Here is a 72,089-nt window from a genome sequence, read left to right as displayed (position 1 = left end):
ATACGTATTCACTCAAAAGGAGTTGAATCTCCGGCAAAGAAAATGGATAGAGTTGTTGAAAAGACTACGACATTATTCTTCTCTATCACCCTGCAAGGCTAATGTGGTAGCGGACGCTCTAAGTCGTTGTCCATGGGAAGTGTGTCCCATGTTGAAGAAGCCAAGAGAAACCTAGTTAAACATGTTCATAGGTTGGTTCATTTGGATGTTAGATTGGAAGATTTTCTTGATGGTGGTGTTGTGGTACATCATAACTCCAAGTCATCTTTGGTGGTTTAGGTGAAGTCTAAGAAACAACTTGATCCATTATTGATGGATTTGAAAGAATCGGTTCTTGGAAAGATGAATGAGTCATTCTCCCAAGGGGGGATGGTGTTCTTAGGTATCAAGGGAGATATATTGTGCCCAATGTCGATGATTTTCAAAATCGGATTCTTGAGGAAGCTCATGGAGCCCGTTACTCTATTCATTTGATTTCTAATAAGATGTGTCATGATCTTAGAGAAGTGTTTTGGTGCGATGGCTTAAACAGGGACATTGCGGAATTTGTTGCAAAGTGTCCAGATTTCCAACAAGTGAAAGTTGAGCACCAAAAGTCGGGTGGCTTACTACAAGAAATCGTAGTTCCTACTTGGAAGTGGGAAGATGTTAACATAAATTATTAGTTGGGTTGCCTCGGACTAGAAGACAATATGATTCTATATGGGTGGTCGTCGATAGATTGACGAAGTCCGCTCAGTTTATTCCCGTTTAATCCACTTATTTGGTGGAAGATTATGCAAGAATCTATTTTGACAAGATAGTGAGTCTTCATAAGGTTCCTTTGTCCATCATATCAGATAGAGGTTCTCCATTCACATATAGGTTTCGGAGTTCAATTCAAAGAGGTTTGGGTACTCAAATGAAGTTAAGCACCGCTTTTCATCCCCAAACGGATGGTCAAGTGGAACGTACCATTCAAACTATTGAAGATATGATTAGAGATTGTATCATTGACATCAAGGGAAGTTGGGATGAGCACTTGCCTTTGGTGGAGTTCTCATATAATAATAGTTTCCATTCATCCATATCATGGCTCCTTTTGAATCTTTGTATGGTACGAGGAGTAGATAGCATATTGGATGGTTTGAAGTGAGTGAGTCTTCACTTCTTGTTACCGACTTGATCTATAAGACCTTACAGAAAGTATATATTATAAAGAACCATTTGCAAACTGCATGTAGTCGGCAAAAGTCTTATGCCGATCATAGGAGAAGAGACCTTGAATTTGAAGAAGGTGATAAGGTGTATTTGAAAATTTCACCCATGAAAGGAGTGGTGAGATTTGGAAAGAAGGTAAAATTGAGTCCTCGTTATTTGGGTCCTTATGAAATTTCACAAAGAATCTGCAAGGTTGCATATGAGTTAAAACTCCCTAGTGAACTATCTTCAGTTCAGTCGATTTTCCATGTATCCATGCTTAAGAAGTGCATGGGTAACCCCGAGTCTATTCTTCCAATCGAAGGTCTTGGTGTGAAAGAGAACCTCTCCTATGAAGAGGTTCGGGTAGAAAACCTTGATCGTCAAGTGTAGAGGTTGAGGAAAAAAGAGGTGTCCTCCGTAAAAGTGTTATGGAGAAAGTACCTAGTTGAGGGAGCAACCTGGGAGAACGAGGACGACATGAAGTCCCGATATCCTCATCTATTTTCTAATTGAGGTAAGTTATTCCTATTAATAATGAAAATAATGAATAAGTTGAATATTTTATTTTTTTCGAGTATGTGCATATTTTGGTAAAGTTAAGTGTCAAAATAAGTTATCATAAAAGAGGATTTTTGTGTTAACTTGCACTTATGTGAAGTATTTGTTTTGTCTTCTTGAGATACTTTGTCTTTTGATATTGTCTTGAGTAGAATAGCATGGTATTTCTTTAACGCCATTTTGTGCTCATGTTGATGTTGAGAAGGTAGTTCCTCATAATGTATTATGAAATGTTGAACTTTTATGTGTGGTGACTTGAGTTGGTATGTGTAACGTTATTGATATGTGTTGAATGGAGTTGTGAATTACTCCAATGAGCTGTGACTCATAATATGCATGTTGTTGGTTAGGGTGCTAGTCTTGAGTCTATACCTTACTTCCAAAAGATTTTAGTGTAATTCGGGGACGAATGTTCCTAAGGGGGGATAATGTAACACTCCGAAAGTCTATGACCTTAACTAGATCCTCAAATGTCGATCAATGTTAGTAACACTTTCATAAGGCCAAAAATAATGTTAATAAACAATTTAGGATGTTTTGGAGTCTAGATATCAAGAAACGTCCATGACATCCGGAAGCTAGTCTAATTTAAGTAGTGAAATGTCCTTAAGTTTTAGTAAGGTTTACAGGTGTTGTATGAGGTCTAAAACTTGTAAAATAACTTTAAATAGGTAAAACCTAATAAATAGAGTGAAAACATCAAGGTTCGAACCCCCAAGGGTCGTCCTAGGATTCCATGAAAGGACCCCAAACTTGGCTTGGCAAGCTACCAAGGCAGCATCCAAATTACACATAGGAGAAACAAGTCCGCATGGATTTCCCGTGGAAAAATTTCAAATCTGCGTCACGGCAGGTTACAGACTCCACTTTCTCGAAAAATAATCTAGAAAATCTTGGGGAGCAGCTACGCATCGCGAACTTATTCCCGGATGAAAATCTGAAATTTGGAATTCAAGTTTGACTTTATTAAAGGGTCAACTTAAGTGAGGGGTCTTTCGCGTATTCCACGGCAGGTGTATATATTGATTTTAAATCAGTTTTTCCTAAAATTCACTCACTCAAATAAAATTCCCAAATCAAAAACCAAAATTACTGCCTTCTCCCTACTTTCGTGGATTAATCTTCATTAAGGTATGAGTTCTTCACTCTTGGGATTCCTTTCCTCAAGAGATCCTCTAAAAGTTGATTTCTAAAACACCCAATTCCAAGGGTTTTTCTATTCTAATAATTTTTTTTCTAAATTTCAAATTGATGGTTGATTATGATTAATAGTGATTGCCTATGAATAATTAAGTGTATTGTTGGGTAATTGATATAAATTGATGGAATTTCATGTAGATCATGTCTTTTCCCCAATTCACGAAATCTAGGATATTGCTTATGAGTTTATGGGAATTTTTAGACATGTTTTATCTATTATAATTCATTCATGAATTGCCTAGGGTAATGTATTGTTCATATTGGATTTCTTTGTTGAAGAATTCATGATGAACCCATTTCTGCCAAACCCTAGGCAATGAATTGAAGTTAATTGGGATAGTGATGATGCAATTGACTTTATTATTGTGTTAATTACTATTGTGTGTTGATATTACACCCATGATGGCTTAGGAAGGAGATTGGGGTAAGTCTTGAGATCTCAATCCTTTACTTGAATTATGATCACTTGTGTTTAGCGATCAAGTTGTATTGAAGTATACCTTATCATAATGTGATTATGTAAATATGCTAACCTCACATGTGTAAAATATAATGAAAGGACAATACTCATGCAATTCATATTGAGCTATGATGATGATTATATAAGGGATAGACCCTATGACCTAAATAAAGTTATGATTAATAATGGCTTAAATATAATTCAAAAGGGACTCTATCTTAGCACCGAGTGAACTTGTAGGTGAGGGATTGCGCCTTCCCAATGAGGGAAGCTACTGTTTAATGTTGTTCTCACAAGGTGGATAGACTCATAGTTCAAAAAGGATATAGAGTGATGTTTCCATGACAGCCCCCAAGCTCCATAAACTATGTTGCTACCATAGGAATACTAGCTAGTAGATCAACCTTGATGCTATGTTCATGTTTAGTTCTACTTTGGCTGGTAGACCACCTTCCATCGGTGTAAGGTTTTACAACACCGGATTGATCTTGTGGTCTATGTGGGTTAAGGCAAGTGCTCCCGAAAATAAAATGAAGTGAAGAACTAAACACTAACTAGGGTGACTTAAGAGGTTTGACTTAGCCTAGGTAGGGGTATGGGACTCTACCTATGCCTTGTACTAGTTTGTCTTGAGGGAAGCCTTAGGAGGTCGTTCTAATGATTTTATGATCTTATAAAGTGACTATTATGTATATGTTGATTTTACATATTATTGATCATATATGGTGTTAGTTTCACTTATGAACATGTTGTTGATCTATATTGCTAAAGTATGAGGAGGATTACTCTTGATGATATGTTATGTGAAGTTTGGCATTGCTTATAGTCCTTTGTATGGTTTACTTGATCAATAAGGTTATGGGTCTTTACTTAATCATAAGATTTGTAGGCTAATGATGGTATATGGGTAAGGGTCTTGATTATATTATGTTATGACTTCTTATATATGTTGACTTGACTATACTTGATGATGTTGGTCTTGTGTTGTACATGGACTTGACTTAAGAGTTATGTGTTCATTGATTTATATGGGTTCTTGTATGTTCATGAGGCTTTTCAAAGTAAATTAGCATGTTTTAATAAATGTCCTCTTTAGAATGATTTCAATTTTTTTATGTACATATACTCATACTTAGTAAAAGTGTGTACTAACCCATGTTTTATGTTTACTATAAAATGTAGGGTCCGGACATTGATCTTATAGAAGGCCTTTGAAGACTACTTGGATATTACCAAGTCTTCGATAGGTCCTCATCTTCCGAGGACGATGCCACTATCAAGATATTGATGTTGTTCTAGTTATAAGACTTCTAGTTGTTTCCTTTTTATTTGGAGAAGATTGTTATATAAGCATATATGAGGCTCACTGTTGTGATGAAGTATGGGTTAAGCCCTATTGTTGTATACGTTTTAGCTGGTTCTAATATGAGACATATTATAGACTTCCTATGAGATTATGTTCCTATACTATGTATGTGAAATAAAAGTAGTAGTCTATGTTGTGCTTCCTATTGCGAGGAGTCTAAGTAAACTCCCTAAATATATTTTATGTGTAAACGAGAGGTCTATGTAAACCTCGATGTAGAAATAATCAAAAGTTTTAAATTTTATGCATTTTTGACCTATGAATGTAATGATGTAAGCTAAGAGACTAGTCTTAGTCCTCGATGAAGACGACGGCGTGGGTTACATCTAGTGGGTGCTCCCCGGATGTGACAAACTTGGTATCAGAGAATGAGGTTTAATATTCTTAGGATAGATATCTCATTGAACCACGTCTATGTAGGTTCTTATTCATAATCGTGAAGCGCGCCGCACTTATGAGTGAGAAGCTATATGATACTTAGTAAATTCTCATTTTCTTGGAAATCCAATGTCGTGCCTCTAGAGTCTACTTTATTTGTGCTTTTATCGAAACCTTGCATTGTGGTTCTAGGGATGAATACTCGAAGGGCAGCCGCAGGAAGACTTGATGAAGAGATTGCTAATGCGGGAGTTCCTCCCCATGGCAATCAAGATCTTCCTCTTGAACAAGTTGCTAATGATGATCAAACTATGGCCAATCCTACGGCCATGATGGGCGGGGATATAAGGTCAATCTTTCTCCAAATTCCCAAGCTATTATTACTCAATCACAAGCCGTCACTACTCAAGTTCAAGCCATGATTGCCCAAGCTAACCGGGAGGTGATACCCCGAGGAAACAAATATGTTAGCACAGTGGCCTCCCATTTGAGGTATTTCACAAGTATGAATCCCGCTAATATCTATGGGTCCAATGTGGAGGAAGACCCCCAAGAGTTTATTGATGAAGTCTACAAGATCCTCTATACTATGCGGTTGACTATTAGTGAGAAGGTCAAGTAAGCCACATACCAACACAAGGACGTGGCCCAAACATGGTACATCCAATGGAGAGACAATATGCCTTTGAGGGGTGATCTGGTTACGTAGGAGATTTTCAAGAAGATTTTCTTGATAGGTTCTTTCCAAGGGAAAAGAAGGAAGCTAAAGTGGAAGAATTCATTAAACTTCGTCAAGGAGGTATGAATGTGCTTGACTACTCTTTGTGATTTACTAAGTTTTCCAAGTATGCTACTTTCTTGGTTTCCGGCCCAAGGGATGAGATGAGCTGCTTTGTGATGGAAGTGTTCGATGACTTGAAAGAAGGATGTCGTTCGGCTATGATACATGAGAATATGAACATTTCTCGTCTCATGGTTCTTTCTCAAAAAGTGGAGGAGACAAGGGTTAAGAGGAAGAGTAGAGATGCCAATAGGGCAAAGTCATTTAATGGTGGTTCTTCAAAGGGTAGGCTTGATATCCAAGACAAGCCTAGGTTCAAAAAGAGGTTTTTTAATCAAGTTCCTTCCATGTTCCCTAATGTTCGTGATTATAGGGTGTCTAATCCTAAGCCTAAAAAGGGTAGGGGTACTATTTCACCAACGAAGAAGCGAACTAGTGTAGAGTCTGGCAAGAAACATTATGGTGATTGCATCATTGGGACTAACAATTGCTTTAGTTTTGATATGATTGGCCACAAGGTGAAGGATTGCCCAAACTTGAAGGATCAAAACAACGGTAGTGGGAAAACACAATCAAGTGGTTCCAATGTGGATCCTCCAAAGAAGAATCACTTTTATGCTCTCCGCTCTAGGGGTGAGCAAAAGACTTCGCCCGATGTGGTGACGGGTTTGTTAAAAGTTTTTTCTATTGATGTGTATGCTTTACTTGATCGTTGTGCTACTTTGTCATTCGCTACTTCTTTAGTAGCTAAAAAATTTGACATTTTTCTCGATATCTTGAATGAACCTTTTATGGTGTCTACCCTGGTGGATGAGTCGGTTGTTGCTAAAAGAGTACATAAAATTTGTCCTATAATGTTTCCCAATATAGTTACTTATGTTGAATTAGTAGAACTTGATACGGTTGATTTTGATGTCATTTTAGGTATGGATTGGTTGCATGCTTGTTTCGCTTCCATAGATTGTAAAACAAGGGTAATGAAATATAACTTTCCTAATGAACTCATCTTAGAATGGAGGGGGGGAAATTCTATTCCTAGAGGTCGTATCATTTATTTTCAAAACGCTTTTAAGATGATCTCTAAAGGGTTTTTATACCATATAGTAAGAGTCAAAGATTCAGACTCCGAGATTCCTCACATTGAGTTAGTCCCCGTAGTAAGAGAATTTCCAGAGGTCTTCCATAATGATCTTCCTGGTATCCTCCCGAACGGGAAATCAATTTTGGTATCAACATAATACCGGATACAAATCCCATTTCAGTCCTCCTCATCGTATGGCTTCGGCTTAATTGAAAGAGTTGAAGGCTAAACTCAAATATTTACTAGACAAAGGTTTCATTCGGCCTTGTATTTTTCCATGGGATGCTCCGATATTGTTTGTGAAAAAGAAGGATGGTCCCTTAGGATGTGTATCGATTACCTTCAACTCAACAATGTCACAGTCAAAAACAAGTATCCTCTCCCTCAGATTGACGATTTATTAGATCAACTCCAAGGTGCGAGTTACTTTTCAACGATCGACTTGAGATTGAGATATCACAAACTTAGGGTTAGAGGTGAAGATATTTCCAAGACGGCTTTTCGAACTAGATATAGTCATTATGAGTTCCTATTCATGTCATTTGGATTGACTAATGCCCCATCGGAGTTTATGGATCACATGAATAGGGTGTTCCAAAACTATATCGATGCATTCGTTATTGTCTTTATTGATGATATATTGGTGTATTCGAAGAGTGAGGGTGATCATATGAGGCCTTTGAGGTTTTTTTTTTTTGCAAATTCTGAAGGAGCATCAATTCTTTGGCAAATATAGAAAGTGTGAATTTTGGTTAAGGTCGGTAGTGTTTCATGGTCATATTTACTCTAGTGAGGGTGTTGAGGTTTATCCAAGGAAGACCGAAGTGGTGAAAATTGGCCTAGACCTTTGGCCCCTATGGATATTAGGAAATTCTTAGTCCTAGTCGGTTACTATAGAAGGTTTGTCGACGAGTTTGCATCCATTGCTTTCCCTTTGAAGACCTTGACTCAAAAGAATATTAAATTTTAGTGGTCGGACGAATATGATAGAAGCATCCAAGTTTTGAAGGTTAGGCTTACCTCCGCTCCGGTGTTGACTTTACCGGAAGGTACTAAGGGCTTTGTTGTTTATTGCGATGCATCTCGAGTTTGCTTGGGGTGTGTTCTTATGTAACATGGCAACGTTATAGCCTATGCTTCTAGGCAACTCGAGATTCATAAGAATATTATCCGACACATGACCTTGAGTTAGTGGTCGTTGTATTTTCCTTGAAAATATGGAGACATTATCTCTACGGGGTTCATATTAATGTGTAAATGGACCATAAAAGTCTTCAATACGTATTCACTCAAAAGGAGTTGAATCTACGGCAATGAAAATGGTTAGAGTTGTTGAAAATACTACGACATGAGTGTTCCCTATTACCCCGGCAAGGCTAATGTGGTAGAGGACGCTCTAAGTCATTGTCCATGGGAAGTGTATCCCATGTGGAAGAAGCCAAGAGAAACCTATTTAAAGATGTTCATAGGTTGGCTCGTTTGGGTGTTAGATTGGAAGATTCTCCTAATGGTTGTGTTGTGGTACATCATAACTCCAAGTCATCTTTGGTTGTTGAGGCGAAGTCTAAGCAACAACTTGATCCATTATTGATGTATTTGAAAGAATCGGTTCTTGGAAAGATGAATGAGTCATTCTCCCAAGGGGGGATGGTGTTCTTAGGTATCAAGGGAGATTGTTTGTTCCCAATGTCGATAATTTGAGAAATAGGATTCTTGAGGAAGCTCATAGAGCCCATTACTCTATTAATCCGGTTTCTACTAAGATGTGTCATGATCTTAGAGAAGTGTTTTGGTGGGATGGCTTAAATAGGGACATTGCGGAATTTGTTGCAAAGTGTCCACATTTTCAACAAGTGAAAGCCGAGCACCAAAAGTCGGGTGGTTTACTACAATAAATCCAAGTTCCTACTTGAAAGTTTGAAGATGTTAACATAAATTATTTGTTGGGTTGCCTCGGACTAGAAGACAATATAATTCTATATGGGTGGTCGTCGATAGATTGACGAAGTCCGCTCATTTTATTCCGTTAAGTCCTCTTATTCGGTAGAAGATTACGCAAGAATCTATATTCACAAGATAGTGAGTCTTCATAGGGTTCCTATGTCCATCATATCGGATAGAGGTGCTCAATTCACATCTAGGTTTCGGAGGTCATTTCAAAGAGGTTTGGGTACTCAACTGAAGTTAAGCACCACTTTTCATCCCCAAACAAATGGTCAAGCGGAACGTACCATTCAAAATCTTGAAGATATGATTAGATCTTGTATCATTGACATCAAGGGAAGTTGGGATGAGAACTTGCCTTCGGTGGAGTTGTTATATAATAATAGTTTCCGTTCATCCATATCTATGGCTCCTTTTGAAGCTTTGTTTGGTACCAGGTGTAGATCTCCTATTGATGGTTTGAAGTGGGTGAGTCTTCGCTTCTTGTTCCCGACTTGATCTATAAGACCTTAGAGAAAGTTCATATCATAAGGAACCATTTGCAAACTGCCTATAGTCGGCAAAAGTCTTATGCCGATCATAGGAGAAGAGACCTTGAATTTGAAGAAGGTGATAAGGTGTATTTGAAAATTTAACCCATGAAAGGAGTGGTGAGATTTTGAAATAAGGGGAAATTGAGTCCTCATTACGTGCGTCCTTATGAAATTTCACAAAGGATCTAAAAGGTTGCATATGAGTTAAAAATCCCTAGTGAACTATCTTCAGTTCAGTCGGTTTTCCATGTACCATGCTTAAGAAGTGCATTAGTAACCCCGAGTCCATTGTTCCAATCTAAGGTCTTGGTGTGAAAGAGAACCTCTCCTATGAAGAAGTTCGGGTGGAAATCCTTGATCGTCAATTGAAGAGGTTGACGAAAAAATAGGTGTCCTTCGTAAAAGTGTTATGAAGAAACCACATAGTTGAGTGAGAAACCTGGGAGAACGAGGCCGACGTGAAGTCCCGTTATCCTCATCAATTTTATAATTAAGGTAAGTTGTTCCTATTAATAATGAGAATAATGAATAAATTGAATTCTTGCTTTTTTCGAATATGTGCATATTTTGGTAAAGTTAAGTGTTAAAATAAGTAATCATAAAAGAGGCTTTTTGTGTTAACTTGCACTTATGTGAAGTATATGTTTTGTATTCTTGATATTTTTGGTCTTTTGATATATTCTTAAGAAGAATAGCATGGTATCTCTTTAAAGTCATTTTGCGCTAATGTTGATGTTGAGAAGGTAGTTCCTCATAATGTATTATGAAATGTTGAACTTTTATGTGTTACGACTTGAGTTGCTATGTGTAATGTTATTGATAAGTGTTGAATGGAGTTATGAATTACTCCAATAAGCTGTGACTCATAATATTCATATTGTTGGTTGGGTTGCTAGTCTTGAGTCTATCCCTTACTTCCAAAAGATTTTAGTGTAATTCGGGGAGAGATGTTCCTAAGGGGGGATAATGTAACACTCCGAAAGTCTATGACCTTAACTAGATCCTCAAATGTTGATCAATGTTAGTAACGCTGTCGTAAGGCCAAAAATCATTTTAATAAAACATTCAGGAAGTTTTGGAGTAAAGACATCAAGAAACATCCATGACATCCGGAAGCTAGTCTAATTTAAGTAGTGAAATGTCCTTATGTTTTGGGAAGGTTTACAGGTGTTGTATGAGGTCTAAAACTTGTAAAATAACTTTAAATAGGTAAAACCCACTAAATAGAGTGAAAACATTTAGGTTCAAACCCGCAAGGGTTGTCCTAGGTGTCCATAAAAGGACCCCAAACTTGGCTTGGCAAGCTGCCAAGGCAGCATTCAAATTACACATAGGATAAACAAGTCCGCGTCGCGGACTTGGATTGCCCATGGTAAAATTTAAAGTCTGCGTCGCGGCAGGTCACAGACTCCACTGTCTCGAAAAAAAATTTAAAAATCTTTGTGGGAGTAGCTCCGCGTCGCGAACTTATTCCCCGATGAAAATCTGAAATTTGGAATTCAAGTTTGACTTTATTAAAGGGTCAACTTAAGTGAGGGGTCTTTTGGGTATTTATGGTAGGTCTATATATTGATTTTAAATCACTTTTTCCTCACATTCAATCACTCAAATCAAATTCCCAAATCAAAACCCAAAATCTCTCAACTGTCTCTACTTTGGTGGATTAATCTTCATTAAGGTATGAGTTCTTCACTCTTGGGTTTCCCTTCCCCAAGAGGTCCTCTCAAAGTTGATTTCTAAAACACCCAATTCCAAGGATTTTTCTATTCTAATAAGTTTTCTTCTAATTTCAGATTGATGGTTGAATATGATTAATAGTGATTACCTAAGAATAATTAAGTGTAGATTGTTGGGTAATTGATTTAAATTGATGGAGTTTCATGTAGACCATGTCTATTCCCCAATTCCCCAAATCATGGATCTTGCTTATGAGTTTATGGTAATTGAAGAATGTATTAATTGTTAGACTTGTTTTATCTATTATAATTCATTCATGAATTTCCTAGGGTAATGTATTGTTCGGATTGGATTTATTTGTTGAAGAATTCATGATGAACTCTTTTCCCTCAGACCCTAGGCAATGAATTGAAGTTAATTGGGATAGTGATGATGCAATTGACTTTATTATTGTGTTAATTACTATTGTGTGATGATATTACACCCATTATAGGGTTGAATTAGATGGTTGATGGTAAAACCTTGATGATGGCTTGCGAAGGAGATTGGGGTAAGTCTTGAGATCTCAATCCTTTACTTCAATTATTAATACTTGTGTTTAGTGATCAAGTTTAATTAAAGTATACCATATGATAAGATTGACTAGGGTTGGTATGATGTTGAATTGGAATATCTTGAATTATGACTTTTTAGTTGTTGGCTAAGATGAAATGGTAAAAGGATGGTGATGATATACCTATGTGCCTTATCATAATGTGATTATGTAAATATACTAACCTCACATGTCTGAAATGTAATGAAAGGACAATACTCATGCAATTCCTATTGAGCTATGATGATTATTATATAAGGGATAGACCCTATGACCTAAATTAAACTATGATGATTAATAATGGCTTAAATACAATTCAAAAGGGACTCTAGCTTAGCAACGAGTGAACTTGTAGGTGAGGGATTGGGCCTTCACAATGAGGGAAAGTAGTCTTTACTGTTGTTCTCACGGGGTGGATAGCCTCATAGTCCAAAAAGGAGATAGAGTGATGTTTCCATGACAGCCCCCAAGCTCCATAACTATGTTGCCAACATAGGAATACTAGCTACTGGATCAACCTTGATGCTATGTTCATGTTTCGTTCTACTTTGGTCGGTATACACCCTTCCATCAGTGTAAGGCTTTACAACACCGAATTCCACACTTAGATCTTGTGGTCTATGTCGGTTAAAGTAAGTGTTCCCGAAAGTAAAATGAAGTGAAGAAGTAAACACTAACTAGGGTGACTTAAGAGGTTTGACTTAGCCTAGGTAGGGGTATGGGACTCTACCTATGCCTTGCACTAGTTTGCCTTGAGGGAAGCCTTAGGAGGTCGTTCTTATGTTTTAATGATCTTATATAGTGACTATTATGTATATGTTGATTTTACATGTTATTGATCCTATATGGTGTTAGTTTCACAGATGAACATGTTGTTGATCTATATTGCTAAAGTATGAGGAGGATTACTCTTGATGCTATATTATGTGAAGTTAGGTATTGCTTATACTCCTTTGTATGGTTTACTTGATTCAGTAGGGTTATGGGTCTTTACTTAATCATCACACTTGTAGGCTAAATGATGGTATATGGGTAAGGGTCTTGAGTATATTATGGTGTTATTATTTCTTATATATGTTGAGTTGACTATACTTGATTATGTTGGTCTTGTGTTGTATATGGCCTTGACTTAAGAGTTATGTGTTCATTGATTTATATGGGTTCTTGTATGTGCATGAGGCTTTTCAAAGTAAATTAGCATGTTTGAATAAATGTCCTCTTTAGCACGATTTCAATTTTTTTATGTACATATACTCATACTTAGTACAAGTGTGTACTACCCATTTTTTATGTTTACTATAAAATGTAGGGTCCGGACATTGATCTTATAGATGGCCTTTGAAGACTACTTTGATATTCCCAAGTGTTCGGTAGGTCCTCATCTTTCGAGGACGATGCGACTATCAAGCTATTGATGTTGTTCTAGTTATAAGACTTCTAGTTGTTTCCTTTTTATTTGGAGAAGATTGTTATATAAGCATATATGAGGCTCTTTGTTGTAATGAAGTATGGGTCAAGCCCTATTGTAGTATACGTTTTAGCTGGTTCTTATATGAGACATATTATAGACATTCTATGAGACTATGTTCCTATACTATGCATGTGAAATAAAAGTAGTAGCCTATGTAGTGCTTCCTATTGCGAGGAGTCTAAGTAAACTCCCTAAATATATTTTATGTGTAAGCGAGAGGTCTATGTAAACCTCAATGTAGAAATAATCAAAAGTTTTAAATTTTCCGCATTTTTAACCTATGAATATAATGACGTAAGCTAAGAGACTAGTCTTAGTCCTCGATGAAGACGACGACGTGGTTTACATCTAGGGGGTGCTCCCCGGATGTGACCACCACCAACAAACAAAATAAGTTGATTGAACTGCAATAAGATCAGTTCATAACTATAATTCACTAAAAAGATTCTAAAGATCACTCAACGGCAGCGGCACCATTTTTAATTACACTCTACTACACTTCATCGGATTCTAAGTGTAGGAGGTCTGGAACAACTATAAAACCAAGTAAGAGTTGGGGTCGATCCCATAGGGAGTGATACAGAAAAGAATTCAATTACGAAGTAAAATAGTGTTCCAATGGTTTGTCGAATTAGACATTTTTGGAACAATAAAATAAGGGACAGTGAGTTGAAAATTAATTCCAGATGTAGGATATGAGTGAATAATTAACAACTATAAACAATTAGGAGTACACAAGTAGATGGGTGTTCTTGGGAGTATGATCAATTGAATGCCAATTTCACCAAATTGGTGATTATTATTTATTAAAAATCATTGAATTTTAGTGAGTAGGCTAGGATTTAGGTAAAATAGTCATTTATCAATCAACAATCACAAATGAAGGCAGTTTACTGAACCTCCATAACCATAACACACATAAGCAACGTAATACCTCAATCAATCTACTCTTTCAAGCTACATTAGTACAATTGAATTTAGACCAACTTTCTCAAGATGTTTGTACAGTAGCGCAATCACTAGAATCATCAATTAATAGTTTTTACTCTAAAACTTCTTCATCAAGAAAGCTTATAATGCTAAAGAAGAATTGCATTTGCAACTACAATTCATTAATTAAAACCAGTGTTTTCAATAACGCTTATGTGGTGAGTCCCAGGCGAGTTTCAAGGAGGGGCGTACAAAAAAATGCTCTGGGCGTTCATCAAAGACGTATATGCATACGGCGTAACTCCTAAAATTGTAGGATAATCCCCGAGCATAAAAATGCAAGTCGTCGGCATAAAAACGTATGCTATGGAATTTTTAATTAAATTTTTTTTACCTTTTGTTTTCTTTGAATTTTATTTTTATTATTGGTGTAATGATATTTTGTGAAAACGTAATTGTAATACTTCTTTTCTTCATTATTGATTATTGATAGTAACCTCAGATAAAAATTATAATTCATTGAAAGGTTTACTTTTGCTCATTTTATGGGTAATCAAACTATAAAATTGAATATACATGGGACTACACTTCGTAGATCTATAGGACTACAGCACATGTCTCAAGTCTTACGTCTCGCCTGTACGGTATAAAACGCTTTGCCTTACGCCTCTACCTTTTGAAACACTTAGTAAAACTAATCTATCAATTAAACCCACTTCAAATCAACAATAATATCATAAAACAATAACACCCATAAGAAAATTGAAACATTCAATTACATAATCACACCCCCAAGAATGGAGGTTTTAGCCAAACATCATAAAAAGCAAGAAATAATTACCAACTATGTGCTCCATAAGATTGGTAACAATCTACGAGTCTTCAAATGCTCCAATTAAAGATCAAAATGAAAACTAACCTAAATCTGTACTCAAAAAGTGTACAAAAGTGTTTAAAATGTTGAGGATCAAAACCATGGTGGGACAATGTGGGAACTTTTCAAAAACTCTAGATGCCTTTTATCTTCTATTGAAATTACTTTTGTACATTCCCAAAATTTCAGCTTTGGTGCCACTCGGCGAAACAACTCGTGCTTCATCGACAAGGTCGAAGATGCACCGAGTGCTCTTTTCCATCGTCTTCTTAACTAGGGTTTTCATCACTTATTTGCTTTAACTTAGGAAATAAAATTCGACATCGATGGTCCTTTTGGCGCGTCGCCGAACCATCAATTCTCTTGCTGATTTTGTCTTGTCCATGGGATATAACTTTTGGAAAATTGAAGAGCCACTCAACGACTAGCCAACTGTCTTTGGGGAGTATCAAACTTGCTTTTATTCATCTTATCAAGCTTTTCCGCTCCTTTTTCTCACTAATGTCGTTTGCCTGCTCTTTTGACTTCATTCCTACAAATTATTATTTAACATCTATTTAGAGAATAAAATAGGCATTGAGGACACCCAAACTCTGAATATTAAGGACTAAATGAGTTGAAGTACATGACTCATCAGAATCTAGTGTTTGCCCAACATCGAAAAGGGGCGTCCTTACTTGCTAAGGTATGAGCATTAACTTCAAGATTATGTGGATTCACTAGCTAATGTCTATCCGAGACAATCTTCGTATCGTGGCACATAGGTTTGGTGGAGGATAGCTATACAAGAAAGGGTATCTAAGACACCCATCTCACAACTTTGGAGTCATATACTCAGTGAAACTCGGGGTCTAGATTGCTAGCATATGTGTTCAAGACAGAATATGATCAGACTCTAAAGAGGAGGAGAGATGAGTTGCACTCTAAAGCACTACATGATCTAGCTAGAATACCGGTTACTCCTCCACCTCCTGCACATCCAACACAGACTATGAGTAGGCACCATTAGTACCCCTCATTCAAGAAACTCTACCTTGATCACTAAACAGACTTAAGGTTATTGGATTGATTAATATTTTATAAGAGAAGAGATTGTCTACAGATGGCATGGTGGATATATATCCAAAAGTATGAAACAACATTAAGTTCCACAAGTTTGAGAGAATAACAGAGCCCCGAGGATCCTACATACCGTCATGGGTCTACGAGAATCACAAAAAGTACCTGTGACTGGTGCAAAAGGGGAAGAAGAAGACCAACTCATTCACATAAGTTGATCGTATGGTGAAGTGCGTTAAGAAGGTGATATGCGCCTGCCCAAACATTATTGAGGCGCTTGGGTGTACTACGAATATGATCCAATTCTTAGTGGATCCGATATAGAAGAAGACCCTTGAAGACCTAAAGGGGTAGCTAGATACTTTTGTTTGAAATATCACACCACCTTTGATCGAGCCAAGGGTCTAGATTGACAAGAAGACATGAATGTAATTGTGAGATATTGGTTTTGATTCAGTAGTGGCACATTGATGCCTTCCCAAAATAAGTCCATACTATTGCATCCTAAGGAGAATTTGTTAGGATCCATTATTTACCGTGATAGTCTAAATCTCGGGATTATTATTAAGCAAGAGATGGTCCTGAGGCACAAGCAGATCCAAACCTCACTTCCTTTCCTAGTGTTGATAGCACAATTGTGTTGGAATGTCGAGAGGCCATTGGGGAAAAAAAGGATTTGGAAGTGACTCCAATCTCCTCCACTGAAATTTGAAAGATTGAGGACAAGTAAATTAGAGACGAGGCGGAGAAGAGGAGAGAAGAACCGGTGGACACATCCCCTGTTGATGTAAAGATTCGAGAGATAGACACAACCCCTCTCACACAAGCCGGTGAGCCCTCAAGAACTCCTAACACTTGTACAACTTCACATCTTCTTCTGCGTATTCTACTACTATTACTATTGTTGCCCCTCCCCCATTACACAGGGAATCTAATATAACATGGGCCATCTAGCCCAATCTGCAGATATGCATGTTTCCCGCGTTGAGGGCGCTATCCCAAATTTACGAAGAGGCCATTCATGTTGCCTTATATCTAATCTGAGTTGCGAGATAACTGAGAGTCGATCACCGCAGAATGACTTGATGTGGATGACCTCATGGTGCTTCTGGAGTCATGTGAGCAGGGTGGATGCAGAGAGCTAATCTGACGTCCTTGAGAGTTGAAGTTGCTAGTTTGAGATGTGATATGGATGAGCTCAAATCCATTGATCGGTCTATGTTTTTGGCACTTTGGAGCTTCTCGAGGCTCTGATTACATAGTTGCCAGCCTTTTTTGAGATTCATCCAGATACAACAACCAGAGATGCTACTATGGATGATGATGATGCTGAGTTAGATGCTCCCGAACATGATGAAGGGAGCTTGGCATGTGTTATGTTGTGGTGTATGATGACATAGAGGACTTAGAGAGAACTATGGTATTTACAACCATGAAGGCCTCTCTTCAGGACATATCGATGGTTCGCTCTAGTGGAGTAAGGGATGTATATAAGTCAGGCACTAATGCATATATCAAAAGAGCCCAGACGTGTGGAGTTCACCTCGTGCTTAGCCTGGCATGGGGATCTTGAGACTCTTTTAGTTTTACTTTTGAGATTTTTTTTTCTTTTGCATTAAGGACAATGGTCGGTTTTGTTTTGCGGGGTAAGGTATCTTCTCACCAGCCTCTTTTGTGAATATTGGTTGTGATAGCTTTTTCTGAATGCTTATTTTCTTTTCTAAGTATTGAATTTTGAGTCATAATGTGAGTGTTGGTTTTTTGTCCAAATTAAAATTTCACATCTTTATGTTTGTGAATGTGATTGCTTTCTTGTGTATTCTAGTGTCGATTGCCAAAAGTACCAATGACTAGAATAGTTCCCTTGATTGAACAATATGTTTGTGTGATTCCAATGAGGAAAATTTTAGTTGCGTAAGTTATGTGTGAACTCTTAGCATCACATTGAGACCGGCTGATTGTTGAAATAAATCATCTTTTGAAGATCATTTCACGCGAGCTAAATTTTCATTATCTTTATTTGATGATTGAGTTGAATGTCGTGTGTGGTGAGATTACATTTGAATATGTTCTTGGTAATACGTAGAACTTCCCGTTTTGGTTCAATCATGTAATGTAGGGGAATGATTGAGATGATCTTAGGCACAAGTTTTGGAGAGTGAAACAAATTATTATATTACTTCTTTGTGACCACCTTGTGAGAGTGTGAACCTAGATTTGCACCATTTGAGCCTAGCATTTTCTTTTGATGACACGTGAATGCACTTGACCTCTTTCACACAACACCTAAAACCTTCATAAATCATTGGTCCATTTGAATGGCCAACTTAGGTCAAAATACTATATTTGGGGTGTTGTGAAAATGTGAAATGTAAAGAAGATTTGGAAATATCTACCTTGATAGATTTTGTTTAAAAAGATGAAATCCCTCCATATAAAAGGAGAAGAAATGCAACTAAAGAAAAAGATTGAAAAAAAGAGATTGTTGCAATAAATTTTGTGAAATGGATAAAAGAAAATGGGTTTCCAACGAGTCGTGCTCAAAAGAAATAAGGGTGGTTTGTGGAAAGCGAATAGATTGAAAGAAAAGGATAAAAAGTGAAATGCAAGTCATGATTCATGTAGGTAGTAGTCACTAAGGTAAAATGATCATACATTTACCATCAGCCCTGGTACAAAGCTCAAAAGACCTTACTGATCTTTATTGAGCTTAATGTCATGTTGATTGGAATATATGGGCAAGCCTATGGGTAGAAACATGCATGAGTTTATCTTTGAGAGTGTTAGAGTTGATTTAGCTTATGAAATTCTTCAATTTTGATGAGCTTGGTGTGGGCATGGAATCTTTGTTTATTTGAGGTCATATAAAAACTATATTTGAGATTGAATTTTCATTTTAACCAAGCATTGTGAGCTTGAGTTCTATTTGATGATGACTAGTCACAGTTTGAAACTTGTAGTGCACAATTGAACATTGCATTGGCGGATTGAACCTCGTTTATATTCATGTCGAGTAGTGAGTAGAACTATTGGTAGACATCTCTATTGAACAAGTTGGTCTTGTGTTTTACTTGGGGACAAGAAAAAAAGTTTATGTTATGGTTGTTGATGAGCCAGACATTTCCACTCATTTAGGGCTTAATATTTAGAATTTTAGTGTCCTTAATTCCTATTTTATCCTCTAAGCTCACGGTGAAATTCAAATTTGCAGCAATGAAGGCAAAAGAGTAAGAGAAGGAGAATACTGGCAAAAAGGAGCGTAAAAGCTAAAGAAAAGCAAGGCTGGTACTTGCCAAAGCCAATCAACGAGTGGGGAATGGCTCTTCAGATCACCAGATTTTACATTTGTCCGACACATGGACAAGACAAACTCAGTGAGAGAACTGATGGTTGAGCGACGTGCCAAATGGATCGGCAATGCCAACTTTGATTGGTTAAAGTTACAACAAAGAAGTGATGCAAATCCAAGGCAAGAAGGAGATGGAAGGACCACTCGGTTTTTGAGAAGTTCCAACATTGTCTAGTAATTGGATTTTTTATCCTCATCAATCTAAACATTATTCTAACATTTTTTGAGTAGATCTTTAGGATTTGTTTTAGTTTTGAGATTCAATTGGAGCATTTGCAGATTCGTGGATTGTTACCCAATCTGATGGAGAACAAATTTGGTAACAATTTCTTAATTATTATTATGTTTGGCTAAGACCCCCATTATTCATCGTGCAAATATGCACTTGGATGTTTCAATTAGCTTATGGGTGTTTGTGTTTGCTGTTTTTATTGTTTATTTGAAGTGAGTTCAACTAGTATTTGAGTTTTAATTGATGAATTATAGTTGCAAATGCAATCTAGTTTTCCATTCTAAGCTTACCTGACAAAGAGGAGGTTTTAGAGTTAAAACACTTAATTGATGATTGCAGTCATTGGGTTATTGCATACTTAGCTTGAGAAAGTAGGTCTAAATTTAATCCTAAAAATCTAGATTTATAGAGTAGATTGATTGAGGTACTGGGTTGTTTATATGTGTTATGCTTCACGAAGTTTGAGAGAAGTCGCTTGATTCATGATAGTTTATTTTTAAATGGCTATTGAACCTAAGATTTAGACTTTTAAATAAGATTTAACGACCTTTAGTATATAATAATCACTCATTTTGCAAAATTGGCATTAAATTGATCACACTCTCAAGAACTCCAATAAACTTTTATACTATCGGTTGTTTGTAGTTGTTAATTATAAAGTAGAATCCCCCATATGACATTAATTAACAACCCCTTGTCGTTTATTTTATTGTTTAAAAAATGTCTACTTCTACGAACAATTAGAATACTATTTCACTTAATAATTGAATTATTTACCATATCAGTCCATGTGGGATACACCACAACTCTTATTGGGTTTTTACTTGTTAGACAATGTTTACACATAGAATTAGATGAAGTGTAGTTGAGAGTTATAAAAAATTGTGCCATCAGTCTGTTCAACTTTAGTAGATACTTCTTCTATTTATTTATGTGTCTGCTTATTGTGCTTCTCACATTGGCTGAGTATTGATCCCTTAGTGGTATCACTGTATTTTTTGACTCAACTAGAGATTATTTATTAGCTAATCAGATCAGTATATCATGTGTAGTGATTATTCGAGGGCACCATACCCGGACATATCTTATTGTGCTTAGTAAGGTGGATTTAATTTGATCTTAGGCATGGATTGGTTGTCTTCTCACCAAGCGTTCTTGGATTGCTATGCCAAGACTATTACCTTAGCCATGCCATAAATTCCTAATGTGGCAGGGGATGCCTTGGGCCGAAGGCGAGGAGTATGGGTAGTTTAGCCTTCATTTCTGTTTTAAAGCGACAAATTGAGTCCTTGATCCAATAAGATGATCAAACTTGATGTTCCACATTCAAGTCGGGTGTTTATTATGTATGAGTTCAGTCATCCCTACTCGATAAGCTCTACTTTCATCATTGAGAGGATGATTGTACGGTGACACTTAGAGATCGAGTGTTTGTAACCGATGAAGGTAGGCTACTTTAGATTTAGATGGGATTTTGAGGTTTGTTGTTCAGTTGCATTTTCTGAGTTTTGGGGATTTGATTAAGCTACTACTTACAAAGGCCCATGATTCAAAGTATTCTATCCATCGGGCACTGCTAAGATGTATTCTGACTTCAGACACAATTACTAGTGAAGCGTATGAGAAGGAACATCTCAGTATTATGTCCCATTTCTTATACTGCCTGCATGTGAAGGTCAAGCATTTGAGACATGGTGGTGAGTTGCAGATATTATTCATTCGTGAGTGGAAGTGGGAGCGCATTACCATGGATTTTGTAGTGGGTGTACCTTGAGCTTCTAGAGGTGTTGACAATATTTGGGTCATCATGGATTGATTGACCAATTCAACAAACCTTCTTTCAATTTAAACTTCCTTCAGTGCTGAAAGGTTAGGTCGTATCTATATTCGAGAAGTAGTCTATCTTCGTTGTGTGCTTATTTCTATTATTTCAAACTGGGTTCAGAATTCACCTCCAGCATATGAAGGGTATTTCACGAGGAGTTTGTCACCCATCTCGATTTTAGCATAGCATTGCACTCGTCCAGTGTTGTTCATTTTATTCAGGTTCTTAAAGTGATGTTGTGGGATTATGTAATGGAATTTTGATGTCAGTGGGACCAGTTCTTTCCTTTGTCGGAGTTTGCGTACCCCATCAACTACCATTTTAGCATTCAGATGCCCCGTTTGAGGCTTTATGACGGTAGGAATTGTCACACTCTATTTGGTTGGTTTGATACTGATCGAAAGCCACATAATACATGTTTTTTTCATGAGGCCTTAGTTCAATATATGCTCTGGATGACTTAGAGTAGAAATCAAAACATATGCAGATTGCAGGTGTCAACTGTTGAGATTTGTCGTTGGTGATCGGTATTCCTCAAAGTATATATAATGAAGGGTGTGATGAGATTTGTAGGTGGGGCAAGCATATCCCCAGCTACATATTGTGAGAAAAGTTGGTTATGTGGCATATGGGTTAGCTTTATCCACAATTCTGAGCTATTCATCCAATCTTCAATGTTTCGATGTTGCACTGGTATCTTCCAAATGACTCTTATATGCTCTAGTATGATGTTATTGAGTTGGATGATCGCCTTACCAATATTTAGGAGCCAGTTGTTATTTTGGCCACTTCTATGAGGAAATTGAGGTCTAGAGTCATTCTTGCGGTAAAGGTCCATTGGAGGCATTGTCGAGTTGAGAAGGCTACCTCAGAGACCTAGCATGTGATGTGTAAGGAGTTCCCCAACTTATTTGATCCTTCAGGTAGTTATTGACTATTAATTTCACGGACAGAAGTCCTTTTATTAGTGGATATTGTAATAACTATCCCGATCATTTCTATGTTTACGCTTTCTTTCTGTTAAAGCATTTCTACAAGGATCACAATTCATTTATGACTTTCTTTTACCGACTGCTTGGTTGACTAGTTGTTTGTTTAGGATTTATGCCCTATCTTTATAAACTTGAAAAGTTTATTTGTAACACTCCAAAAATCCATGACTTAGTCTAAAGCCTCACATGATGAATTAAACCTTAAAACATTGTTCCTAGGCCTAAACTAATGTATTCAACCTTATTAGGAAGTGTTAGAATCAAAATGTAAAGAAATGACCATGACGTTGGGGGAGTTATGAAAAGTGAGTTAGTGTGCCTTGGTATGGTTTCAAGCGGTCTTAAGAGTCGAAATTTAGTCAAATTTGGTAAAACTGTGTTAAACATCTAGAAAAGTGTATTTATGGTTAAAACCTACGGGTATGACTCCCCAAGGACCACCCTAGGGATCCTTGAGGAGAACCCTAGAATTTCAAGCCGTCGATGGGTCAATGGCCCGTCGATGGTGTTGTAGGTCCATAATTCCCCAAAATCTAGGTCTCAGACCAGAACAACGAAGTGGCAGTACGGGGCCGTTGATTTGTCTACGGACCATAGACGACCCTTCGTCGATTGGACTCTAGTTCAATGCCAAGTTTTGTAATTAAGTAGGTTAGTTGGTTAATTAGTTAAGTGATTAATTAAGGGTTAAGTGATGGTAAATTAAGTTAGTAAAGGACTATATAAGCTACCCTAAGTCATAAAGTAACTTGCCACCTCATTAGTCCCAAACCCAATTCTCTCAAACTTCTCTTTACTTTCTCTCTCTAATCCAAGCTAGGGCTTCAAGACTCAATCTTTTCTCCATCATTCTTCAAGGAATCCTAAGGTATGAAATCAATTCACTCTTGGTATCTCTTTCCCCAAGAGACTCTTTAAAATTTGTTTCTAATGATGTCAAAAACATGAGTTTTCTTCCAATTTCGTGAATGATCTTTGAAAGTGACTTGATATTGAATTCCTTTGGTTTATATTGATTGATTAGGATTTTTATAGGTTAATTGTTGTAGTTCTTAGTGTGTGGCCCTGTTCAAATAAAGAATCCATGATTAAACCCTTTTCCCTAACCCTAGATTATGAATTGAGGTTGATTTGATTAGTGATAATGCAATTGACTTAGTTCTTGTATAGATTACTATTAAATAGTTATATTAAGTGAATTGATGAATGAATATTGTTGGATTGATGGTAAGAACTTTAAGGTGCTTTTGGAGGCTATTTGGTAACACCTTTATGATTATGAGTTCTTTACTTTATTGATGATACTTTATTCTTGATGATGATATTCAATTCAAGTATGACTATGTGATTATATTAAGAAGATAATGATCTGATTATTATGATGACATGCTATGAATATGTTGAATTGTGAGATCGTGTTAACGGTATGATGATACAAGGGTGAATATGAAACACACGTGTGCGTTATTATTACATGACTATGATGTGATGATCTCACTACATGATGAGTTATTAATGAAAAGAAATTCTCATTCAATTCTCTCTAATCCAAGAACCCATTGAAGACCAAGCTTCAAGGATCACTAGGGCTTCAAGACTCAATCTTTTCTCCATCATTCTTCAAGGAATCCTAAGGTATGAAATCAATTCACTCTTGGTATCTCTTTCCCCAAGAGACTCTTTAAAATTTGTTTCTAATGATGTCAAAAACATGAGTTTTCTTCCAATTTCGTGAATGATCTTTGAAAGTGACTTGATATTGAATTCCTTTGGTTTATATTGATTGATTAGGATTTTTATAGGTTAATTGTTGTAGTTCTTAGTGTGTGGCCCTGTTCAAATAAAGAATCCATGATTAAACCCTTTTCCCTAACCCTAGATTATGAATTGAGGTTGATTTGATTAGTGATAATGCAATTGACTTAGTTCTTGTATAGATTACTATTAAATAGTTATATTAAGTGAATTGATGAATGAATATTGTTGGATTGATGGTAAGAACTTTAAGGTGCTTTTGGAGGCTATTTGGTAACACCTTTATGATTATGAGTTCTTTACTTTATTGATGATACTTTATTCTTGATGATGATATTCAATTCAAGTATGACTATGTGATTATATTAAGAAGATAATGATCTGATTATTATGATGACATGCTATGAATATGTTGAATTGTGAGATCGTGTTAACGGTATGATGATACAAGGGTGAATATGAAACACACGTGTGCGTTATTATTACATGACTATGATGTGATGATCTCACTACATGATGAGTTATTAATGAAAAGAAATTCTCATTCAATTCTCTCTAATCCAAGAACCCATTGAAGACCAAGCTTCAAGGATCACTAGGGCTTCAAGACTCAATCTTTTCTCCATCATTCTTCAAGGAATCCTAAGGTATGAAATCAATTCACTCTTGGTATCTCTTTCCCCAAGAGACTCTTTAAAATTTGTTTCTAATGATGTCAAAAACATGAGTTTTCTTCCAATTTCGTGAATGATCTTTGAAAGTGACTTGATATTGAATTCCTTTGGTTTATATTGATTGATTAGGATTTTTATAGGTTAATTGTTGTAGTTCTTAGTTTATGGCCCTGTTCAAATAAAGAATCCATGATTAAACCCTTTTCCCTAACCCTAGGTTATGAATTGAGGTTGATTTGATTAGTGATAATGCAATTGACTTAGTTCTTGTATAGATTACTATTAAATAGTTATATTAAGTGAATTGATGAATGAATATTGTTGGATTGATGGTAAGATCTTGAAGGAGCTTTTGGAGGCTATTTGGTAACACCTTTATGATTATGAGTTCTTTACTTTATTGATGATAGTTTATTCTTGATGATGATATTCAATTCAAGTATGATTATGTGATTATATTAAGAAGATAATGATCTGATTATTATGATGACATGCTATGAATATGTTGAATTGTGAGATCGTGTTAACGGTATGATGATACAAGGGTGAATATGAAACACACGTGTGCGTTATTATGACATGACTATGATGTGATGATCTCACTACATGATGAGTTATTAATGAAAAGAAATTCTCATTCAATACCTAAAGAGATAATGACATGATTATAAAAGGGGTTAGTATCCTATAACCTATATTAAGATGTGATGATTAAGAATGACTTAAAGACATTTCAAAAAGGGACTTTAGCTTAGCACCAAGACAACTAGATATGAGAGGTGTCCCTTCCCAGTGTGGGAAGGTAGGTTCACAATGGTTCTCATGAGATGGAGACTACAATGAAATTGTGTAAAAGAAGGTTTCTAGAATATCTCCTAGTTCTTTAACTATGTTACCTCCATAAGAATACTAGCTAGTGGATCCACCTAGAATGATATGTTCATATTGTGGTTCTATCTTGGAAAGTAGAGCACCTTCTTTCGGTGTAGGGTTTGATGACTCTGGATTCCATGTTTAGCTCACATGGTGTATTGTTTGTTAAGGCAATTGTTCCTAAAAGTAAAATGAAGTTAAAGAAATGAAGATGAATACTAAATAGGGTGACTTAATGTGTTCTACATAGTGTAGGTAGGGGTATGAGACTTTACTTATACATTGCACAAGTTGACCTTGAGGGGAGTCCTATGAGGTTGTTCTTATGTACTTATGATATGAATGAACTGTATATGTTGAATTTACATGTTAATGATCCTATATGATGTTGGTTTCATTTATGAACATGATAATGGCTAAATTGATATATATGATAATCACTACAAGTGATGTTAGGTAATATGATGCAAAAAATTAGTTATTATCTCTTCTCTTATTTACTCGATTATGTGTGGTTATGGGGCTTCACATGAGCATTTCATTTGTAGGCTTGGGATGGGATAGTTTGTAAAGGTCTTGTATGTTTTGATGGTATGAACTCTTCATAATACCTTGAAAATGAATTAGGTGAAGCTAGAGCCCAACTTGGTTGTCATTATGGTCTGAGGTTCTAAAATGGTCTATAATGTGGTATTGAGGTAGTGTCTAGAGTTTTAGGCGATTTGGAAGTAAAACGTCAAGGGACGACTAAGGCGTTCGATGACTAAGTCACCTATATGCCTCATATGTGATTATGTTCCTATATGTTTGTTTCATGAGCTTATGAGGTCCTTATATGAGTTATTATAGTGTTTATAGGTAGTGTGTCAAGTTTCGTGAAGTTTGGAGGTCAAATATCCATGACATTCAAAAAGTTTGCCTTTAAATGACCTTGTGTGTCTTGGCATATTTCTTTGAGTTTTACATGTTGGTTTAGGATGGAATTCATGTGAGAGGTCCTAAACTTGTATACGAACCTATTAGGGTTTGAAACGTCCAGATGAAAGTCCCCACGGACCAACCAAGGGTCCTTGAGGAAGGACCCTTCATGAGTGTCAAAGTTGTTAAAAACTAGCCAATCCTACAGAGGCAATCGACGCCCCGTAGGTGAGGGTCGTAGGTTGACACTTAGGCGTGGAATAGATGCTGCAAAGAACCAGACATAGTCCAAAACCACGGACCAACAGAATGGTCCGTTGGTTGGGTGACTGTCCGTCGACTGGTCGATTGGTAGTGGACTGCCTTCGTGCACAGTTCGCTGTAATGTTAGGCTTCAAGTTGTATATTCACCCCACGTCCAAATAAGAAAAAAGGGAGGTTACTTAAGTGTATTTTTGGTATTCAAAACATGTTTATAAGCCTTTAACACTTAGAAGATTTCATTCTTCAAAATCAAAATCCAAATTCTGTTAGAAATTCTCTAGAACTCCATTTGAGCCAAAACTCAAGGAAGTCCTTGGATTGGAGAATTTAGTGGAGATTATTCATCAAATTGGTGGATTAAAATCAGTGAGGTATGGTTTTTTATCCTTGAAACTCTATTCATTAAGGAGCCCAAATTCAAAGAAGTTTTCTAAAGTTTTCAGAGATGAATTTTCCAATTTTATGATCAATCCATGGATTCTTGCATTAAAGGTTTTAAAGCAAAGAATATTGATTGAATTGTTGTTAATTAGATGATTTTAACTCAATTAACCTATGAACCCATGTAATTGATGAACCCTTGTTTTTGACTACTTTATGGGTAAGTGATTTGGACTTGATGCTTATGGATTATAGTGTAGTTTTCTCTGGGCTATTGAATGATATAAGAATTGTATTCAATTGATGTATTGGTTTTCTTAGATTGATAAATGTATATTGAATTGACCTAGATTCATTGAGTATTATAGTTTATGTACTGAATTGATGTTCATGGCCATGGTTAAGGGCCTTATGATATTGGATTGGATGATTTAGCATTGGATTGAAGTGGAGAGAATGGATTGGTGTTACACTGTCCTAATTATCTTTGTTATATGTTAATTAGACTTCAATTATGTTTTGATTGGTATGGTCCACCTATGGTAGCGGTGTTATGTGCTTTACTTCCAATTGATGTGGCCTTGTAGGTGTTATTTTATGTATTATGATGAACATGGCCTTGTCGGAAAACTACTTGAAGTACTATGATGATTTGTGTTGTTGAGTTATGTGAAGTATGAGCATATCTATCTACATGTAAAGTAATGTGAAAGTATGTGTTCCTTCTAGGAGATCATGTTAGACTATGACTATGTGTTTATGAGTGTAGTCTTAGAGTTGATGCATGATTGTTCCTACTTGACTAAGAAGGTTATATTGATGATGATATGGTAATGTATAGAATGACATAAAGATGATAAGGTTCATTCCTAAGTTTTTCAAAGAATGATGTGTCTTGTTTTGGTAAACTTGTATCCCTTACTTGATACATGTATGAATGGTATGTGAATAAAAGATGTCTTAACTGGGTAATCTTAGTGCACCCTTGTCATGTACGAATGAATAATATGTGAGACCTTAAATAAATATACGAAGGTCATGTACGTTGAACCTTAAGCCTAGTGGTAAGGTTATGAATGTTGAAGTCCAGAGCCATAATGGTATCTTTCATGTAAAGGAATGGTGGACTTAGGTGATTGGTTGGAACAACGTCATGTCATCCTTAGGAAAGTCATAATGAGCTATCTATGTTGCCATTGTAAGGTAGCCCTAGTAAACCTCTTTGGTAGGGTGAATGTGATTGGGTTATAAACTAGATATGGAACCCATTTGTATGCACCTTAATGTAAATGACTCTATGAGAACAAAGGTTAGTACCGAGTGAATATGTTGTGGGAGTAACTCTACTTGAGACGGATACTAGAGTACAATGTAGCTCTACTTGAGAATGAGACTAGAGTACATAAAAGCCCACATATTCCTTAACTATGTGCCTACATGGGATGTGTCCTAATTCTACCCTTAGCAAGTAGAAGACCCTCACTGGAGTAGGTTAGAACTCCGGATTCCATGTCTAGCTATCATGGTCTATGTCGGTTATTGCTTATTCTCATCATATGGGATAACTACTAACATTAGAGAAGTTCTATGAAGTTTAGGTTGTGCTATGGGGCACTATCTAGCCATTGCACAATAGGGTTTGAAGGTACTAGTTAGAATCCCTAGGTCTTGTTAAAAATCATTACTTGAATGTCCTTATGTAATGAATGAGTCTTAAATGAACTAATGAATGTAATGACTTAAGTTAAAAAAGAATGCTAAATTAATAGAACTTATTTAGAGTAGTTAAGGGTTGTCTAGTTATGGTGTGAAGGGGGCATAGGAATGGTCACTTCGCATCATACCTATATAAGTCTCGAGAATGACTCTAGTTAGGGAAGATGGTTGATTATATAGACATGATATAAGCCTTAGGTAGTCTTATGAATTATTTAGGTAATCTTGAAGAGGTCAATTATGGACGTTATCTTCACCTATATGTTGTTGTATTAAGTGAGAATTATTCTATCTTAGGTAGTCTATAGGATCTCTTGAGTATGTGTGTAAGGGATTGTATGAGTAGTCGCTTCACAACTCACACAAGTGCGAATTAGAATCACCTTTGGTAGGAGAAGCTCATTTCATATGTTTGATGTCTTCTAAGTGTGTTGATCGTATTATATGTGGTCTTAAGGATCATTTATGTGTGCCTAGAGAGGTTGTATGGGAGGTCTTTCTTTGTCTTACTTAAGTGAGTCTTAGGATAGCATTTAGTGTGAGGACAACATGCTAGGTGTCTAAAGTGAAGCTAAGAGAACTTCACTGTAACAGTGAAGAGGTTCACTGTACATTGAAGTAGTTTACTTTAATGTTGGTCCTAAAAATGTGATAAATGTTCTAAGTCATTTCTTATGTGTTTCTAAGTTGTTAAATGATATTTTTTACTATGATATGACGTTTTAATGAAAAAGATGCATATTTCCAATAAATGTCCATTTTCATTATTTTTATGCATTATGCCATACTTAGTACATGTGGTTGTACTAATTCTATACTTTTATCTATCCCTATAGTGGTTGGTAGGTCAGGAGCCTTTGGGAAGCAAGACTTGGATTGTAGCATCATTCGAGTGAAGTTGAAGTATGTCCTCATTTGACTCGAGGGCATAGATGTCTTTTATTTCCTTTTTCAAGGTATTGTAATAGATTTAGTAGTACTTATTTCTATTGTGTATTGGCTGTGTCCCAATGTAATCTTGTGTCTAAGATTTAATGAAATGAGACTTTGTATTTCCTATGAGTTTTATATGAAAGAGTTTTAAAAGATTTATAGAATTGTTGTGAAAAGTTTTAATTTTGCACTACTTTTCATATGTTTATATGCGATGAATGATACGAAAGAGTTTGCATAAGACCTCCAAGAGGTCAAGTGTGCCGGTTGAACTCCGAGAGTGATATATCTGCTAGGGTATGGTCTTGAGATGTGACAAGCTTGGTATCATCACATAGGTTATGAAAGTAGTCTTAAAAATCAAAAAGTCTCATCAAGTCACGTCTAGTAGAGTCTTGACCATCGGTATGAGTCGCAACACATCTATGGTCTAGAGGCTATAGGATGATAGAGTTTCCATTCTTTTCTACTCCTATGTCGTGCCGTAGAGTAAAAGTTATTAGTGTTCTTTTTTTATGGTTTTCCTTGTGTTTCTAGGAAGATGAATACAGGAGGACACCGACTAGGAGGGTTGAGGAGAATGATGTGAATAAGGAGATTCCTCTTCAAGTTGAGCAAGTTGAGAAAGTTCCTCAAGGTGCTCAAGGTGATCAAGTTCCTCCCCAAGGTGATCAAGTCCCTATTGTGGAAGGAGGTAATGATGTTCCGGTGGTTCACCCGGAATTGACTAATAGGGAGATTAGAGAGACTTTGCTTGCCTTAGCCTGAGCAGTGACTACTCAAGTGAATTTAAGTATGGAGTCTAGAATGAATGTTGCGGAGAGCACTATGATATATAGATTGAGAGATTTTGTGAGGATGAATCGTCTTATCTTTCGTAGACTAATGTGGGAGAGGATCCCCAAGAGTTTCAAGATAAGGTGTATAAGATAGTGCATGCTATGGGAGTGACTTTTATGGAGAAAGAGCAATTGGCTTTGTATCAATTGAAAGATATTGCTCAAGTGTGGTACACAATGGAAAGACAATAGGTCGGTTGAGTCGGGTCCTATTGAGTGGGAATAATTTAATGAAACTTTTATTGGAAAGTACTTCCCTGTGAGAAGAGAGTGGTTAAGGTAGAGGAGTTTATCAATCTCAAGAAAGGCAATATGAGTGTTGATAAATACTCTTTGAAGTTCTCTATGTTGTCTAAATATGATCCATCCCTTCTGTCTAATCCTAGGGATGAGATGAGTAGATTTGTGACCGGGGTCACCTATCTAGTGAGGGAAGAATTCCGTACAGCCATGTTTCATGATGATGTTACCCTAGCTAGACTCATGGTGTATGCTCAATCAATTGAGGAGTCTAAACTTGGAAGGATTTTTAGAAACTTGAAAAGAAGTGCTTCAAATGATCAAGGTCAACCGAGGTTCAAGAAGAGGGTTCAAACTCAAGAAGAACCTAGGGGTGCTAAGGTGAAATTTGAGAGAGGAGGTGGTTCTCAAAATGAAAAGCTTGCATGTGTCACTTGTGCGAAAAGGTACTATAGGAAGTGTCTAGCCGGTACTAGTGGTTGCTTTGGTTGTGAGAAGGATGATCATAAGGTAAGAGATTGTCCTACCATTGTGGCTATAGGAAGAGAGGGTAAGCAAGTTGCTCCTAATGTTCCAAAGGAGGATGCTCCAAATAAGAGGCGTGTCTATGCACTCCGGGCTACAGGAGAAAAGCGGGATGAGGATGATGATGGATGACTGTAAGTCCTTGTATCTCTTCAGTTTTATGAGTTCCTTCAAAGTGGGGGAGTATGGTGCGTAAAGGAGTTTTGATTGATTGTCTTATATCTTCTATTCAACTCAAGCTTGAGAGTAGAAAGTCATAGAAGCTTGTTGCATGTTCATTGTGTTTAGTGGTCTTGTTGAAATTGAATTTCATTGATTCGTTGAATTGTGCATTCCTTGAATTTATTATTATGTTTTAATTTGTTTTTATGTGATTTTGTATTGCATGTTAGCATGTTTCTACCATGAATTGCCTAAAAATTGCATTTTTAAAAAAATTTCCTAATTCACTGTAATTCCTGCCAGCTCATTCTAAGAATTTTGAGAAATTGACTAATTCATTTCTTGGTAATAAATTGTTGTAAGGTGGTTATAAATGATGTATATGAGCATAATAATTAATATAAAATGAGTTTTTGCTATTTGAATGAAGGATGTGAGTTTTATGGCATAATGACTTATAGAATTTCTTCTATAATTCATCTTTTCCAAGATTTTTGTATTTTATAAGGTGTTATATTATGTGGTCATGAGTTGTTAATTAAATCTCTATTATTGGAAGTGTTCGGAGAGTGGCACGTGACATTCGAGGACGAACGTTGTCCAACTGAGGGAGATTGTAATACCTCAAAAATGACTTAGGTGATGCGAGATCCTAAATTGGTTTTCATGATGGTCTAAGGTTCTAAAATGTTCTATAATGTGGTATTGAGTTAGTGTCTAGACTTTTAGGTGATTTGGAAGTGAAACGTCAAGGGACGACTAAGACGTTCGACGACTAAGTTATCAATCTGCCTCATATGTGGTTATGCGCCTATAGGTATGTTTCATGAGATTATGAGGTCCTTATGTGAGTTATTATAGTGTTTATAGGCAGTGTTTCATGTTTCCTAAATTTTGGAGGTCAAACGTCAATGACGTTCGAAAGGTTTGCCTTGAAATGACCTTGAGTGTCTTGGCATGTTTCGTTATGTTTTATGTGTTCGTTTTGGATGAAATTCATGTGAGAGGTCCTAAACTTGTATACGAACCTATTTGGGTTGGAAATGTCCTGGTGAAATTCCCAAGGACCAACCAAGTGTCCTTGAGGAAGGACCTTTCATGAGTGCCCATGCTGTCAATAACCAGCCCAACCTACGGAGGCAATCGACGCCAAGTGGGTCAGTCGACGCCCCGTAGGTGAGGTCATAGGTTGCCACTTAGGCGTGGGAGAGATATTGCCAAGGACCAGGCACAGTCCCAAACCACAGACCAACAGAACGGTTTGTTTGTTGGGTGACTGTCCGTCGATTGGACCGTTTGTGGTGGAATGCCTTCCTGCGCAGTTCACTTTAATGTTAGGGGTGAAGTTGTAAATTAACCCCACTCCAAAAAAGAGAAAGGGAGGTTACTTAGGGGGTATATTGGGTATTCTAAACATGTTTATAAGCCTTTAACACTTAGAAGATTTCATTCTTGAAAATCAAAACCTAAATTCTCTTAGAACTTCTCTCGACTCCATTGGAGATAAAACTCAAGGAAGGTCTTGGATTGTATGATTGAGTGGATATTATTCATCAAATTGGTGGATTAACGTCAGTGAGGTATGATTTTTGATCCTTGTAACTCTATTCATCAAGAAGCCCAAATTCAAAGAGGTTTTCTAAAGTTTTCAAAGATGAATTTTCCAATTTTTTGATCAATCCATGGGTTATTGCACTAAAGGTTTTAAAGCATTCAATATTTATTGAATTGTTTTAAATTAGATAATTTTAACTCAATTGAACTATGAACCAATGTAATTTATGAAACCTAGTTTTTGACTACTTTATGAATTAAGTGATTTGGACTTGATGCTTATGAATTCTATTGTAGTTTTCTATGGGATATTGAATGATATCAGCATTGTATTCAGTTGATATATAGGTTGTCTTAGATTTATAAATCTATATCGAATTGACATAGATTCAATAAATATTATAGTTTATGTATTAAATTGATGTTCGTGGCCATAGTTAAGAACCTTATGGTATTGAATTGGATGATTTAGCGTTGGATTGAAGTGGAATTGGTGGTACGCTGCCCTAATTCTCTTTATTTTATGTTAATTAGACTTCAATTTTGTTGTTATTAGTATGGTCCCCTTATGGTAGCGCTGTTATATGCTTTACTTGCAATTGATGTGGCCTTGTCGGCGTTACTTTATGTATTATGATAATCATGGCCTTGTCGGCAAACTACATAAAGTACTATGATGATTTGTGTAGTTGAGTTATGTGAAGTATGATCATATATATCTACATGCAAAGTAATGTGAAAGTATGTGTTCCTTCTATCTATATTAGGAGATACTGCTAGACTATGACTATGTGTGTATGAGTGTAGTCTTAGAGTTGATGCGTGATTGTTCCTACTTGACTATATGAGTCTATGAAGGATATATTGATGATGATATGGTAATGTATATGATGACATAAAAATTAAAAGGTTCTTTTCCTAAGTTCTTCAAAGAATGATATGCTATATGTAATAAAGTAAAGAATGTTGTGTCTTACTTTGGTAGAGTTGTGTCCCTTACTTGATACATGTATGAATAATATGTGAATACGAGATGTCTTTACTAGGTAAGCATAGTGCACCCTTGGCATTTATGAATGAATGATAGTGAGACCTTAAATGATGTTACGAAGGTCATGTACGTGGAACCTTAAACCTAGTGGTAAGGTTATGAATGTTGAAGTCGAGAGTCGTAATGGTACCTTCATGTATAGGAATGGTGGACTTAGGGTTGATTGGCTGGAACGACATCATATCATCCTTAGGAAAGTCATAATGAGGTATCTTTGTCTCCATTGTAATGTATCCCTAGTGGAGCTCTTTTATAGGGTGAATGTTATTGGGTTATGCACTAGACATGGAACCCATTTGTATGAGCCTTTAATGTAAATGACTCTATGAGAACAAATGCTAGCACCGAGTGAGTATGTTATGGGAAGTATCTCTACTTTACATGGAGACTAGATTGTAATGTAGCTCTACTTGAGAATGAGACTAGAGTGCATAAAAGTCCATTGTATTCCTTAACTATGTGCCTATATGGAATGTGTCCTATTTCTACCCTTGGTAAGTACAACACCCTCATCGGAGTAGGTTAGTACTCTAGATTCCATTTCTAGCTTTGAAGGTGTTAGTTAGAATGAATCCCTAGGTCTTGTTCAAGACCATTACTTGAATGACCTTATGTAATGAATGAGTCTTAAATGAACTAATGAATGTAATGACTTATGTTAAGAAAGCATGTTAACTGAATAAGTACTTATCTAGAGTAGTTAAGGGTTGCCTATTTAAGGTGTGAAGGGGGCATAGGAATGGTAACTTCGTATCTTACCTAGATAAGTCTTAAAAAAATCTCTAGTTAGAAAATATGGTTGATTATGTAGACATGATCTAATCCTTAGGTAGTCTTAAGGATTATTTAGGTAATCTTGAAGAAGTCAATCATGGACGTTATCTTCTTGATTTACTTAAATAACTCTTCTGATGGCCTTTGCAAGGAGAATGTCATATCATCAATATGTTGTTGGATTAAGTGAGAATGATTCTATATTAGGTACTCTATATGATCTCTAAACTGAGTCCGTAAGGTATTGTATGGGCGGTCTCTTCAAAACTTACTCAAGTGAGACCTAGATCACCTTTGGTAGGAGAATCTCATGTTCATATGTTTGATGTCTTGTAAGTGTGTTGATCTTATTATATGTCGTCTTAAGGATCATTTAGGTGTGCCTACAGAGGTTGTATGGGAGGTCTCTCTTTGTATTACTTAACTGTGTCTTAGGATTGTGTTTAGTGAGATGATTACATGCTAGAAGGTGTCTAAAGTGAAGCTAAGAAAACTTCAGTGTAACAGTGAAGAAGTTCACTGTACAGTGAAGTATTTTACTATAATGTTGCTCCTAAAATATGATAAATGGTCTAAATGTTTTTTTATGTGTTTCTAAGTTGTTAAATGTTATTCTTATGATTATGATATGACATTTTAATGATAAAGACACATATTTCCAATAAATGTCCGTTTTCATGATTTTTAGGCATTATGCCATACTTAGTACATGTTGTTGTACTAATTCCATGCTTTTATCTATCTCTATAGTGGTTGGTAGGTGAGGAGCATTTGGGAAGCAAGACTTAGATTGTAGCATCATTAGAGTGACGTTGAAGTATGTCCTCATTTGACTCGAGGGCATAGATGTCTTTTATTTCCTATATCGAAGTATTATCATAGATTTAGTAGTACTTAATTCTATTATGTGTGGGACGTGTCCCAAAGTACTCTTGTGTCTAATATTTGATGAAAGGAGACTTAGTATTTCCTATAAGTTTTATATGAAAGATTTTTTAAAGAATTATAGTATGTTTGTGAAAAGTTTTAATTCCGCACTACTTTTCATATGTTTATATGCGATGAACGATATGAAAGGGTTTGTACAAGACCTCCGAGAGGTCAAGTACGTCGGTTGCACTCCGAGAGTGCCATATCTTTTAGAGTATGGTCTCATAATGTGACGTTCTTGATATGAAATGTTAATATAACCTTATGATAATGCTATTTATGTTGATATGACTTTAGGATGATGTTGGTCTTGTATTGGATATATGATTGTCTTAAGTAATGTTATGCATATTGACTTGAATATGCTCATTATTGTGCATAAAGGCTTTTCAAATGAATTAGCATGTTTCTAACGAATTGGTCCCTTTTGTTTATGTCTTCAAAGGTTTTATGTGCATATGTTTCTATACTTAGTACATGTGGTTTTTTACCAACCCATATTCTTTCCGTTTTTCCCAAACAATGTAGCTTCGGGCCATTGAAGTGTAGGAGGTCACTTTGAAGGAAGATTTTGACATATTTCCCAAGTTATTGGTAGGTCCTCAAGTTCGAGGATGTTGTCATTCTTCTACCCTAGCTATGATTTTGCTTATGTCTAAAGACACTTGTTCCTTCTTTTATCATTTGAGATTATTGTTTGTAAGTCTATATGGGGCATATTGTATTGAAGTAAGGTCTATGACAAACATTGTAATTCTCTATTAGATGGTTAAATGTGAGATAAAGTATTAAACTATATTTCTTATGAATCATTTATATTCCCTAAACGAGAAGTCTATGTAAAAATCATAAGTGAGTAGTCTATGTAAACTCCATATATGATATATGAGAAGTTTAAGTATACTTCACAATGTGAAAGTTTTAGTTTTTCCATATTTTCAATCTATGATATGTTATGGCGAATTTTAAGGGCTAGTCGAAGTCCTCTTCGAGGATGAAGATACCGGTTACGTCTAGGGGGTGCTCCCCGGTCATGACAAACTTGGTATTTGAGCATGAGGTTGAGTAATCTTAGGATTGATGTCTGGCTAAACCACGTCTACATAGAGTCTTGTTCATGGGTGTGAAGCAAGCCACATTTATGAATGAGAGGCTATGTGATGCTTAGGAATTCTCACCTCTTTGGTAATCTTAAAAGTTGTGCCTGATGAGTGGTAACTCTATGTTTCCCTTTTTTCTTCCAACGCTTTTATTATGGTCATAGGATATGCCTAATAGAAGGGCATCCGCAAGAAGATTTGATGAGGAAATTGCTAGTGCGGGAGCTCCTCCCCAAGACAACCAAACTCCTCCACAAGGCAATCATATCCTCCTCAAGATCAAGATCCACAAGGTGTGTAACACTCCAAAAGTCCATGACCTAATCTAGAGCCTCACATGTTGGTGTAAGGTGTGTACTACTGTTTCTAAGCCTCAAATTTTCGCGCCTCAAAACCCATTTAAACGGACAGGCACCCGATGCCCTAAAGGCCCGAGAGAACCAACATGCAACCTGTTCTTACTATGCATATAAATATAGCAAATGTGACAAGTTCACCTAGGACGCAACGATATAAACCAACATAAGTAGATCCAAAAGTTATATATAAGACTTGGCCGTTGAGGCCACAACTCCTTAAGAAAAAAGTGAACCATGTACATACGTCTACAAAGCCTCTAAAAGATAGACGACTAGAGTAGGTCCGGACATGCCCCGCCTTACTCTTAAGTACGATACAATACAAAATTAAATTTACCAAGGACTCAGTAAAGCTCCAAATCAACCTGGAGCTCACCAAAAATATCTGAGTGTCGTATGCTCCTAATGAGGGGGTCTACTAGCTGATGTACATGTGCTTGCAGCATGAAATGCAGCGTCCCCAGCGAGGGACGTCAGTACGAAAAAATGTACTGAAATATGTTAGGCAATATAGCATATGTAATACGAGGGATCAAATGTAATCAAGTATCAACATATGAGTGCATAGATCAGGAGAGAAGACCACATTTGCTTACTCTTGTGAGATCATGTAAGTTACATTGTTTTCTTTACTTTTCTGTATGTTATAATCTTTGTAGGACATGTGATACAAGTGACCAGATGATAAGTGGTAGAAGAGGATGACTAATGCTACGCATATTAACCCCTGGGATGCGGTCCTCATAATTACACAATTTGGGATCGGCCCATGCTAGGCTTTCTCCCCTGAGCTGCCACCCTTTTATACCAATAGGGATCGAATCAATGCTAGGATTTCACCCCTGAGCTACCACCCTTGTTTACCAATTGGGATCGACCCATGCTAGGATTTCGCCCCTGGGCTACCACTCGTAATTATATACATTTCTTCACTTAGATTATTTAATCTTTGAGATTGTTGTTTATCAGTTCATAAATATTTTGGGAGTGTTGTTTGGATAATCCTTACTCTTTTGAGATGTTATTTTGGTGGTCATGAGCATTTTGGAAATATGGAAGTACGGACCAGTAATAGAAGACATGAAAATAATACTTCAAGGCAATAACAATGACATAAGGAGTAATGTAACATCAACACATTACTTTAAGATCTTAATGACACAATTGACTTCAAACAACAAAGAGGAGGATTCACCAAACTTGATGTTACAAATACCATTTCTATACCAGCAGATGAGGGATAAATACACAAGTATAAGATAGTGAACATATATGAAGTACTTCTATGCAATACGGAAAGGGGGGAAATTTTGTTAGTTATTTGGAGATAATACGCTGCCACTATGTTTCCTTTTCTAGGAATAGAACTTATGAGATTCACTTTATTGGTATTAATTCCAAGTATCAGATTTCATGCCAAAGGGATATAGAATCGAATAGCCTTACATACCTTCTCCTCTGGCTGATATACTATCACGATTCAGCCTCCCCTTTTTGGTTTTAATCTACAATTTAAGTCATGCTAAACTAAAATTAGCAGCTATCACACCGTGAGCCTCGTAAAGCAGTAGCTAACTTTGACAGATAATGAGCCCATACAGCCTTTAAAATAATGTGTATCACCACACCCTCATTCTCTGTCCATCACATACATTATACATCCTTCCCCATGATCAACCAAGCTACACCAACAGTAATACACATAGAACATCCCCAAATATTCTTTATCGTATAACCAAGTATTGAACTCACCACCCCCTTGATTTCTTCATGACAACACAGCACTAATTCGTCACTCAAACTCATACATAAGGAAGACAAAAATGGAACAATCACCTAACCTGAATTTCTGTAAATTCTCCTTATAACTTGAATTCTTTTAGAACTTCAGCTTCCCTTCACACTTAAAACAAAGAAGAAAAAGAGATATTTTAATAACTAAGGAAGTGAGCAGTAGCTGCTGGAAATATTCTCGCCTTTGTAGTCAAATTAGAGCATGAATAACATGTTTTCCTAATCATACATGGTAGAATTAAGCTAAATCCATAAGTTCTCACTTTCCTTGTTTTGCCGATATAAGGGTTTATTCAAGAACTCTAGAAAAAATTAAGGCTGCTGGTTTAATTTTTAAGAGAAAAGAGAGAGAGAGCTGGAGTTAATTCTTATTTTTATGTGTTAAAATAAGTGAAGAATATCTAATCATATTGGATATATAAGGAGATTTATTGACCAAAAAAATATCCTCTAGAACCTCTTTTTTATGGGGTCCATTTTCAGCCACTAATTGGTCAAGTAGGTGATGCACCTGCTTATGCACGTCAAGCAGCTCAAAAGGTCAAACTAGGTGATGCACCTAGTTGCTTTCACTTAGGTTTTATCTATATTGGTCCTTTGTAGATTTGGTTGCTGGGCTTTCTTTCATTTTTATTTTCTTTTAATAGTTTTGGGCTTCAAGTGAGCCCATTATTATAATTCTAAATTTGGTCCATCAGGCTTGGGCCCTTTTACAATATCTATATAGCTCAAGTAGTTGATTCAACTGCTAGCTTAATAAAGCCAAGCAAGCAGCTCAATTATTTTATTCCATTTTATGAATATTACATCTTTTTGGTTCAACTTAGAACTTAACTTTCAAATTTAAGCTCAATTACCACTTACTATCTCTAGTTTAAATACATCCGGCGGAGTCAACTTACAGTAAACACGCTAAAATGGGCATGGCATGATACATATATATCCGGATAGTTTATACCAACACTAATCATATAAGGAACATGGTCCCTCACCTATACTATAAGGCCAGCAGTATCACAAGAATAGAACAAGCATACGCGTAAGACGGGCTGTTACATCCTCCTCCCCCCTTATAACATTCGTCCTCAAATATTACCATAGTTATCTAGCCCAAACAAATTTAGGACTAAGTTATTACTACTGTTAATCACATAATACATATAGACGTATACTTACTTGTCGGCACATAAACTAAGCATTTTCATCTTTCTCTTGGATCTGAAATAGACGAGGATACTTCAATTTCATTGCTTCTTCCGCTTCCCATGTTGCTTCCTCTACTTGTAGGTTCCTCCATAACACTTTTACAGAAGCTATCTCTTTATTTCTAAACTTCCTAACTTGTCGATCCAGAATAGTTTCCTAAATTGTCGATCCAGAATAGCAATGGATACTTCTTCATAAGTGAGATCTCCTATAACCTGTACATATGAAGTAGGAGTAATACGAGATGGGTCACCTACGCATTTTGGTAGCATTGAGACAGGAAACACCGGATGAACTTTTGGAAGCTCTTGTGGTAGCTCTAACTCATAGGCTACTTGGAAAAAATTTTGAATAATCTTATATGGCCCGATATAGCGTGGACTCTACTTTCCTTTTTTACCAAACCTCATTACCCCTTTCATTGGAGACACCTTCAAGAACACCCAATCCCCTATAGAAAATTCTAGTCCTTCCCTTCTAATATCCGCATATGATTTATGTTGACTTTGAGCTATTTCTAGCCGTTGCTGTATCACTTTGAATTTTCCCATAGCTTGATGGACAAGATCTGGCCCAAATAAGGCAGTTTCACCTGTTTCGAACCAGCCAATTGGTGATCTACACTTTCGACCATATAAGGCTTCATAAGGTGCCATTTCAATGCTTGAATGGTAGCTATTGTTATAAGAAAATTCAATAAGTGGTAGGTGATCATCCCATCTACCTTGAAATCTAATATACAAGCTCGCAGCATATCCTCAAGTGTGTGAATTGTACGTTCTTCTTAGACATCCATTTGAGGGTGAATGGATGTACTTAAATTCACTTGTGTTCCCAAACTCTTCTGAAATGACTTCAAAAAATTTGAAGTGAACTGAGTTCCTCTGTCAGATATTATAGAGATTGGCACTCCATGTAGTTGAACTATCTCTTTAATGTATAACCTCGCATACTCTTCAATTGTATACATAGTCTTCACCGGCAAGAAGTGCACTACTTTAGTGAGTCTGACAACTATTACCCATATGGAGTCAAACTTCTAGAATAAGTTAGGCAAACCAGTGATAAAATCCATGTTGATAAAGTCCTATTTCCATATCGGATGTTCTACACGCTGCATATAACCTCCAGGCCTCTGGTGTTCTACTTTTACCTGTTGACAATTTGGGCATTGAGATACGAATTCTGCAATGCTCCTCTTCATGTCCCCCCACCAATGCATTTCTTTCAAGTCATGATACATTTTAGTTAACCCCGGATGAACAGAGTATCTTGAATGATGTGCTTCCATCATGATCCTCTTTCTTAGTTCATCTACATTAGGTACACACAATATGTTTTGACATCGAAGTACTCCCTCTTATGAAAGGTCAAATGCCTTTGTCATACCATGTTGTACATTCTCCTTAAGTTGTAAAAGAATAGGATCAGTGTACTGCTTCTCTTTCACTTTCACTACTAATGAGGATTCTGCCGCATTTTGCACAATAACCCCTTTCCTTGAGATTCAAGAAGGCGAACCCCCAAGCTAGCTAGTTGGCATAGATCCTTAGTTATTCCTTTTTGTTCCACAGACTTCCCATAAGTACTTGCTAGTATTTTATGGCTTAAAGCATCAGCTATTACATTTTGTTTACCTGGATGACACAAGATATCAATGTCATAATCTTTTAATTGCTCCAGCCACCTTCGCTTCCTCAGATTTAACTCCATATGCTTAAAGATATATTGCAAACTCTTGTGATCAGTGTATATGTCAACATGAACTCCATACAAGTAGTAGCTTCATATCTTCAAAGCAAACACAACTGCTGCTAGCTCTAGATCATGGGTTGGATAATTTTTCTCATGTCGCCGCAGCTGCCTTGAGCCATAATTTATAACTTTAACATGCTGCATCAACACACAACCTAAGCCTACTCCCGGAGCGTCACAATACACTGCATAGCCTTTTGTGCCTTCTGGAAGTACCAACACAGGTGTAGAAGTTAATTTACACTTTATCTCTTGGAAGCTTCTTTCACAACCATCACTGCACTTAAACTTGGTTTCTTTGTGTGTTAGATTTGTTAAGGGTACACCAATGGAAGAGAATCCTTTAACAAACCTTCTGTAATAACCTACGAATCTCCGTAGGCATTGTAGGTCTTGGCTAGTTTTTCACGGCTTCTATTTTCTGGTATCAACCCTTATTCCTTCCTCGGATACAATATGACCTAGGAATGCCACAAATGTCAACAAGAACTCATATTTAGAGAACTTTTCATACAGTTTACGATCACGGAGAAATTGTAAAAGCTACCACAAGTGATTAGCATGATCCACTTCAATCTTGAATACACCAAAATGTCATTTATGAACACTATCACGAACACATCAAAGAATGTCCTATTCATCGAATCCATAAAAGCTGCTGGTGCATTTGTTAGCCCGAATGACATGACTAAGAACTCAAAATGACCATACCGTGTTCGAAAAGATGTCTTGGATACATCTTTGTCCTTGACCCTCACTTGGTGATAACCTCACCTCAGGTCGATCTTTGAAAAACACCTAGCACCTTTTAATTGATTAAACAAATCATCAATTCTATGGAGGGGATATTTATTCTTAATCGTCGCCTTATTCAACTGCTGGTAGTTGATACACATTCTTAATGAACCATCTTTTTTGCGTACAAATAAAACTGGTTCTCCCCATGGGGACATACTAGGCCTTATGAATCTTTTTCTAATAAGTCTTTTAAAAGCTCCTTCAACTCCCGTAGTTCTGCCGGAGCCATTTTATACTGAGGAATTGAGATAGGTTGAGTATTTGGAAGCACATAAATACCAAACTCTACTTCTCGTTCAGGAGGCAACCCTGGAAGATCCTTAGGAAACACATCGGGAAATTCATTTACCAGTGGAACGGATTGAAGGTTTGGTGGCTCTGCATCTACATTTTTCACTCTGACCAGGTGACATATGTATATCATCTTCTTTTCCTTAAGATAAGAAATAAATTTACCTCTTGGAGCCCCAATATTACCTTTCCATTCGAGGACTGCCTCTTTTGGAAACTGGAAATGCACTATCTTAGATCGGCAATCTACCGTGGAAAAACAAGAAGCTAACCGATTCATACCCATTATAACATCAAAATCTACCATGCCAAGCAGAACAAGGTCAGCCAATGTATCTCGATCACAAACAGTTACAATTCAATCACGATAAACTCTTTTAGCTATTATAGACTCACCAGTCGGTGTTGACACTTCAAATGACTTCACTAATAATTCTGGTGTTCTTTTGAACTTTTCAGCAATCAGTGGTGTAACATATGATAGTGTAGACCCCAGATCAATTAATGCATATAATATGTGAAAAGAATGGCTATGTACCTGTAACCACATCCGGAGAGGCTTCTGAATTTTGTCGATCCGCTAGTGCATATGTGCGATTCTGACCTCCACTAGAACTAGCAGCTCCCCTAGCTCTTCTACCACGACCTGTACGCATCTGTAGCCCCATATCCAAAGAAAGTGTTGATGAGTTTGATGCAACAACTGACCTAGTGTGCTGTGCAACGCACCAAGCCCCTATGAGGGCAGTTTCTCATCATATGCCCTGGTGTGCCACACCAAAAACAAACATTTGTCCCAAACCTGCATGCACCTAGATTATTCCTCCCACACTGTTTGCAAGGCTGTCGAGGAGGCCTTGATTGGCTCGTACTTCCTTTCTATTGATGACCCACTATTTGTGAGCCTTGTCTTTCACTTCTTTGCCCAAACTGATTTCCCCTAAACCCTTGAAATTGTGGTGGATCACTAGCTATAGAGTAGAAATATGATGGCCTAGGTGGTCTGTTAGAGAACCGAGGCCTAAACTCACCTTGGGATGGTGTTAGTGCCATATGGATCTAGCCCCCTTAGAATGCCCTATTTCCGACTCTTGTGTCCTTCTTCTTTGCTTTTGATCCTCAAACTTTTGCGCAAAGTCCTGCATCCTTGCTATATCCCTATCTTTATTCAATGAATCAATGGTACATTCTCTAACAAAATATGAGTCTAATCTATCCACATATCGATGAACTCTATCCTCCATGATAGCTACTACATTAGGAGCATATCTGGCCAAGGAATTGAATTTGAGAATGTACTCTCTCACGCTCATACCTCATTGGTGGAGATTTAAGAATTGAGCCGCACGGGCCTCTCGGATCTCAAATGGAAGATAATGGTCAAAGATGCCTTTTTGAACACTTTCCACGTAGCTGAAGTTGCATCCGTTCCCCTAGATTGCTTCCAAGCTTCATACAACAATATAGCCACACCCTTTAATCTATATGCTGCTAGCTCAAGTGCTTCTTTACCCTTAAATGCATAATATCCAAAGTGAATTTGATCTGATCTATAAAGTCTTACAGATCTTTATTAGGATCTGATCCGGTGAATGATGGAGGGTCCAAGTTAAGAAAATCATGTATTTGTATTCCAGCTGATATATCTACACCATTAGTACCTACAACTGGACCTTCTTGACTTTGTCCATGACTAGCAACTATACGAATCATTAATTGGACTGCATTCTTCAAATCTTGCTCGGTAGCATTGATAGGGGGTTCTAGAGGTTTGTCTTCCCTCCTTAGTTCTTTAGGAGATGGAGGCGTCGGGGAAGTTTGCGATAGAGATTCATATTGAGCCCCACTTTGAATAGCTTGACTTGGTGGTGGTTGGCTTATCCCTTCATGGGCAGCCACATCTACTCGCTTACTAGTACTTTTACTCCTTCTCGTAACCAACATCTTTGCTATAATACAACAATATAGAAATTAGATATGATTAATCTACAACATTGGTTCTATCACATGATCTAAAAAATGAATGAAATAAGACAACTCCTACATTTCCCGTAGCCTCCTATATATAGATGTGGTGCACGACACATCCATAAGTAAGACTCTACACATACACGACTTTGTAGACTCCCTAGGATGACCTGCTGTGATACCACTTTTGTCACGCCTCAAAACCTACTTAGACGGAAAGGTACCCGATGCCCTAAAGGCCCCAGAAAACCAACTTGTAACCTGCTCTTACAACGTGACAAGTTCACCTAGGACGCAGCGATATGAACAAACATAAGTAGATCCAAAACTTATATATAAGACTTGGCCGTTGAGAACACAACTCCTTAGGACACAATTGAACCATGTACATATGTCTACAAAGCCTCTAAAAGATAGAAGACTAGAGTAGGTCTGGACATACCCCGCCTTACCTTTAACTATGATACAATACCAAAATGAATTAACCAAGCACTCAGTGAAGCTCCGAATCAACCTGGAGCTCACCAAAAGTATCTGAGTGTTGTATGCTCCTAATGAGGGGGTGTACTAGATAGAGTACCTGTGCCTGCAGCATGAAATGTAGCGTCCCCAGCAACGGACGTCAGTACGAAAAAATGTACTGAATATCTAAGGAAATATATCATATGTAATATGAGGGCTCAAATCAAATCAAGTATCAATAAAAGAGTGCATAGATCATAAGAGATGACCACATTTGCTTACTCTTGTGAGATCATGTAAGTTATATTGTTTTCTTTACTTTTCTGTATGTTATAATCTTTGTAGGACATGTGATACAAGTGACCAGCTTATCATTGGTAGAAGAGGATGACCAACGCTAGGCATATTAACCCTTGGGATGCAGTCCTCATAATTATATAATTTGGGATCGACCCATGCTAGGCTTTCGCCTCTGAGCTTCCACCCTTCTATATCAATAGGGATCGCTCCATGCTAGACTTTCGCCTCTGAGTTGCCACCCTAATGTACCAGTTGGGATCGACCCATGCTAGGCTTTCGCCCTTGGGCTGCCACCCGTAATTATATAGATTTTTTCACTTAGATTCTTTAATCGTTGAGATTGTTGTTTATTAGTTCATAATTCTTTTGGGATTGTTCTTTGGCTAGTCCTAACTCTTTTGAGAAGTTATTTTGGTGGTCATAATTATTTTGGAGATATGGAAGTACAGACCAGTAATAGAAGACATGAAATAATATTTCAGGGCAATAACAATGCCATAAGGAGCTATGTAACATCAACACATTACTTTAAGAGCTTAATGACATAATTGACTTCAAACAACAAATGAGAGGATTCACCAAACTTGATTTTACAAATACCATTTCTATACCAGCACATAGGGGATAAATACACAAGTATAAGATAGTGAACATATAATGAAGTACTTTTATGCACTACGCAAAAAGGGAAAATTTTGTTAGTTATTTGGAGATAGTACGTTGCCACTATGTTTCCTTTTCTAGGTATACAACTTATGAGATTCACATTATTGGTATTAATCGCAAGTATCAGATTTCATGCCAAAGGGATATAGAAAAATCGAATAGCCTTACATACCTTATCCTCTAACTGATATACTATTACGATTCAGCCTCCCCTTTTTGTTTTAATCTACAATTCAAGTCATGGTAAACTAAAATTAGAAGCTATAACACCGTGAACCTCGTAAAACAGTAGCTAACTTTGACAGATAATGAGCCCATACAGCCCTTAACATAATGTGTATCACCACACCCTCATTCTCTGTCCATCACATACATTATACATCCTTTCCCCAAGATCAACCAAGCTACGCCAACAGTAATACACATAGAACAGCCCCAAATATTCTTTATCATACACTCAAGTATTGAATTCACCACCCCCTTAAGTGCTTCATGATAACACGCCACTTATTCCTCACTCAAACTCATACATAAGGAAGACAAAAATGCAGCAGTCCCCTTATCTGAATTTCTGGAACTTCTCCTTGTAACTTTAATTCTTTTAGAACTTCAGGCTCCCTTCATACTTAAACCAAAGAACAAAGAAAGGTATTCTAATAACTAAGAAAGTGAGCAGCAGTTGCTGGAAATATTCTGCCTTTGTAGTCAAATTAGATTATGAATAACATGTTTTCCTAATCGTCCATGGGAGAATTAAGCTAAATCCATAAGTTTTCACTTACCTTGGTTCGCAGATATGACGGTTTCTTCAAGAACCCTAGAAAACTTTAAGGCTGCTAGATTAATCTTTAAGAGAAAAGAGAGAGAGAGAGCTGGAGTTAATTCTTATTTTTATGTGTTAAAATGGGTGAAGAATATTTGGTCATATTGGATATATAAGGAGCTTTATTGACCACAAAATATCCTCTAGAACCTCCTTTCTTTTGGGGTCCATTTTCATCCATTAATTGGTCAAGTAGGTGATGCACCTGCTTATGCACATCAAGCAGCTCAAAAGGTCAAACTAAGTTATGCACCTAGTTGCTTATACATGGTCTGTATCTATATTAGGCCTTGGCAGATTTTCCAGCTGGGCTTTCTTTCATTTTTATTTTATTTTAATACTTTTGGGCTTCAAGTGAGACCATTACTATAATTCTAAATCTGGTCCATCAAGCTTGGTCCCTTTAACAATATCCATATAGCTCAAGTAGGTCATGCAGCTGCTAGCTTAATAAAGCCAAGCAAGCGGCTCAATTATTTTATTCCATTTTATGAATATTACATCCTTTTGCTACAAGTTAGAGCTTAAATTTCAAATTTAAGCTCAATTACCACTTTATTATCTCTAGTTTAAATACATCTGGCGGAGTCAATTTACAATAAACACGCTGAAACGTGCATGGCATGATACATCACTGTCCAGCTAGTTTAAACCACCACTAATCATATAAGGAACATGGTCCCTTACCTATACTATAAGGCCAGCAATATCACAAGAATAGAACACGAATACGCATAAGATGGTCTGTTACAAAAAAAAGTGTTTATAACCAAATAAGGAAGTTGTATAGTCAAGACGTGAAGAAACATCCAAGACGTCCGAAAGCTAGTGTAATTGAACTAATAAAATGTCATTAGGTTTTGTGGAGGTTTGGAGGTGTTGTATGAGGTCTAGAACTTGTAAATTACTTTGAATTGGTAAAACCATGTATATTGACTGAAAACGTCCAGGTCAGATCCCCCAACGGTCGCCCTAGGGGTCCACAAAGGGATGCCAAACTTGGCCTGGCAAGCTGCCAAAGCAGCAGCCAAAATGCACATAGAGGGAATGTGTCCGCGTCGCGGACTTGGTGGGCCCTTAGTTAAAATTCAAGTATGCGTCCCGGGCATGTCGTGGACTCCTATGTCTCGAAAATTAATTTAGTAAATCTTGTGGAAGCAGCTCCGTCTCGCGGACTTGTTATCCGACAAAAATCTGAAATTTGGAATTCACGTTTGCCTTCATTAAAGGGTCAATTTAAGTGAGGGATCTTCTGGGTATTTCATGGGGAGCCTTTATATTGGTTTTCAATCTGATTTCCCTCTTTTATACAGATTAAAAAAAAATCAAATCTCAAAACCTCTCATCTCTCTCTACTTTCTCTCTCTATTCATCCTCCATTGAAGAAGAAGGAAGCTTGAAGAAGAAGATCAAATTCCCATGTTTTTTCACTCAAATTTCGTGTAATAATTCTCAATAAGGTATTAAATTTTCTGTCTTGGGATTCCTTTCCCCAAGAGGTCCGTCTAAAGATGATTCCCAACAATTCTATTCCTAGAGTTTTTACTCTACAAAAACATGAGATTTATGACTAATGATGAAGAACTATGATTTTCTATGGTTAACTAAGTATGTATTTGTCGGGTAAATAATATGTTATGTTTGGTTTTCGTGTGAAGCATGTTCCTTTTCTAAATAATGGATTCATTATGTTATATCTATCACTAAATGACATGTAATTGTTGGGATTAGAACTATAGCTTGAATGAACTCTTAAATGAGCCCTTTCTCTTAACCCTAACTATGAATCGGTCTTGTGTATGACTAGAGTGGTTGGAATTGGTTATGTTGTTGAGTATTTCACTATATTATTGTATGATTGTTATGAATTAAGTGTAAGTTCTTGATGATTATTCTTGGAAGCAATTTGGTAAGTCTTCTAAAATCATGATTTCTTTATTATGTAGATGTTGGCCTATAAATGATGTTGTTATGAAATTAAAGTATATATGATGTTGCTATGCATATATGTTGTGCTGTAAATATGTTTAATGTGGGATCATGGTAAGGTTATGATACTGCAAGGTTCATGATGTTCTCTTGTATGCCTTACATAATATGGCTATGATAAGTTAATCTCACTAATGAAGGGTTGTGATCACAGAAAATTCTCATCCTAAACCTAATGAGATAATGATCATGTTTATACAAGGAGTTAATATCCTTTGGCCTATGATAATATCGAAAACTAATGATAACTTAAAGGCAATTCAAAAAGGGATTTTAGCTTAGCACCGAGTGAATTTGATATGAGAGATGTCCCTTCTCAAGATGGAAGGTAAATTCATAATGACTCTCATGTGATAGAGGCTGCCATGTAATATGGAACCATGGGTTTCTAATATATCTCATAGTTCTTGAACTATGTTTCCACCATAGGAATACTAGCAAGTGGATCCACCTAGAATGCTATGTTCATGTTTTGGTTCTTTTTTTAAAAGTAGACCACCTTCTTTCGGTGTGGGGTTTCAAAAACTAAGTTCCATGTTTAGCTCACATGGTCTAATGTAAGTTAAAGCGATTGTTCCCTTAAGTAAAATGAAAGACTTAAGTAAATAAACATTGACTAGGGTGATTTGAGGAGTCTACTTAGTATAGGTAGGGGTAGGAGACTCTAGCTAGACATTGCACAAGTTGACTCCAAGGGAAGTCCTAGGAAATTGTTCTCATGTAATATGATGACATGAAATGTATAACGCTTATTATATACGATGTTACTCTTATATGATATTGGTTATGTTAATGAACATGTTGTTGGTCAATGTTGTATATGATGTGATGACTTCTTATTCTACAAGTTGTATGAAGCAAAGAACTACTTATGGTCTCCTATCTTGCTTACATGATTATGTGGGTTTATAGGGATTCATATGATCATTGCACTTGTCGGTTTGGGATCGGACTAGTGGTATGAGTTTTGTATGTTATGTTGATATGAACTATTGACCATGAAATTTTAATGTGATTTTATCATATGTATTTTGTTATCATCATGCTTGATGGTGTTGTGATCCTTATCATGTATATGCTCTATGGTATGTACATTAAAGCTGTTCAAATGACTTAACATGCTTTCTAAAGAAAAGGTCCTTTTTCATGCATGTTTTTAAATATTTTATGTGCATATACCCCTTACTTTATATAACTACAAATGTAAGGTCCGATCATTGAAGATTATTAAGCTTGGGACTCTTTCTCCAAGTATTAGTAGGTCTCATGTTTGGGGACACCATCTTTTCATTATTCTAGCTATGAAGACTATAGCAGTTTAAGAGATACTCTTTTATTGCTTTTTATCATTGGATTCTATTTTAGTAAGACTTATAGGACAAATTGACATTGTATTGGCTAAATCCAAGATTCGTACTCTTTAGATGGTTTTTATATGAGACAGTTTAGACTATCTTATGTATGTTTATTATGTTCCTAAGAGAGAAGTCTATGTATACTTCACGTAGTATGAAAAACTTTTTAATTTTCCGTGATTTTTTAACTAATAATATGTTATGACAAATGCTAAGGGCTTGTCTGAGTTCTCTGAGAGGACGACGACGTCGGTCGCAATTGGGGGTTGCTCCCCAGATATGAAAAACATAGTATCCGAGCATGAGGTTAAATAACCTAGGGTCGATGTCTCACTAAACTACATCTATATAGTGTGTTGTTCAATGGTTGTAAAGCGCGCCACAATTATGAAGCAGAGGCTATGTGATGATTATGAAAATTCTCTTTTCTTGGTAATCTTATGTCGTGCCTCTAGAGGTGTGACACTATGTGTCGTTTAGAATCTAATCACTTTCTTGTGGTTATAGGCGATGAATGAAAGAAGGACAGCCGCTGGAAGAGTGGAAAAGGAGGTTGCTAATGCAGGAGCTACTTCCCAAGGAAATTGAGTTCCTCCTCAAGTGCAAGTTGCTGCAAATGATCAAGTGCCGGTCAATCCTCCAGCCAGGACTGATGGTGAGGTAAGGTCATCCCTTCTCCAATGGCCCAAGCCATAACCACTCAAGATCAAGCCATTATGTCACAAGCTAAGTGGAAGATTGTACCTCGAGAGAACCAACACACTTGTATTATGGCTAGCCGTTTGAGGGATTTTACAAGGATGAAACCTCCCATGTTCTTTGGATCAAATTTTGATGAAGACACCCAAGACTTCCTTGATGAGTTTTATAAGATTTTGTTTGCCATGGGGTGAGTACTACTGAAAAGGATGAGCTTGGTGCCTATCTACTTAAGGATGTGGCTCAAACATGGTACAATCAGTGGAAGGATAGTCGGCCTTTAAGAGGTTGTCCAGTGACTTGGGAGATATTCAAAAATGCCTTTCTTGATAGATTCTTACCAAGAGATCAAAGGGAATCTAAGGTAGAGGAGTTCATCAAACTTCTTCAAGGAGGTATGAGTGTTAAGGAATACCCCGTAATGTTCATTTAGTTGTTCAAATATGTTTATTTTTTGTTTCAAACGATAGCGATAAAATGAGTCATTATGTAACGGGCGTGTTGGAAGAGCTTGAAGAAGAATGATGTGAAGTTATGCTTCATCACAACATGGATCTCTCTAGGTTGATTGTTGATGCACAACAATTACAGGAGAGTCACCTAAGGAAGAGGAATAGAGAAACTAAGAAGGTAAGATCTTTTGAAAGTGGTTCTTCTAAGAGTAGGCTTGACATTCTAGACAAACCTAAGTTCAAGAAGGGGTTTTCAAACCAAGTTCCTTCAAATTCCTCCAAAACTCACAATGATAGGGTGTCTAACCCTAAGTCTCAAAAGGGGAGAAATGTTGATCCACCAAGACAAAGACCAACTTGTGGAAAGTGTGGTAAGAAACTTGTGGGTGAATTCATTGTTGGAACTAATAGTTGCTATTGTTGTGGCAAAAGTGGACATATGGTGTAAGATTGTCCTAATGTGAAGAGTCAAGGAAAGGGGAATAGCCAAGTCCAATTAAGCGGTCCTACTTCTGAAGCTCCAAAAAGAAACCGCTTCTATGCACTCAAGGCTAGGGGTAAACAAGAGAGCTCTCCCGATGTAGTGATTGGTATGTTACAAGTCTTCTGTATTGATGTTTACTCTTTGCTTGATCCAGGTTCTACCCTTTCTTTTGTTACACCTTTGGTTGCTATGAAGTTTGATGTATTTCCCGATGTTTTGATTGAACACTTTTCGGTTTGTACCCCAATGGGTGACTCTGTAGTTTCAAAAAGAGGTCCTTTAATGCTACTCAATAGAGTTATTCATGTAGATTTTGTAGAACTTGATATGTTTGATTTTTATATCATTTTGTGTATGGATTGGCTTCAGGATGTGCATTGATTATCGTCAACTCAATAAGGTCACCATAAAGAATAAGTACCCTCTCCCTTGGATTAATAATATATTTAATCAATTCCAAGATTCTAGCTACTTTTCCAAGACGTCCGAAAGCTAGTGTAACTGAACTAGTAAAACGTCCTTAGGTGTCGTGAAGGTTTGGAGGTGTTGTATGAAGTCTAGAACTTGTAAAATAATGTTAAATAGGTAAAACCATGTATATAGAGTGAAAATGTCTAGGTTGACCACCCAAGGGTTGCACTAGGGTTCCACGAAGGGACACCAAACTTGGCCTGGCAAGCTGCCAAAGTAGCAGCCAAAATGCACATAGAGGGAATCTGTCCACGTCGCAAACTTGGTGGGCCCTTGGTCAAAAATCAAGTGTGAATCGAGGTCACATCGCAGACTCCTCTGTCTAAGAAATTAATTTAGAAAATCTTGCGGAAGCAGCTCCGCATCACGGACTTGTTCCTTGACGAAAATTTGAAATTTGGAATTTTGTTTTACATCATTAAAGGGTCAATTTAAGTGAGGGGTATTTTGGGTATTTTATGGGGGGGATGTATATTGGTTTTCAATCATATTTCCCTTACTTTTATGCACTCAAAACAAAACCCAAAATCTCTCATCTCTCTCTACTTTCTCTCTTTATTCATCCTCCATTGAAGATAAAGGAAGAAGAAGATCAATTTCCAAAGTTTTTCCACTCGAATTTCGTGGATTTATTCTTAATAAGTTATGGGTTTTTAACTCTTGGGATTCCTTTTCCCAAGGGGTCCTTTCAAATATGATTTCCAACAATTCAATTCCTAGGGTTTTTACTCTACAAACGATTTTTCTTCCGAACTTGAGATTTATGACTAACGATGAAAAACTATGATTTGCTATGGTTAACTAAATATGTATTTGTTGGGTAATTGATATGTAATGTTGGGTTTTCGTGTGAAGCATGTTCCTTCTCTAAATTATTGATTCATTAGGTTATATTTATCAGTAAATGTCATGTAATAGTTGGGATTTGAACTATACCTTGAATGAACTCTTTAATGAGCCTTTTCTGTTAACCCTAATTATGAATTGGTCTTGTGTATGACTAGAGTGTTTAGGATTGGTTTTGTTATTGAGTATTTCACTATATTATTGGATGATTGTTATGAATCGAGGGTATTTTCCTGATGAAAATTATAGGAAGTAATTAGGTAAGTCTTCTAAAGTCATGATTTATCTATTATGTTGATGTTGGCCAATAAATGATGTTGTTATGAAATTAAAGTATGTATGATGTTGCTATGCATATAGGTTGGGCTATGACTATGTTAAATGTGGGATCATGGTAAGGTTATGATACTTCAAGGTTGATGATGTTCTCTTGTATGCCTTAAACGATATGGCTAATAATAAGTTAAATCTCACTAATGAAGGGTTGTGATGAAATGAAATTCTCATCTTAAACCTAATGAGCTAATGATCATGTTTATACAAGGGGTTAATCTCCTACGAGCTATGAAAAATTGGTAACTAATGATAACTTAAAGGCAATTCAAAAAGGGACTTTAGCTTAGCACCGAGTGAACTAGATATGAGAGGTGTCCCTTCCCAAGTTGGAAGGTAGGTTCACAATGACTCTGAAGAGATAGAGGCTGCCATGTAATATGGAACTATGGGTCACTAATATATCTCCTAGTTCTTGAACTCTATTGCCACCAAAGGAATACTAGCTAGTGGATCAACCTAGAATGCTATGTTCCTGTTTCTACTTTCGCAAGTAGAACACCTTCTTTCGGTGTTGGGTTTCATGACACCGTATTCCATGTTTATCTCACATGGTCTAATTTCGGCTAAGGCGATTGTTCCCTCAAGTAAAACTAAAGACTACAGTAAATGAACGTTGACTAGGGTGAATTGAGGAGTCTACAAAGTATTTGTAGGGGTATAGGACTCTACCTAGACATTGCACAAGTTGACTCTAAGGGAAGTCCTAGGAGATTGTTCTCATTTAATATGATCACATGAATTGTATAACACTTATTGTATAAGATGTTACTCTTATATGATATTTGATATTTTAATGAAAATGTTGTTGGTCTATATTGCTATATGAGGTGCTGACTTATAATGCTAAAAGTTGTATGAAGCGAAGCACTACTTATGGTCTCTTATCTTGCTTACTTGATTATGTGGGGTTATGGGAGTTCATATGATCATTACACTTGTAGGTTTTGGATGGGACTATTGGTAAGAGTTTTTATATTATGTTGATTTGAACTATTGAACATGAAATGTTAATGTGATTCTATGATGATATGTATTTGGTTATCATCATGCTTGATGTTGTTTTGATCCTTACCGTGCATATGCTCTATTGTATGTGCATTAAAAGTCTTCCAATGACTTATCATGCTCTCTAATGAAAATGTCCTTTTTCATGCATGTGGCGTACTAACCCCTTACTTTACATAACTACAAATGTAGGGTCCAACTATTGAAGAATATGAAGGTTGATTGAAGAAGTTTGGAACTCTTTCTCCAAGTATTGGTAGGTCCTCATGTTCGGGGACACTATCTTTTCAATATTCTAACTGTGAAGACTGTAGTAGTTTAATATATATTCTTTTATTCCTTTTTATCATTGGATTCTATTTTTGTAAGGCCTATATGGCATATCGACATTGTATTGGCTAAGTCCAAGATTCTTACTCTTTAGATGATTTTTATGTGAGACAATTTAGACTATATTATGTATGTTTACTATGTTGCTAATAGAGAAGTCTAAGTATACTTCACATAGTATACAAAAGTTTTTAAATTTTTCTGTGATTTTTAAACAAATGATATGTTATGACGAAAGCTAAGGACTTGTCTGATTCCTCTGAGAGGACGACGACGCTGGTCGCGACTAGGGGTTTTTCCCCGGATGTGACAAGGTGATAAAGTTCCTATCATTCCACCTATGACGGATGGAGAGATAAGTTTGGCCTTTAAAAGATTGTCTCAAGACATGACTTGTCAAGCCCAAGCCTTAGCTACTCAAGCTCAAGCCATGAAGGCTCAATTAACCAGGAAGTTGGACCCCATGTACACCAAAATATGAGTATCATGGCTTCTCGCTTGAGGGACTTCACTATGATGAAACCTCGAACGTTCTATCGGTCTACGATGAATGAAGACCCCGAGACTTTCTTGATCAGGTCTACAAGATCTTGTATCTATGGGACTGAGTTATAATGATATTTTTTGAGCTAGCCTCATATAAACTCAAGGATGTGTCTCAAACTTGGTATACGTAATGAAGGGACAATAGGGCTTTGAAAGCGGGTTCGAAAAGTTGGGACGTCTTTAAGAGGGCCTTTTTTGATAGGTTCTTCCCAAGGGAGAAAAGAGAGGCTAAGATGGAAGATTTCATCAACCTTCGTCAAGTAGCTATGAGAGTACTTGAGTACTCTTTGAAGTTCACTAAGTTGTCCAAGTATGCTCCTTCTTTGGTGTCTAGTCCTAGAGATGAAATGAGTCATTCTGTGATGGGTGTGTCCGATGATCTTTTGGAAGAGTGTAGTTCGGCGATGCTTCATGAAAACATGGAAATTTATTATTTGATGGTGCATGCTCAACAAGTTTGGGAGAGTAGGCTCAAAAGGAAGAATAGTGAGTTTAATAAGACCAAGTCTTATGATGGAGGTACTTACAAGGGTAGGTTGGAAAATCAAGACAAGTCTAGGTTAAAGAAGAGGGTCTCCAACCAAGTTCCTTACAATTTCCCCAAGGCTAGTAAGGATAGGGTGTCTAACCCTATGTACCAAAGGTGAAGAAGTGGGAATTTACCTAGAAAGAAACCTATTTGTACCAAGTGTGGTAACAAGCATATGGGTGAATGTCTAGTTGGACCGGATAATTACTTTGGTTGTGGGAAGAATGGCCATAAGGTGAGGGATATTCCTATGGAAAGGGGTCAAGAGAAAGGGAGCACCCAAGCTCAAACAAGCGGTCCTAGTTCTGATGCTCCAAAGAGGAACCACTTCTATGCTCTCCGCTCTAGGGATAATCAAGAGGAATCTCCAGATGTTGTAACCGGTATATTAAAAGTCTTTTCCGTTGATGTCTATGCTTTTATAGATCCCGGTTCTACCTTATCTTTTGTAACTCCATTAGTAGCTAAAAAGTTTTATATTCTACCCGATGTGTTGATTGAACCTTTTTCTGTTACCAACCCGGTGGGTGACTCCGTTGTGGCTAAAAGAGTCTTTATGAGTTGTCCTACATCACTACCCAATAAAGTTACATTGGTTGATTTGTTTGAACTTGATATTGTTGATTTTAGTGTCATTTTGGGAATGGATTGGTTGCATGCTTATTTGTTTCCATTGATTGGAGAACAAGGGTAGTTAAGTTCAAATTTATTAATGGACTCATGTTAGAATGGATGGGGGGAAACTCAATTCCTAGAGGTCATATCATTTAGTGTCTAAAAGCTTCGAAGATGATCTCCAAGGGATGTCTCTACCATATTGATAGGGTCAAGGACCTTGAATCCGAAGCTCCTCCTTTAGAGTCGGTCCCCGTAGTGAAGGAATTTTCGGAAGTCTTTCCTGATGACTTTCCCCGAAATCCTCCCGAACGGTAATAGATTTTGGTATTGAATTAATGCCGGATACAAATCCCCTTTCAATTCCTCCTTATCGGAAGGCTCCGTACGAATTGAAAGAGTTGAAGGTTCAACTCAAAGATTTACTAGACAAAGATTTCACACAACTTAGTATATCTCCATGGGGTGCTCTGGTGTTGTTTGTAAACAAGAAGGATGGGTCCCTCAGGATGTGCATGGATTACCATCAACTCAATAAGGTCACCATAAAGAACAAGTATCCTCTTCCTAGGATCGACAATTTGTTTGATCAAATACAAGGGGTAAGCTACTTTTCAAAATTTATTTAAGGTCGGGTTATCACCAACTTAGGGTGAGAGGTGAAGACATACCAAAAGAGGATTTCCGAACTAGGTGTGGTCATTATGAGTTCCTAGTAATGTCTTTTGGTCTCACTAATGCTCCAACTTTCATGGTCCTTACGAATAGAGTGTTCAGAGATTACCAATATTCTTTTATAATTGTATTCATTAATGATATCTTGGTATATTCTAAGAGTCAGGGTTAGAATATGGACCATTTGACGGTTGTATTGCAAGTACTCAAGGAACATTAACTCTTTTCCAAATATATTAAGTGTGAATTTTTGTTGAGATCGATTGCGTTTCTTGGTCACATTGTCTCAAGTGAGGGCATAAAGGTCGATCCAAAGAAAACAGCAGAGATTAAGAATTGGCCTAGAATTTTGATTCCAATGGATATTAGAAGTTTCTTGGGCCTAGCCGGGTACTATAGAAGGTTTGTTGATGGGTTTGCATCCATTGCTTCTCCTTTGACAACCTTAACCCAAAAGAAAGTAAAGTTTGAGTGGTCGGAAGCTTGTGAAAGAAGTTTAAAAGAGTTGAAAGATAATCTTACCTCTGCTCCACTATTGACCTTAGCGGAGGGTAACCATGGTATTGGAGTGTATTGTGATGCTTCTCGGGTAGGTTAGGCTGGCGTCCTTGTAACAACCCTAAAAATGTATAAGATAACTAATGCTTAAAGTGTCTAGAATGCCAATGATTAGACTGGGTTCACACAAATTGATGCGTGAAGAACCAGACCTCTGAACCCATGCTACATCCAAGACAACTAACTTGGGGAGTTAGTGGAGCTAGAAAAGGTTGGGTCCAACCATGTAGGGCTCTCGAATACGAAGATTTACTTGAAGGAGTCTTTACCGGACTTAAAAGGGAAAATCTTAGGTTTGGAGGGTCTAGGGGTAAAATGGTCTTTTTCCAGGCTAAGGGTAGTATCGTAATTACCCTAAATATATAACTAATTATTTAATAAATAAGGTGGAGGGGCATTTTGGGGAGAGAGGGCCGAAAATTGGCTCTTGAAGTGAAGTCTTGCTCCACCCGGGTTCGAACCTAGGTGGAAGCAATGAATTAAATTATTTTTTATTTAAGTTGGTAAATTAATGTAATCAATTTATATTTATTATTTATTAGCTGAGTTAAAATAAAAGGAAATCAGATTTTAAATAATTAAATAAAAACCTTAATTGACTAAGTCTTAAACTAGACTCCTAATCCTAAGAAAACTCTTCTCTCCCACGCTCATCTCTCTCTCTCAGGTCTCTATCACTCTCCCTCAGGATTCTCTCTGCCAAATAACTTCAAAAAAACAGTAGGTAAACCAAAGTTCTTCACACTTGAAGAACTCACAACGAAAGTATAAGAAAACAAACGAAATCAATCACGTAGGCAAAGAGAACTTTGTCCGTCGAGTTGGTGTTTACTTTGAGGGGATTTGGATGTGATCTTGGGTGACGTTTTTTTGCAGCAAGTCAAGTAACATCAAAAAGGTATGGGTTCTCTTATCTCTTGGTACCTTTCCCAAGAGACCCCTAAGGTTCAGACGAATTTATTCCGAAAACTAGGGTTGTTCCCCGTTGCATGTCCCTGTCACTAGCTCCCATTGAATAATAGGTTGGTTATGTTTTGCTGGTAGAAAACTAGGGATGAAACGTGTTTTAGTGATGATTATGTGTTTATATGTATGTTCAGAATTATGTGACTTATGTTGATGTTTTTCCAAAATTATGTGTACGCGTGTGTGCAATGTGAACCATATCTATGTGCATCGGGTTAAGGCTTTGAAAATGTGATGTTGTGGATGTATTTCATGTACAAATGATTATATAATTCGTGATGTTCATATGAGTTGAAATGTGGGTAATTTGAGTGATAATCTCTTGGCTAAACGAATCCATGAAAAATGCACCTAAGAACGTATTAAATAATCTACGGATTACCCTATGAAATTACGTATAAATGTTGAAGAAAGTAGGCTGCAAATGTGATTAAGATTTCCAGCATGTTGATGGTTTAATTTCCGCTAATGTTGAAGTTTAAGGGAGTTTGAAAATAATGTTTAAAATATGTGAGGTAGTTGGGATTGAACCCAAGACCTCACTATAAGAAATCTATGAATGAAAGAAAAAGAAAATGAAAGAAAAGAAATGTGAGGCGTGGGAATCGAACCCACGACCTCTAGGAAGTGAAGGAGTGTAAAGAAAATGAAAGAAAAGAAATGTGAGGCGTGGGAATTGAACCCACGACCTGTAGGAAGTGAGGGAGAGTTAAGAAAATGAAACATAAGAGATGTGAGGCATGGGAATCGAACCCACGACCTCCTAGGCAGATTCAAGGAGAAAACTAAAAGAAATAAAAGAGGGGTTGTGGGGGTTCGAAACCACAACCCGTCGGCCAAAGGAGAGAAATCAAAAGTAATGAAAATAAAAAGTAAATGAGGTTGTGGGGGTTCGATCCCACATCCTCTTAGTTCTATTAAGCGAAAAATGAAAGGAGAAATTAAGGGGGAAAAAATGAAGGCATTGGGGCTCGAACTTCAGCCCCAAAGTCGTATGGATCAAATAAAGTAAATGGAAAAAATGGAAGTGTTGTCCAAGGGATTTGAAACCGGGTTCCCTTGCCCAAATTCCATATTGATACATAAGTCATACGTGAATTAAATATACAGAATAATGTTGTCTACTTAGATCGAAATCGAGATCTTGGCATACACACAAGATGCATAATACCACATAATCTTAGGAAGATATGAATCACTTAAACGAACTATGAACGAAGCCTCATGGCTTGTATATATAGACCCATAAGTCTAGCATACGTCTAAAACTAAGTGAACCTAAGATGTACGCAATGAAATGATGAAACCCTAGAAGTGTTAAGTAAGAGTGTGAAACACACTAAATGGCCAAGTGCATTGGCATATGACGAAGTGAACAATGAAATGATGAAATGAACAATGAAATGATGAAATGAACAATGAAATGATGAAACCCTAGAAGGGTTAAGTTAGAGTCTGAACCACCCTAAATGTCCAAGTGCATTGGCATATGATTAAATGAACAATGAAATGATGAAATGAACAAACAAATGATGAAATGGACAATGAAATGATGAAACCCTAGAAGGGTTAAGTAAGAGTGTTAAACACACTAAATGGCCAAGTGCATTGGCATATGATGAAATGAACATTCACATAAAATGGGGTGAGTAATTATGAAGAGCAAATGTGCTAATGTTAATGAATGTGGTGACAACATGATATGAGGCTAATGTAAAAGATGAGAGCAATCTCAAATGAGCCTAAGTAAATGTTACAAAAACGTACTCACCTATGAGAGTGTAAAATTAATGAAGAGACTAGTCTCTATGAATACTCTACTGAAAGTATTGAGGTTAACACACTTAATACTAATGATGATATGAGAAATCATCTATTGAGCTATGATGTCCTCATATTAGAAGACAGCTTCCATGACGTATGAGTTGAATGTAATGGAACTTTATACTGAGCATCGATAGACTAGCAATGAGCGGTGATGCCTTCTTTCGGGAAGGGCGGAGGTTCACATAACTCTCATAAAGATGATATTGTCCAGCATGCCGGGTATGGGTCTCCTTATATCTCCTAGTCCTCGAACCTATACTACCAATATAGGGAGCTGGCGGGGTTCAATTCCCATGTACGCTAGCATGTTTTGGGTAACTTTGGCCGGTGATTCCACCTCTTTTCGGTGTGGGAGAGACACTGGATTTCATGATGCTCACATGATTTATGTTGGTTAAAGTTAAAGTTCTCAATGAATGAATGTGGCCAGCCTCAAAGGATGCACATAATGATATAAATGATACCAAAGGTGTTAGGATAGGATGATCAGGAGGTGATCTAGACTTATGTAATGACACTAGGTCATTCATCATTGTACAGCGAACCCGTTGAAAGTTTTAAACTACATCCTAGGTATAGCTTGTGTTTACACTAGCCTATGAAAGAAATGAAATGAAGTACGTATGAATGAATGAAGCATACTTTGTGTTTGTTAAAGAAGGCTCCCTAGTTGAGGTCCCATATGTTGAGCCCTCATTTGGGGAAGTCTTGATGTCAAGTGCATGATTCCAAGGTCTCATGGCATATGAACGAATGATATGAAAAATGTTATGTGCTATATGCAATATGTTATGTGCTATGTGTAAGATGTTATTTGTTGTGTGCAATATGGTAAGTATGATGATGCATGATACTCTCATGCCATGGCTTTCCTAATCCAAATTTGGAAAGCTCACTCACTTTCCTAATCCAAATCCGGAAAGCTCACTAACTTTCCTAAACCAAAATTGGCAAGTCCACTGACTTGGCTTTCCATAATTCATATCGATAGGAAAGATCTCTTCTTAATCATGCATGTCCTTGGTGTGTGCTTCCATATACCCATACTTTGTACAAGTATGTACTAACCCTATACAACTCTACAATTTTAGGTGCAGGCACAGGTGAACGCTAGAGCTACAGGTTGACGCTGAAACTATCCGGAAAAGCGGAGCATTCATCCGGACTTGGTAGGCCCTCATGCTTTCGAGGATACTTGCCCATTATATTCTAGCTTATCTATAGGATTGATCTAGTGGAGTATGTTCCACTAGCGTTTCTTTACGTTTTGTTCAGACATTATATTGGTGAAATTTCGGCAAGTATACATTTAATGCTATATTAAACTATTTCTTTCATTTGATGATCTTAATGTTAGATGGTTGATGGTGAACAATTATGAATATAATAGAATGATTAGTATATATGTTAAGAAACAAAAAGTTTCAAATTTTTCGCTAAAATTAACCTAGATGAAGTAAGAATGACGTAAGTAGGCTTGTCTGCTACCTCTGAGAGGTCAATGACGCCGGTCTCATATGGGGTGTAGACTCTGATCGTGACAGTCCTAATTCAACATGGTAAGGTGATAGCTTATGCCTCTAGAAAACCTAAGGTGCCTGAGAAGAACTATCCAACTCATAATCTTGAATTAGAGGTCGTAGTGTTTACTTTGAAAATACGGAGACACTACTTATATGGTGTTCATGTGGAGGTATTTACCGACACAAGAGTCTTCAATATGTGTTCACTCAAAAGGAGTTGAATCTTCGATAAAAATGATGGTTGGAACTTTTGAAGGATTAGAACATGAGTGTTCTCTACCACCTCGGCAAGGCAAAAGTGGTTGCGGATGCTTTAAGTTGTATGTGTCACGACCCCAGAGTACCCCCTAGAAGTTAGGTCATTCTCAGATCGCAACACGGCGTACTTGACCTCTCGGAGGTGTTGACAAGCCCTTTGACATCGTTCATTGCATACATGTATGAAAAGTAGTGTGGAATTAAAACTTCTCACACGAAATAGTGATACTTCAAAATATCTCTTTTATAGAAAAACGTAAAGAAAGTCTAAGTCTCAAAGTCGCCATCTTAGACATAAGAATATATTGGGAGACGGCCGATACTTCATCATATAGGAAAATAGCTAAGTCTATTACATTACTTTAAATAAGGAAAATTAAACATCAAAATGTCCTCGAATCTAGTGAGAACATACTAACTCTTTGCTTGAACGAACACTAATCCAAGATTCCACTTCGAGACTCCTCTCAAATTCCACCTACACCTTTAGAGATAGACAAAAATGCATGGAATTAGTACAAACACTTGTACTAAGTATGGCATAATGCATAAAATCATGATAAACGGACTTTTATATAAAACATAATCTTTTTGAGAAATCTTTATAACATAAGCATAAAAACCATCTTTAACGTGTCAAGCTTCACATATAAAACACCTCCCAATTAAGACCTATAATATAGCATTAACATGACTTAGAAACCATATCAACATATACACCTCCCACCAAAGGTTATCCTAAGACTTACTTAAGTAAGACAAGAAGAAACCGCCCATACACCCTCTTTAAGCCTACCTAAACAATCCTTAAGACTACCTAAGATAAGATTGTTCCCTTTTCCTTTCATTCAATCCCCACCTAAGGTTTCTCCAAGATTCACCTACGTAGGACAAGAAGAGACCGCCCATACACCCTCTTCAAGATTACCTAAGAAACCCCCAAAGTTACCCTAGATAGAGCACATTCTACTCAACATACATTAAGTTAAATCATAATCATTCATTAAGTCAATAGAAGACATTTTATTCATTAAGGGCTTCATATAATGGTCTTAGAAAAACCTAGGGAACCTACACTCTAGCACTATCAAATCCTACTCGTGCCATGTCTAGTTAGCGTCCCATTCCACTATCTAAACATTGTAGAATTTATCAAATAATAGAATGTATCCCACATGATGAGAATAGGCAATAACCGACGTAGACCATACTAGCTAGGTATGGAACTCGGAGTCATAAATATACTCCGATGGAGGATGTTCTACTTGCCAAGGGTAGAACTAGGACACATCCCATGTAGACACATGGTTAAGGAATATCAAGGTCTTTTATGCACTCTAGTCTCATTCTCAAGTAGAGGTACATTGTACTCTAGTTTCCTTTTTAAGTAGAGCTACAAACCATAACATATTCACTCGGTGCTAGCCTTTGTTCTCATAGAGTAAGTTCATTAAAAAGGGCATATGGCAAAGGTATCATCTCTTAATCATTACCTAGTCATAATGCACCTACAAAAGATGGGTCCACTAGGGCTTTCACTCAATGGTCTATCAGGAGAGCTCATTCTTAACCTTCTTTATATATAGAATTTTCCACATATTAGTCATGCTTAGAATGGAACCATCATAAGTTTACCGATCCTAGACTTTCATTCAACATTCATCCATACACATACAAGACAAAGGTGCATAAGCCTACTAAGTAAAAATGTTCATATTCACATATCTTTCATATATCAAGAAGAAAGACATAGTCTACCTATCAAGGACACACAGATCATGTCCATATCACATGTATAATAGTGTTCAAGTCTAGTGTAGGAATAACCAACTTAACCTATCAAGATACACTAGTAACGCAACTAGAGACATCACCCTAGTCTATCATGATCACATATAGTCAATTAGGAAGAATCATGCATCAACTCTAAGACTACACACCTAAGGCCATAGTCATAATCTAACATGATCCCCTAACAACATCAATAGAAGAACACCTACATTAACCTTAATCACATGTAGATAGATATGATCATACTTCACATAAATCAACTACAAAATTCATCATAATATATCAAGTGATTGCCGACAAGGCCATGATCACCATAATACATAAAGTAACGCCGACGAAGCCACATCATTCACAAGTAAAACACATAGAACCGCCACCATAAGTGTACCATACCAATCACAACATAATTCAAGATCTACATTACATAAAATAAAGAGAATTAGGCAGCATACCATCAAACTATTCTCACCACTTCAATCCATAGCTAAATCATCCAATTCAATACCAAAAGGCTCTTACCCATGGCCATGATCATCAATTCAATACAAAAATCACAATACTCAATGAATCTAAATCAATTAAATATAGATTTATCAATGTAAGACATCCTATACATCAATCCACTACAATTCTTACATAATTCCGTAGCCCAAAGAAAACTACACTAGAATTCATAAGCATTAAGACATGATCACTTAACCCATAAATTAATCAAAAATCGGATTGCATGCATGGGTTCATAGAGTTTTAGGTTAAAATCATCAAATTAGCATCAATTAAATCATAATATAATGATTCAAAACGTTTTATGCAAAAACCCATAGCTAGATTACAAAATTGGACAACTCATGGTTTTGATCATCTTTGAAAAATCATTGGAATTGACTCCTTAAATAAAGAGATTTCAAGGATGAAGAAACATACCTTAATTGTGATGAAAATCCCACAAAATTGATGGATAAAACATGAGAAATTCTATCTTCTTCCTTGGAGCTTCAAAGCTTCAACAATAGAGTTTTGGAGAGAGTGAATGGAGAGGTTTTGTTTTGAGTTGAGAGTTTTGCTTTGATTGGTGAGTATAGGGGTTTAAATAGGTCCTATAAAAATTAATAGTTCACCCCTAAATTATCCTAAAGACCCATGAAATTATCAGACAAATTAACCAACTCAAATTTGACTTTAAAACGATGCAATAAAATTTGGGACTTTACTGCGCGTCGCGGAGGCACTTCTGAATCTTATTTCTCAAAAATTATTGGACAGAATTGTTCGTGACAACCCCGCGTCACAGGTTAAGATTTTGACCCACTGCGTGACAGCTGCGCGACACGAAGCCACTGTCCAAAAAAGGCTGGCGCGGCAGCTTGGCAGTCCAAGTTTGGGTCTTCCTTGGGGACCCTTTTGATGGTCCCTGGGGCATCGTTATCAAACGTTTTGACCCTTTGTATATCAGGCTACACGTAGGAAGCCCTAGTATTGAATTTCACCTTCAAACCATACCCCAAAACATCACTACAAACACTATAACACACTAGTTCAACTTCGACTAGTTTCGGAACGTCTTGGATGTTTGACCTCCAAACACTTCCAAACTTTATATACTGCTTAAGAACACCATTATTAACCATTTTATAATTTTAAAGCATCATGACACAAGTTTTAGGCTCTAGTTAAACCTATCTCATTTTTAGGGTGTAACAGTATGACCATGGGCAATGTGTATCATGTGGAGGAAGGTAAGAAAGACCTAGCGAAGGATGTCCATAGATTTTTGGGTGTTTGGTTAGAAATTTATCCGAAATGTGTTTTATGGTTCATCAAAACTCCGAGTCATCTTTAGTGGTTTAGGGAAAGTCTAAGCAACATCTTGATCCTCTATTGATGGAGTTGAAGGAAACGGTTTGAGTAAGTACAATAAGTCATCATCCCAAGGGGGGATAGTGTACTTAGGTACCAAGGTAGATTGTGTGTGCCGGATGTTGATAATTTGAGGGGGGAAATTTTTGAAGAAGCTCATGGTTCTCGATATTCTATTCATCCAGGTGCCACAAAAATGTATTGTGACCTTCAAAAGGTCTATTGGTGGGATGGTTTTAAAAGAGACATAGTGGAGTTTGTGGCTAGGTTTCCAAATTGCCAACAAGTTAAAGTCGTGCATCAAAGTTTGGGAGGTCTAATCCAACTAATGGATGTCCCTACTTGGAAGTGGGAATACATTAATATGGACCTCATTGTTGGGTTGCCTCGAACCTAGAGGCAAAATGACTCAATATGGGTTATTGTATATAGATTGACAAAATTCACTCACTTTATCCCCGTCAAGTATACTTATTTGGTGGAGGATTATTGAAGAACATATATTAATGAGATTGTGAGCTTTCATGGGATTCCTTTGTCTATCATACCGGATAGATGTGCTCAATTCACTTCTTGTTTTTGGAGGTCCTTTCAAAAAGGGTTAGGTACTCAAGTGAAGCTTAGCACCGATGGTCAAGCGGAGCGTACCATTGAAGCCCTAGAACATATGATAATAGCTTGTGTAATATATTTCAAGGCTAATTGGGACAATCACCCACCGTTGATTGAGTTCTATTACAATAATAACTATAATTCGAGTATTTCTAGTGCACCTTTTGAAGCACTCTACGGTAGGAGATGTAGTTCTCCAATTGGGTGGTTTGAGGTTGGCGAGTCTTCACTCCTTGGTCTCGAGATAATCTATGAAGCTTTGGAAAACAAGGTGATAAGAGATAGGTTCAAAGCAGCCTATAGTCGACAAAATGATAGGTTCAAAGCAGCCTATAGTCGAAAAAAGTCCTATGTTGGCAATAGAAGAAGAGACCTTGCGTTTGAAATAGGTGATTGGGTTTAATTGAAAATTTCACCCATGAAAGGGGTGATGCAATCGGATAAAAAGGGGAAGCTTAGTCCCCGGTATGTGGGTCCTTACGAGATATTGCAATGGGTCAGAAAAGTTGCTTATGAGTTGAAACTACTTAGCGAACTAGCTTCGATTCATCCGATATTTTCATGTCTCTACGCTCAAGAAATGTATAGGCGACTCGGTACCTATTCTCCCTATTGAAGGATTAGGGGTGAATGAGAACCTTTCTTATGAAGAGGTCCCGGTTGATACCCTAGATCGCCAAGTCAAGAAGTTGAGGAACAAAGAGGTGGCCTCCATAAAATTCCTATGGATAAACCACCTAGTTGAGGGAGCAACATGGAAGGCTGAGGCCGACATGAAGTCCCGTTATCCTCACCTTTTCCTAAAAATTCTAGCCAAAGTGGAGGTTAGTAATCCTATTAAAATAAAATAATGAATAATGTTGAAGTTTACTTAATTTTCCAATATGTACATATTTATTGTAAGGGTTCATGTTAAATTGAGTTCTCATGGAAAATGCTCTCTTGTGTTAACTTGCACTTATTTGTGTTGTGTATAGTTGCCTTTAAGAAATGGTAGTGAGCATGTTTAATGTGACATGAAAGAAGGTTTGCATGGTAACTCTTGATGTTCATGTTGTGATGTTGAGCTCATGATGATATTCAGAAGGAAGTCCTTCATTATGAGTTATGAAAAGTTGAGCTCTTATATGCGGTAATTGTAAATCGAGTTGCTATGTGAAATGCATTAATGTTGTGTTAAAAGGAGTTTTGAAGTACTCCTATGAGTTGTGGATTATGATTTGGTGTTGTAGTTGGTTGGGCGGCTAATATTGAGTCTATCCTCTCCCTATATAAAGATTTAGGTATCATTCGGTGACGAATGATCCTAAGAGGGGGGGATAATATAACACTCCAATAATCCATAACTTAGTCTAGAGCCTCACATCATGAATTAAACCTTAAAAACTATTTATAGGCCTAAACTAATTTATTCAACCTAATAAAAAAGTCTTAGAATCAAAACATCAAGAAACGACTATGACGTCCGGAGAATTGTGAAATGTGAGCTAGTGTGCCTTCGTATGTTTAAAGAAGTCTTAAGAGTCAGAATTTGGTCAAAAGATATTAAAAATATAGAGGAGTGAGTTTAGGGTCAAAACGTGTGGGTACGACTCCCCAAGGACCACCTTAAGGTTCCTTGAGTAGGACCTTAGCATTTGACCAAAAAGCTATCAAAAGAGAGTTGCTAACGACGAACCAAACAACGAGCCGTCGATGGGTCAAAGGCCGTCGATGGTGTCGTAGGTCCATAGTTATCCATTTCAAAAAAATCCCCAAAATATAGGTCTCTTACCATAACAACAGAGTGCCAGTATGAGGCGTTGATAGATCAACGGACCGTAGACGGGCTTTCATTGATTGGCACTCACTGCCAAGTTTTGTAATTAAGTAGGTTATTGGTTTCTTATTTAAGTTATTAATTAAGGGTAAAGGATGGTTAATTAAGTTAGTAAAGTAGTATGTAAGCTACCCTAAGTCATAAACGAACTTAACACCTCATAATTCCAAAACTCGATTCTCTCCAACTTCTCTCTACTTTCTCTCTCTATTCCAAGACCCCATTGAAGACCAAACTTCAAGGTTCTCTACGTCTTAAATACTCATTATTTTCTCCATAATTCTTTCAAGTAATCCTAAGGTATGGAAGCTATTCACTCTTGGAATCTCTTTTCCCAAGAGGCTCTTCAAAATTTGTTTCTAATGATGTCAAAAAATGGAGGGGGGGGGGTTCCAATTTCGTGAATGATCTTTCAAATTGATTTGATGTTGAATTCCTTTGGTTTATATTGATAGATTAGGATTGTTTATTTGTTAATTGTTTTAATTCTTAGTGTTTGACCTAGTTCAATGAAAGAATCCTTGATTGAACCGTTTTCCCTAACTCTAGGTTATGAATTCAGGTTGATTTGATTAGTGATGATACAATTGACTTAGTTCTTGTATAGAGTACTATTAAATGGTGATATTAAGTGAATTTATTGATGAATATTGTTTGATTGATGGTAAGATGTTGAAGGAGCTTATGGAGGCTATTTGGTAAGACCTTTATGATTATGAGTTCTTTACTTCAATGATTATGCTTTATTCTTGATGATGATATTCAATTGAATTATGAGTATGTGATCAAAAAAAGGGGGGACGTGCTATATCTGAAACGTACGAAATATAGTAAATATTGTAAAGGCAGATGTAGTAGGGGTTGCAAACCGGGCAATCAAGGCAGGTTGAACAGAGTCAGTCCTAGGGTGAAGATCATCGGATGGAAAAATGGATTGAGCTGGCTAATCACCAGATTAATAATATGATTATATGATTATGATGGCATTCTATGAATATGTACAATTGTGGGATCATGTTAAAGGTATGATGATACAAGGGCTTATACGAATTACTCATGTGTCATATTATGATACGACTGTGATCTGGATCTCATTACATGATGGGTTGTAATGAAAGGAAATTCTCATGCAATACCTAGTGATCTAATTACATTATTATACAAGGGGCTAGTCTCTTATGGCCTATATTAAGATATGATGATTAATAATGACTTATAGGCATTTCAAAAAGTGACTTTATCTTAGCACCGAGCGAACTAGATATGAGAGGTGTCCCTTACCAATGTGGGAAGGTAGGTTTGCAATGTTTCTTATGAGATGGAGACTACAGTGCAATTGTGCATGAAGAGGGATTCTAGCATATCTCCTTGTTCTTTAACTATGTTACCTCCATAGGAATACTAGCTAGTGAATCAACCTAGAATTCTGTGTTCATGTCTTGGTTCTACTTTGGTTAGTTGAGCACCCTCTTTCGGTGTAGGGTTTCATGACACTGGATTCCATGTTTAGCTCACATGGTCTATAGATGGTTAAGGCGATTGTTCCCCAAAGTAAAATGAAGTTGTAAAGAAATGAAGATGAACACTAACTGGGATGAGTTAAGGGGGTTCTACTTAGTGTAGGTTGGGGTATGGGACTCTACTTATACATTGCACATGTTGACCTTGAGGGGAGTACTAGGAGGTTGTTCTTACGTCCTTATGATGTGAATGAAATGCATATGTTGACTTTACATGTTGATGATCCTTTATGATGTTTGTTTCATTGATGAACATGATATTGGTCTAAATTTTTATATATGATGATGACTACACATGATTTTAGGTTATATGAAGCAAGACATTAATTAGGATCTCTTTTCTTGTTTACTTGATTATGTGGGGTTATGGGGCTTCACATGAGCATTGCACTTGTAGGCTTTGGATGCGATTGTTGGTAAGGGTCTTGTATGTTGTGATGATATGAACTCTAGATATGAAATGTTGATATAACCTTATGATAATTCTATTCATGTTGATATGACTTTATGATGATGTTGGTTTTGTGGTGAATATGAACTTGTCTTAAGAGATGTTATGCCTATTGACTTATATATGCTCTTGATTGTGCATAAAGGCTTTTCAAATGACTTAGCATGTTTCTAAAGAAATGGTTCCTTTAGTGCATATCTTCAAAGGTTTTATGTGCATATGTTTTCATACTTAGTACATGTTGTTTGTACTAACACATATTCTTTCCCCTTTTCCTAAACAATGTAGGTTCGCGCCATTGATGTGTAGGAGGCTATTTTTAAGGACTACTTGGACATATTTGCCAATTTAATGGTTGGTTCTCAAGTTGGAGGATGTTGCCATTCTTCTAACCTAGCTATGATGTTGTTTGTGTCTAAAGATATTTATTCCTTCTATTATCATTTGAGAATATTGTTGTAAGCCTATATGTGGCATATTGTATTGAAGTAACGTCTATGCCCAACATTGTAATTCTTTATTAGATGGTTTAATTTAAGAAAAATTATTAGACTATATTTCGTATGAATTGATGATATTGCCTAAACAACAAGTCTATGTAAACTTCATAAGCAAGGAGTATATATAAACTCCATATACGATATGTTAGAAGTCTAAGTGTATTTCAGTATGTAAAAGTTTTAATTTTTCCGTATTTTAGATCTATGATACGTAATGACGAATGCTAAGGGCTAGTCCAAGTCTTCTTCGAGGACGAAGACATCGGTTACGTCTAGGGGGTGATCCCCGATCATTACATGATTTCATTCATAATGTTAGATAAATGACCTCATATTGGAACTTTGATTGTTAAATCAGCTCCAGAATGAACAAATTAGACAAGAAGCATGGTTGGCACGACTCCCAAGGCTTTAAGCGTGACTTTGGGGCCGTTTGGCCCTTTGGCCTTCTAATATTAGCTTAAGTTTGACATTGATCAT

The sequence above is a fragment of the Solanum pennellii genome, chromosome 8 (assembly GCF_001406875.1).
Source record: "Solanum pennellii chromosome 8, SPENNV200".
Taxonomy (NCBI): domain Eukaryota; kingdom Viridiplantae; phylum Streptophyta; class Magnoliopsida; order Solanales; family Solanaceae; genus Solanum; species Solanum pennellii.
This window is presented reverse-complemented; position numbering follows the sequence as displayed.